Consider the following 71054-nt stretch of genomic DNA (forward strand, 5'->3'; position numbering starts at 1 on the left):
AGACCGGTGTTAACTAGCGAAATGGTCGGCAGAGTGCCGACACAGCGAGTTTTGACTATCACCTGCACATCTAAAACAACGTCGGAAAGTAACTCGTTCGGCTTTTGAGTCACATAAAGTATGTGCGTTAATTTTGACGCCACTAGCTGTGCATGTTGTCATGCAATTTCTTTACCTCTCAGAAATGATTATGACATAAAAGTGAAGTACGTGACGAGTGTGACGTTAGGAAAACATTAGGCATCATGGAGAGATTCTGTATGGGACCACCCAACCCAAACGAGTACTGTGTGACGTGCTACCCGGCAGGTATTCACCGAGGTAGCCGGCTAGCTCAGTCGGTAGAGCGTCAGACTCTTAATCCCAGGGTCGTGGGTTCGAGCCAGACGCTGGGCGAAACGGAATTTTGTTCCGCTGCAGGTGTAAATTACCGTTTTTCTGATTAACGAGATTTAATGGAAATAGCAACTTTAAACTTTGCCTACGTCTCTGTCAGACGCAAGGAAGCTGTATTTGAAGGTGAAGGTGATTTTGTAGACATGTGTGAAAGACATGTTCTGAAATGCAAGTGTTGTTGATTGGAGAGCACATCGGTTACGTGTCAGATGTGTAGCCAAGCAGTAATTTGTCGCCATAGCTGCAAATATTAGCCGGTAATATGAAGTGTTGTCAGCTAAAGTCTGATGATGCAGACGACCGTAAGGACGAAGTACCCAAGAGTACCGCTAGGCCGCGCCTCTTTAGCTCAGTGGTAGAGCACTGGTCTAATAAACCAGGGGTCGTAAGTTCGATCCTCACAGGAGAAAGATGAATTTTGGAAATCAGTTGCGCGTCGTGGCCGTATAGCAAACAGTACCTGTGATGACGAACAATTAGCGACAGGCGTTTTTTTAAGAATTACTCTCAGATGCGATTAAGGCAAATGGCGCAGATAAAGCATTTGCCAAAGCGGTACAGCATAAGGTGGGACGAGGCAGTCTGAATTACATTTTATAGATGTATTTCTCACATATCTCAGAGTCTCTCGCGATATTCGTCGTCGTCGTCGTCGTCGTCGTCGTCGCCGCCGCCGCTTCTGCAGAAGTAGCAAATGGCAATCGTAGCAAATGCGGCGAGGGACGCCCTGCCTTCGATTCCGAATGCACAAAGTGTGTGGTCTTGTTTCTCAGTCTATATTTGGTCGGTCACGTCAGAGGTTGAATGTAACGAATGGGTGGGAAAGAGCAAGGGGCAGCGGCTGTGTAGAACGAAAACGCAAATCCTCAGGGGTGTGAGCGTTTCGAGATGAGTCGTATACATGTAAATGTTGGTCGTCAGTGACCGTGTAGCCTAATGGATAAGGCGTAGGACTTCGGATCTGAAGATTACAGGTTCGAATGCTGTCACGCTTGTGTTTTTCCAGTTCTGAAAAAGAAACACAACGTTTTAATGTAGCAATTGAGCAGTACGAAACCGTCTGAATGTTGCTGTTGACCATTTTTTGCTTGGAGATGCTCTTGAGCTTGAAACACACACAACAAGACCGGTGTTAACTAGCGAAATGGTCGGCAGAGTACCGACACAGCGAGTTTTGACTATCACTTGCACATCTAAAACAACGTCGGAAAGTAACTCGTTCGGCTTTTGAGTCACATAAAGTATGTGCGTTAATTTTGACGCCACTAGCTCTGCATGTTGTCATGCAATTTCTTTACCTCTCACAAATGATTATGACATAAAAGTGAAGTACGTGACGAGTGTGACGTTAGGAAAACATTAGGCATCATGGAGAGATTCTGTACGGGACCACCCAACCCAAACGAGTACTGTGTGACGTGCTACCCGGGAGGTATTCGCCGAGGTAGCACGCTAGCTCAGGCGGTAGAGCTTCAGACTCTTAATCCCAGGGTCGTGGGTTCGAGCCAGACGCTGGGCGGAACGGAATTTTGTTCCGCTGCAAGTGTAAATTACTGTTTTTCTGATTAACGAGATTTAATGGAAATAGCAACTTTAAACTTTGCCTACATCTCTGTCAGTCGCAAGGAAGCTGTATTTGAAGGTGAAGGTGATTTTGTAGACATGTGTGAAAGACATGTTCTGAAATGCAAGTGTTGTTGTTTGGAGAGCACATCGGTTACGTGTCAGATGTGTAGCCAAGCAGTAATTTGTCGCCATAGCTGCAAATATTAGCCGGTAATATGAAGTGTTGTCAGCTAAAGTCTGATGATGCAGACGACCGTAAGGACGAAGTACCCAAGAGTACCGCTAGGCCGCGCCTCTTTAGCTCAGTGGTAGAGCACTGGTCTAATAAACCAGGGGTCGTAAGTTCCATCCTCACAGGAGAAAGATGGATTTTGGAAATCAGTTGCGCGTCGTGGCCGTATAGCAAACAGTACCTGTGATGACGAACAATTAGCGACAGGCGTTTTTTTAAGAATTACTCTCAGATGCGATTAAGGCAAATGGCGCAGATAAAGCATTTGCCAAAGCGGTACAGCATAATGTGGGACGAGGCAGTCTGAATTACATTTTATAGATGTATTTCTCACATATCTCAGAGCCTCTCGCGATATTCGTCGTCGTCGTCGTCGTCGCCGCCGCCGCCGCTTCTGCAGAAGTAGCAAATGGCAATCGTAGCAAATGCAGCGAGGGTCGCCCTGCCTTCGATTCCGAATGCACAAAGTGTGTGGTCTTGTTTCACAGTCTATATTTGGTCGGTCTCGTCAGAGGTTGAATGTAACGAATGGGTGGGAAAGAGCAAGGGGCAGCGGCTGTGTAGAACGAAAACACAAATCCTCAGGGGTGTGAGCGTTTCGAGATGAGTCGTATACATGTAAATGTTGGTCGTCAGTGACCGTGTGGCCTAATGGATAAGGCGTCGGACTTCGGATCTGAAGATTACAGGTTCGAATGCTGTCACGCTTGTGTTTTTCCAGTTCTGAAAAAGAAACATAACGTTTTAATGTAGCAATTGAGCAGTACGAAACCGTCTGTATGTTGCTGTTGACCATTTTTTGCTTGGAGATGCTCTTGAGCTTGAAACACACACAACAAGACCGGTGTTAACTAGCGAAATGGTCGGCAGAGTACCGACACAGCGAGTTTTGACTATCACTTGCACATCTAAAACAACGTCGGAAAGTAACTCGTTCGGCTTTTGAGTCACATAAAGTATGTGCGTTAATTTTGACGCCACTAGCTCTGCATGTTGTCATGCAATTTCTTTACCTCTCACAAATGATTATGACATAAAAGTGAAGTACGTGACGAGTGTGACGTTAGGAAAACATTAGGCATCATGGAGAGATTCTGTACGGGACCACCCAACCCAAACGAGTACTGTGTGACGTGCTACCCGGGAGGTATTCGCCGAGGTAGCACGCTAGCTCAGGCGGTAGAGCTTCAGACTCTTAATCCCAGGGTCGTGGGTTCGAGCCAGACGCTGGGCGGAACGGAATTTTGTTCCGCTGCAAGTGTAAATTACTGTTTTTCTGATTAACGAGATTTAATGGAAATAGCAACTTTAAACTTTGCCTACATCTCTGTCAGTCGCAAGGAAGCTGTATTTGAAGGTGAAGGTGATTTTGTAGACATGTGTGAAAGACATGTTCTGAAATGCAAGTGTTGTTGTTTGGAGAGCACATCGGTTACGTGTCAGATGTGTAGCCAAGCAGTAATTTGTCGCCATAGCTGCAAATATTAGCCGGTAATATGAAGTGTTGTCAGCTAAAGTCTGATGATGCAGACGACCGTAAGGACGAAGTACCCAAGAGTACCGCTAGGCCGCGCCTCTTTAGCTCAGTGGTAGAGCACTGGTCTAATAAACCAGGGGTCGTAAGTTCCATCCTCACAGGAGAAAGATGGATTTTGGAAATCAGTTGCGCGTCGTGGCCGTATAGCAAACAGTACCTGTGATGACGAACAATTAGCGACAGGCGTTTTTTTAAGAATTACTCTCAGATGCGATTAAGGCAAATGGCGCAGATAAAGCATTTGCCAAAGCGGTACAGCATAATGTGGGACGAGGCAGTCTGAATTACATTTTATAGATGTATTTCTCACATATCTCAGAGCCTCTCGCGATATTCGTCGTCGTCGTCGTCGTCGCCGCCGCCGCCGCTTCTGCAGAAGTAGCAAATGGCAATCGTAGCAAATGCAGCGAGGGTCGCCCTGCCTTCGATTCCGAATGCACAAAGTGTGTGGTCTTGTTTCACAGTCTATATTTGGTCGGTCTCGTCAGAGGTTGAATGTAACGAATGGGTGGGAAAGAGCAAGGGGCAGCGGCTGTGTAGAACGAAAACACAAATCCTCAGGGGTGTGAGCGTTTCGAGATGAGTCGTATACATGTAAATGTTGGTCGTCAGTGACCGTGTGGCCTAATGGATAAGGCGTCGGACTTCGGATCTGAAGATTACAGGTTCGAATGCTGTCACGCTTGTGTTTTTCCAGTTCTGAAAAAGAAACATAACGTTTTAATGTAGCAATTGAGCAGTACGAAACCGTCTGTATGTTGCTGTTGACCATTTTTTGCTTGGAGATGCTCTTGAGCTTGAAACACACACAACAAGACCGGTGTTAACTAGCGAAATGGTCGGCAGAGTGCCGACACAGCGAGTTTTGACTATCACCTGCACATCTAAAACAACGTCGGAAAGTAACTCGTTCGGCTTTTGAGTCACATAAAGTATGTGCGTTAATTTTGACGCCACTAGCTGTGCATGTTGTCATGCAATTTCTTTACCTCTCAGAAATGATTATGACATAAAAGTGAAGTACGTGACGAGTGTGACGTTAGGAAAACATTAGGCATCATGGAGAGATTCTGTATGGGACCACCCAACCCAAACGAGTACTGTGTGACGTGCTACCCGGCAGGTATTCACCGAGGTAGCCGGCTAGCTCAGTCGGTAGAGCGTCAGACTCTTAATCCCAGGGTCGTGGGTTCGAGCCAGACGCTGGGCGAAACGGAATTTTGTTCCGCTGCAGGTGTAAATTACCGTTTTTCTGATTAACGAGATTTAATGGAAATAGCAACTTTAAACTTTGCCTACGTCTCTGTCAGACGCAAGGAAGCTGTATTTGAAGGTGAAGGTGATTTTGTAGACATGTGTGAAAGACATGTTCTGAAATGCAAGTGTTGTTGATTGGAGAGCACATCGGTTACGTGTCAGATGTGTAGCCAAGCAGTAATTTGTCGCCATAGCTGCAAATATTAGCCGGTAATATGAAGTGTTGTCAGCTAAAGTCTGATGATGCAGACGACCGTAAGGACGAAGTACCCAAGAGTACCGCTAGGCCGCGCCTCTTTAGCTCAGTGGTAGAGCACTGGTCTAATAAACCAGGGGTCGTAAGTTCGATCCTCACAGGAGAAAGATGGATTTTGGAAATCAGTTGCGCGTCGTGGCCTTATAGCAAACAGTACCTGTGATGACGAACAATTAGCGACAGGCGTTTTTTTAAGAATCACTCTCAGATGCGATTAAGGCGAATGGCGCAGATAAAGCATTTGCCAAAGCGGTACAGCGTAAGGTGAAACGAGGCAGTCTGAATTACATTTTATAGATGTATTTCTCACATATCTCAGAGCCTCTCGCGATATTCGTCGTCGTCGTCGTCGCCGCCGCCGCCGCTTCTGCAGAAGTAGCAAATGACCAGCGTAGCAAATGCAGCGAGGGTCGCCCTGCCTTCGATTCCGAATGCACAAAGTGTGTGGTCTTGTTTCTCAGTCTATATTTGGTCGGTCTCGTCAGAGGTTGAATGTAACGAATGGGTGGGAAAGAGCAAGGGGCAGCGGCTGTGTAGAACGAAAACACAAATCCTCAGGGGTGTGAGCGTTTCGAGATGAGTCGTATACATGTAAATGTTGGTCGTCAGTGACCGTGTGGCCTAATGGATAAGGCGTCGGACTTCGGATCTGAAGATTACAGGTTCGAATGCTGTCACGCTTGTGTTGTTCCAGTTCTGAAAAAGAAACGTAACGTTTTAATGTAGCAATTGAGCAGTACGAAACCGTCTGAATGTTGCTGCTGACCATTTTTTGCTTGGAGATGCTCTTGAGGTTGAAACACACACAACAAGACCGGTGTTAACTAGCGAAATGGTCGGCAGAGTGCCGACACAGCGAGTTTTGACTATCACTTGCACATCTAAAACAACGTCGGAAAGTAACTCGTTCGGCTTTTGAGTTACATAAAGTATGTGCGTTAATTTTGACGCCACTAGCTGTGCATGTTGTCATGCAATTTCTTTACCTCTCAGAAATGATTATGACATAAAAGTGAAGTACGTGACGAGTGTGACGTTAGGAAAACATTAGGCATCATGGAGAGATTCTGTATGGGACCACCCAACCCAAACGAGTACTGTGTGACGTGCTACCCGGCAGGTATTCACCGAGGTAGCCGGCTAGCTCAGTCGGTAGAGCGTCAGACTCTTAATCCCAGGGTCGTGGGTTCGAGCCAGACGCTGGGCGGAACGGAATTTTGTTCCGCTGCAGGTGTAAATTACCGTTTTTCTGATTAACGAGATTTAATGGAAATAGCAACTTTAAACTTTGCCTACGTCTCTGTCAGTCGCAAGGAAGCTGTATTTGAAGGTGAAGGTGATTTTGTAGACATGTGTGAAAGACATGTTCTGATATGCAAGTGTTGTTGTTTGGAGAGCACATCGGTTACGTGTCAGATGTGTAGCCAAACAGTAATTTGTCGCCATAGCTGCAAATATTAGCCGGTAATATGAAGTGTTGTCAGCTAAAGTCTGATGATGCAGACGACCGTAAGGACGAAGTACCCAAGAGTACCGCTAGGCCGCGCCTCTTTAGCTCAGTGGTAGAGCACTGGTCTAATAAACCAGGGGTCGTAAGTTCCATCCTCACAGGAGAAAGATGAATTTTGGAAATCAGTTGCGCGTCGTGGCCTTATAGCAAACAGTACCTATGATGACGAACAATTAGCGACAGGCGTTTTTTTAAGAATCACTCTCAGATGCGATTAAGGCTAATGGCGCAGATAAAGCATTTGCCAAAGCGGTACAGCATAAGGTGAAACGAGGCAGTCTGAATTACATTTTATAGATGTATTTCTCACATATCTCAGAGCCTCTCGCGATATTCGTCGTCGTCGTCGTCGTCGCCGCCGCCGCCGCTTCTGCAGAAGTAGCAAATGACCAGCGTAGCAAATGCAGCGAGGGTCGCCCTGCCTTCGATTCCGAATGCACAAAGTGTGTGGTCTTGTTTCTCAGTCTATATTTGGTCGGTCTCGTCAGAGGTTGAATGTAACGAATGGGTGGGAAAGAGCAAGGGGCAGCGGCTGTGTAGAACGAAAACACAAATCCTCAGGGGTGTGAGCGTTTCGAGATGAGTCGTATACATGTAAGTGTTGGTCGTCAGTGACCGTGTGGCCTAATGGATAAGGCGTCGGACTTCGGATCTGAAGATTACAGGTTCGAATGCTGTCACGCTTGTGTTGTTCCAGTTCTGAAAAAGAAACGTAACGTTTTAATGTAGCAATTGAGCAGTACGAAACCGTCTGAATGTTGCTGTTGACCATTTTTTGCTTGGAGATGCTCTTGAGCTTGAAACACACACAACAAGACCGGTGTTAACTAGCGAAATGGTCGGCAGAGTGCCGACACAGCGAGTTTTGACTATCACCTGCACATCTAAAACAACGTCGGAAAGTAACTCGTTCGGCTTTTGAGTCACATAAAGTATGTGCGTTAATTTTGACGCCACTAGCCGTGCATGTTGTCATGCAATTTCTTTACCTCTCAGAAATGATTATGACATAAAAGTGAAGTACGTGACGAGTGTGACGTTAGGAAAACATTAGGCATCATGGAGAGATTCTGTATGGGACCACCCAACCCAAACGAGTACTGTGTGACGTGCTACCCGGCAGGTATTCACCGAGGTAGCCGGCTAGCTCAGTCGGTAGAGCGACAGACTCTTAATCCCAGGGTCGTGGGTTCGAGCCAGACGCTGGGCGAAACGGAATTTTGTTCCGCTGCAGGTGTAAATTACCGTTTTTCTGATTAACGAGATTTAATGGTAATAGCAACTTTAAACTTTGCCTACGTCTCTGTCAGTCGCAAGGAAGCTGTATTTGAAGGTGAAGGTGATTTTGTAGACATGTGTGAAAGACATGTTCTGAAATGCAAGTGTTGTTGTTTGGAGAGCACATCGGTTACGTGTCAGATGTGTAGCCAAGCAGTAATTTGTCGCCATAGCTGCAAATATTAGCCGGTAATATGAAGTGTTGTCAGCTAAAGTCTGATGATGCAGACGACCGTAAGGACGAAGTACCCAAGAGTACCGCTAGGCCGCGCCTCTTTAGCTCAGTGGTAGAGCACTGGTCTAATAAACCAGGGGTTGTAAGTTCCATCCTCACAGGAGGAAAATGAATTTTGGAAATCAGTTGCGCGTCGTGGCCGTATAGCAAACAGTACCTGTGATGACGAACAATTAGCGACAGGCGTTTTTTTAAGAATTACTCTCAGATGCGATTAAGGCAAATGGCGCAGATAAAGCATTTGCCAAAGCGGTACAGCATAAGGTGGGACGAGGCAGTCTGAATTACATTTTATAGATGTATTTCTCACATATCTCAGAGTCTCTCGCGATATTCGTCGTCGTCGTCGTCGTCGCCGCCGCCGCCGCTTCTGCAGAAGTAGCAAATGGCAATCGTAGCAAATGCAGCGAGGGTCGCCCTGCCTTCGATTCCGAATGCACAAAGTGTGTGGTCTTGTTTCTCAGTCTATATTTGGTCGGTCTCGTCAGAGGTTGAATGTAACGAATGGGTGGGAAAGAGCAAGGGGCAGCGGCTGTGTAGAACGAAAACACAAATCCTCAGGGGTGTGAGCGTTTCGAGATGAGTCGTATACATGTAAATGTTGGTCGTCAGTGACCGTGTGGCCTAATGGATAAGGCGTCGGACTTCGGATCTGAAGATTACAGGTTCGAATGCTGTCACGCTTGTGTTGTTCCAGTTCTGAAAAAGAAACGTAACGTTTTAATGTAGCAATTGAGCAGTACGAAACCGTCTGAATGTTGCTGTTGACCATTTTTTGCTTGGAGATGCTCTTGAGCTTGAAACACACACAACAAGACCGGTGTTAACTAGCGAAATGGTCGGCAGAGTGCCGACACAGCGAGTTTTGACTATCACCTGCACATCTAAAACAACGTCGGAAAGTAACTCGTTCGGCTTTTGAGTCACATAAAGTATGTGCGTTAATTTTGACGCCACTAGCCGTGCATGTTGTCATGCAATTTCTTTACCTCTCAGAAATGATTATGACATAAAAGTGAAGTACGTGACGAGTGTGACGTTAGGAAAACATTAGGCATCATGGAGAGATTCTGTATGGGACCACCCAACCCAAACGAGTACTGTGTGACGTGCTACCCGGCAGGTATTCACCGAGGTAGCCGGCTAGCTCAGTCGGTAGAGCGTCAGACTCTTAATCCCAGGGTCGTGGGTTCGAGCCAGACGCTGGGCGAAACGGAATTTTGTTCCGCTGCAGGTGTAAATTACCGTTTTTCTGATTAACGAGATTTAATGGTAATAGCAACTTTAAACTTTGCCTACGTCTCTGTCAGTCGCAAGGAAGCTGTATTTGAAGGTGAAGGTGATTTTGTAGACATGTGTGAAAGACATGTTCTGAAATGCAAGTGTTGTTGTTTGGAGAGCACATCGGTTACGTGTCAGATGTGTAGCCAAGCAGTAATTTGTCGCCATAGCTGCAAATATTAGCCGGTAATATGAAGTGTTGTCAGCTAAAGTCTGATGATGCAGACGACCGTAAGGACGAAGTACCCAAGAGTACCGCTAGGCCGCGCCTCTTTAGCTCAGTGGTAGAGCACTGGTCTAATAAACCAGGGGTTGTAAGTTCCATCCTCACAGGAGGAAAATGAATTTTGGAAATCAGTTGCGCGTCGTGGCCGTATAGCAAACAGTACCTGTGATGACGAACAATTAGCGACAGGCGTTTTTTTAAGAATTACTCTCAGATGCGATTAAGGCAAATGGCGCAGATAAAGCATTTGCCAAAGCGGTACAGCATAAGGTGGGACGAGGCAGTCTGAATTACATTTTATAGATGTATTTCTCACATATCTCAGAGTCTCTCGCGATATTCGTCGTCGTCGTCGCCGCCGCCGCCGCTTCTGCAGAAGTAGCAAATGGCAATCGTAGCAAATGCAGCGAGGGTCGCCCTGCCTTCGATTCCGAATGCACAAAGTGTGTGGTCTTGTTTCTCAGTCTATATTTGGTCGGTCTCGTCAGAGGTTGAATGTAACGAATGGGTGGGAAAGAGCAAGGGGCAGCGGCTGTGTAGAACGAAAACACAAATCCTCAGGGGTGTGAGCGTTTCGAGATGAGTCGTATACATGTAAATGTTGGTCGTCAGTGACCGTGTGGCCTAATGGATAAGGCGTCGGACTTCGGATCTGAAGATTACAGGTTCGAATGCTGTCACGCTTGTGTTGTTCCAGTTCTGAAAAAGAAACATAACGTTTTAATGTAGCAATTGAGCAGTACGAAACCGTCTGAATGTTGCTGTTGACCATTTTTTGCTTGGAGATGCTCTTGAGCTTGAAACACACACAACAAGACCGGTGTTAACTAGCGAAATGGTCGGCAGAGTGCCGACACAGCGAGTTTTGACTATCACCTGCACATCTAAAACAACGTCGGAAAGTAACTCGTTCGGCTTTTGAGTCACATAAAGTATGTGCGTTAATTTTGACGCCACTAGCCGTGCATGTTGTCATGCAATTTCTTTACCTCTCAGAAATGATTATGACATAAAAGTGAAGTACGTGACGAGTGTGACGTTAGGAAAACATTAGGCATCATGGAGAGATTCTGTATGGGACCACCCAACCCAAACGAGTACTGTGTGACGTGCTACCCGGCAGGTATTCACCGAGGTAGCCGGCTAGCTCAGTCGGTAGAGCGTCAGACTCTTAATCCCAGGGTCGTGGGTTCGAGCCAGACGCTGGGCGAAACGGAATTTTGTTCCGCTGCAAGTGTAAATTACCGTTTTTCTGATTAACGAGATTTAATGGAAATAGCAACTTTAAACTTTGCCTACGTCTCTGTCAGTCGCAAGGAAGCTGTATTTGAAGGTGAAGGTGATTTTGTAGACATGTGTGAAAGACATGTTCTGAAATGCAAGTGTTGTTGTTTTGAGAGCACATCGGTTACGTGTCAGATGTGTAGCCAAGCAGTAATTTGTCGCCATAGCTGCAAATATTAGCCGGTAATATGAAGTGTTGTCAGCTAAAGTCTGATGATGCAGACGACCGTAAGGACGAAGTACCCAAGAGTACTGCTAGGCCGCGCCTCTTTAGCTCAGTGGTAGAGCACTGGTCTAATAAACCAGGGGTCGTAAGTTCCATCCTCACAGGAGAAAAATGAATTTTGGAAATCAGTTGCGCGTCGTGGCCGTATAGCAAACAGTACCTGTGATGACGAACAATTAGCGACAGGCGTTTTTTTAAGAATTACTCTCAGATGCGATTAAGGCAAATGGCGCAGATAAAGCATTTGCCAAAGCGGTACAGCATAAGGTGGGACGAGGCAGTCTGAATTACATTTTATAGATGTATTTCTCACATATCTCAGAGTCTCTCGCGATATTCGTCGTCGTCGTCGTCGTCGTCGTCGTCGCCGCCGCCGCTTCTGCAGAAGTAGCAAATGGCAATCGTAGCAAATGCGGCGAGGGACGCCCTGCCTTCGATTCCGAATGCACAAAGTGTGTGGTCTTGTTTCTCAGTCTATATTTGGTCGGTCACGTCAGAGGTTGAATGTAACGAATGGGTGGGAAAGAGCAAGGGGCAGCGGCTGTGTAGAACGAAAACGCAAATCCTCAGGGGTGTGAGCGTTTCGAGATGAGTCGTATACATGTAAATGTTGGTCGTCAGTGACCGTGTAGCCTAATGGATAAGGCGTAGGACTTCGGATCTGAAGATTACAGGTTCGAATGCTGTCACGCTTGTGTTTTTCCAGTTCTGAAAAAGAAACATAACGTTTTAATGTAGCAATTGAGCAGTACGAAACCGTCTGAATGTTGCTGTTGACCATTTTTTGCTTGGAGATGCTCTTGAGCTTGAAACACACACAACAAGACCGGTGTTAACTAGCGAAATGGTCGGCAGAGTGCCGACACAGCGAGTTTAGACTATCACCTGCACATCTAAAACAACGTCGGAAAGTAACTCGTTCGGCTTTTGAGTCACATAAAGTATGTGCGTTAATTTTGACGCCACTAGCCGTGCATGTTGTCATGCAATTTCTTTACCTCTCAGAAATGATTATGACATAAAAGTGAAGTACGTGACGAGTGTGACGTTAGGAAAACATTAGGCATCATGGAGAGATTCTGTATGGGACCACCCAACCCAAACGAGTACTGTGTGACGTGCTACCCGGCAGGTATTCACCGAGGTAGCCGGCTAGCTCAGTCGGTAGAGCGTCAGACTCTTAATCCCAAGGTCGTGGGTTCGAGCCAGACGCTGGGCGAAACGGAATTTTGTTCCGCTGCAAGTGTAAATTACCGTTTTTCTGATTAACGAGATTTAATGGAAATAGCAACTTTAAACTTTGCCTACGTCTCTGTCAGTCGCAAGGAAGCTGTATTTGAAGGTGAAGGTGATTTTGTAGACATGTGTGAAAGACATGTTCTGAAAGGCAAGTGTTGTTGTTTGGAGAGCACATCGGTTACGTGTCAGATGTGTAGCCAAGCAGTAATTTGTCGCCATAGCTGCAAATATTAGCCGGTAATATGAAGTGTTGTCAGCTAAAGTCTGATGATGCAGACGACCGTAAGGACGAAGTACCCAAGAGTACTGCTAGGCCGCGCCTCTTTAGCTCAGTGGTAGAGCACTGGTCTAATAAACCAGGGGTCGTAAGTTCCATCCTCACAGGAGAAAAATGAATTTTGGAAATCAGTTGCGCGTCGTGGCCGTATCGCAAACAGTACCTGTGATGACGAACAATTAGCGACAGGCGTTTTTTTAAGAATTACTCTCAGATGCGATTAAGGCAAATGGCGCAGATAAAGCATTTGCCAAAGCGGTACAGCATAAGGTGGGACGAGGCAGTCTGAATTACATTTTATAGATGTATTTCTCACATATCTCAGAGTCTCTCGCGATATTCGTCGTCGTCGTCGTCGTCGTCGTCGTCGCCGCCGCCGCTTCTGCAGAAGTAGCAAATGGCAATCGTAGCAAATGCGGCGAGGGACGCCCTGCCTTCGATTCCGAATGCACAAAGTGTGTGGTCTTGTTTCTCAGTCTATATTTGGTCGGTCACGTCAGAGGTTGAATGTAACGAATGGGTGGGAAAGAGCAAGGGGCAGCGGCTGTGTAGAACGAAAACGCAAATCCTCAGGGGTGTGAGCGTTTCGAGATGAGTCGTATACATGTAAATGTTGGTCGTCAGTGACCGTGTAGCCTAATGGATAAGGCGTAGGACTTCGGATCTGAAGATTACAGGTTCGAATGCTGTCACGCTTGTGTTTTTCCAGTTCTGAAAAAGAAACATAACGTTTTAATGTAGCAATTGAGCAGTACGAAACCGTCTGAATGTTGCTGTTGACCATTTTTTGCTTGGAGATGCTCTTGAGCTTGAAACACACACAACAAGACCGGTGTTAACTAGCGAAATGGTCGGCAGAGTACCGACACAGCGAGTTTTGACTATCACTTGCACATCTAAAACAACGTCGGAAAGTAACTCGTTCGGCTTTTGAGTCACATAAAGTATGTGCGTTAATTTTGACGCCACTAGCTCTGCATGTTGTCATGACACTAGATCGCGTGTTGAAATGTTTATGACATAAAAGTGAAGTACGTGACGAGTGTGACGTTAGGAAAACATTAGGCATCATGGAGAGATTCTGTATGGGACCACCCAACCCAAACGAGTACTGTGTGACGTGCTACCCGGCAGTGTATTCACCGAGGTAGCCGGCTAGCTCAGTCGGTAGAGCGTCAGACTCTTAATCCAAGGGTCGTGGGTTCGAGCCACACGCTGGGCGAAACGGAATTTTGTTCCGCTGCAGGTGTAAATTACCGTTTTTCTGATTAACGAGATTAATGGAAATAGCAACTTTAAACTTTGCCTACGTCTCTGTCAGTCGCAAGGAAGCTGTATTTGAAGGTGAAGGTGATTTTGTAGACATGTGTGAAAGACATGTTCTGAAATGCAAGTGTTGTTGATTGGAGAGCACATCGGTTACGTGTCAGATGTGTAGCCAAGCAGTAATTTGTCGCCATAGCTGCAAATATTAGCCGGTAATATGAAGTGTTGTCAGCTAAAGTCTGATGATGCAGACGACCGTAAGGACGAAGTACCCAAGAGTACCGCTAGGCCGCGCCTCTTTAGCTCAGTGGTAGAGCACTGGTCTAATAAACCAGGGGTCGTAAGTTCGATCCTCACAGAGAAAGATGAATTTTTGGAAATCAGTTGCGCGTCGTGGCCGTATAGCAAACAGTACCTGTGATGACGAACAATTAGCGACAGGCGTTTTTTTTAAGAATTACTCTCAGATGCGATTAAGGCAAATGGCGCAGATAAAGCATTTGCCAAAGCGGTACAGCATAAGGTGGGACGAGGCAGTCTGAATTACATTTTATAGATGTATTTCTCACATATCTCAGAGTCTCTCGCGATATTCGTCGTCGTCGTCGTCGTCGTCGTCGCCGCCGCCGCCGCTTCTGCAGAAGTAGCAAATGGCAATCGTAGCAAATGCGGCGAGGACGCCCTGCCTTCGATTCCGAATGCACAAAGTGTGTGGTCTTGTTTCTCAGTCTATATTTGGTCGGTCACGTCAGAGGTTGAATGTAACGAATGGGTGGGAAAGAGCAAGGGGCAGCGGCTGTGTAGAACGAAAACGCAAATCCTCAGGGGTGTGAGCGTTTCGAGATGAGTCGTATACATGTAAATGTTGGTCGTCAGTGACCGTGTAGCCTAATGGATAAGGCGTAGGACTTCGGATCTGAAGATTACAGGTTCGAATGCTGTCACGCTTGTGTTTTTCCAGTTCTGAAAAAAAAACATAACGTTTTAATGTAGAAATTGAGCAGTACGAAACCGTCTGAATGTTGCTGTTGACCATTTTTTGCTTGGAGATGCTCTTGAGCTTGAAACACACACAACAAGACCGGTGTTAACTAGCGAAATGGTCGGCAGAGTACCGACACAGCGAGTTTTGACTATCACTTGCACATCTAAAACAACGTCGGAAAGTAACTCGTTCGGCTTTTGAGTCACATAAAGTATGTGCGTTAATTTTGACGCCACTAGCTCTGCATGTTGTCATGCAATTTCTTTACCTCTCAGAAATGATTATGACATAAAAGTGAAGTACGTGACGAGTGTGACGTTAGGAAAACATTAGGCATCATGGAGAGATTCTGTATGGGACCACCCAACCCAAACGAGTACTGTGTGACGTGCTACCCGGCAGGTATTCACCGAGGTAGCCGGCTAGCTCAGTCGGTAGAGCGTCAGACTCTTAATCCCAGGGTCGTGGGTTCGAGCCACACGCTGGGCGAAACGGAATTTTGTTCCGCTGCAGGTGTAAATTACCGTTTTTCTGATTAACGAGATTTAATGGAAATAGCAACTTTAAACTTTGCCTACGTCTCTGTCAGTCGCAAGGAAGCTGTATTTGAAGGTGAAGGTGATTTTGTAGACATGTGTGAAAGACATGTTCTGAAATGCAAGTGTTGTTGATTGGAGAGCACATCGGTTACGTGTCAGATGTGTAGCCAAGCAGTAATTTGTCGCCATAGCTGCAAATATTAGCCGGTAATATGAAGTGTTGTCAGCTAAAGTCTGATGATGCAGACGACCGTAAGGACGAAGTACCCAAGAGTACCGCTAGGCCGCGCCTCTTTAGCTCAGTGGTAGAGCACTGGTCTAATAAACCAGGGGTCGTAAGTTCGATCCTCACAGGAGAAAGATGAATTTTGGAAATCAGTTGCGCGTCGTGGCCGTATAGCAAACAGTACCTGTGATGACGAACAATTAGCGACAGGCGTTTTTTTAAGAATTACTCTCAGATGCGATTAAGGCAAATGGCGCAGATAAAGCATTTGCCAAAGCGGTACAGCATAAGGTGGGACGAGGCAGTCTGAATTACATTTTATAGATGTATTTCTCACATATCTCAGAGTCTCTCGCGATATTCGTCGTCGTCGTCGTCGTCGTCGTCGCCGCCGCCGCCGCTTCTGCAGAAGTAGCAAATGGCAATCGTAGCAAATGCGGCGAGGGACGCCCTGCCTTCGATTCCGAATGCACAAAGTGTGTGGTCTTGTTTCTCAGTCTATATTTGGTCGGTCACGTCAGAGGTTGAATGTAACGAATGGGTGGGAAAGAGCAAGGGGCAGCGGCTGTGTAGAACGAAAACGCAAATCCTCAGGGGTGTGAGCGTTTCGAGATGAGTCGTATACATGTAAATGTTGGTCGTCAGTGACCGTGTAGCCTAATGGATAAGGCGTAGGACTTCGGATCTGAAGATTACAGGTTCGAATGCTGTCACGCTTGTGTTTTTCCAGTTCTGAAAAAAAAACATAACGTTTTAATGTAGAAATTGAGCAGTACGAAACCGTCTGAATGTTGCTGTTGACCATTTTTTGCTTGGAGATGCTCTTGAGGTTGAAACACACACAACAAGACCGGTGTTAACTAGCGAAATGGTCGGCAGAGTGCCGACACAGCGAGTTTTGACTATCACTTGCACATCTAAAACAACGTCGGAAAGTAACTCGTTCGGCTTTTGAGTCACATAAAGTATGTGCGTTAATTTTGACGCCACTAGCTGTGCATGTTGTCATGCAATTTCTTTACCTCTCAGAAATGATTATGACATAAAAGTGAAGTACGTGACGAGTGTGACGTTAGGAAAACATTAGGCATCATGGAGAGATTCTGTATGGGACCACCCAACCCAAACGAGTACTGTGTGACGTGCTACCCGGCAGGTATTCACCGAGGTAGCCGGCTAGCTCAGTCGGTAGAGCGTCAGACTCTTAATCCCAGGGTCGTGGGTTCGAGCCAGACGCTGGGCGGAACGGAATTTTGTTCCGCTGCAAGTGTAAATTACCGTTTTTCTGATTAACGAGATTTAATGGAAATAGCAACTTTAAACTTTGCCTACGTCTCTGTCAGTCGCAAGGAAGCTGTATTTGAAGGTGAAGGTGATTTTGTAGACATGTGTGAAAGACATGTTCTGAAAGGCAAGTGTTGTTGTTTGGAGAGCACATCGGTTACGTGTCAGATGTGTAGCCAAGCAGTAATTTGTCGCCATAGCTGCAAATATTAGCCGGTAATATGAAGTGTTGTCAGCTAAAGTCTGATGATGCAGACGACCGTAAGGACGAAGTACCCAAGAGTACCGCTAGGCCGCGCCTCTTTAGCTCAGTGGTAGAGCACTGGTCTAATAAACCAGGGGTCGTAAGTTCGATCCTCACAGGAGAAAGATGAATTTTGGAAATCAGTTGCGCGTCGTGGCCGTATAGCAAACAGTACCTGTGATGACGAACAATTAGCGACAGGCGTTTTTTTAAGAATTACTCTCAGATGCGATTAAGGCAAATGGCGCAGATAAAGCATTTGCCAAAGCGGTACAGCATAAGGTGGGACGAGGCAGTCTGAATTACATTTTATAGATGTATTTCTCACATATCTCAGAGTCTCTCGCGATATTCGTCGTCGTCGTCGTCGTCGTCGTCGCCGCCGCCGCCGCTTCTGCAGAAGTAGCAAATGGCAATCGTAGCAAATGCGGCGAGGGACGCCCTGCCTTCGATTCCGAATGCACAATGTGTGTGGTCTTGTTTCTCAGTCTATATTTGGTCGGTCACGTCAGAGGTTGAATGTAACGAATGGGTGGGAAAGAGCAAGGGGCAGCGGCTGTGTAGAACGAAAACGCAAATCCTCAGGGGTGTGAGCGTTTCGAGATGAGTCGTATACATGTAAATGTTGGTCGTCAGTGACCGTGTAGCCTAATGGATAAGGCGTAGGACTTCGGATCTGAAGATTACAGGTTCGAATGCTGTCACGCTTGTGTTTTTCCAGTTCTGAAAAAAAAACATAACGTTTTAATGTAGAAATTGAGCAGTACGAAACCGTCTGAATGTTGCTGTTGACCATTTTTTGCTTGGAGATGCTCTTGAGGTTGAAACACACACAACAAGACCGGTGTTAACTAGCGAAATGGTCGGCAGAGTGCCGACACAGCGAGTTTTGACTATCACTTGCACATCTAAAACAACGTCGGAAAGTAACTCGTTCGGCTTTTGAGTCACATAAAGTATGTGCGTTAATTTTGACGCCACTAGCTGTGCATGTTGTCATGCAATTTCTTTACCTCTCAGAAATGATTATGACATAAAAGTGAAGTACGTGACGAGTGTGACGTTAGGAAAACATTAGGCATCATGGAGAGATTCTGTATGGGACCACCCAACCCAAACGAGTACTGTGTGACGTGCTACCCGGCAGGTATTCACCGAGGTAGCCGGCTAGCTCAGTCGGTAGAGCGTCAGACTCTTAATCCCAGGGTCGTGGGTTCGAGCCAGACGCTGGGCGGAACGGAATTTTGTTCCGCTGCAAGTGTAAATTACCGTTTTTCTGATTAACGAGATTTAATGGAAATAGCAACTTTAAACTTTGCCTACGTCTCTGTCAGTCGCAAGGAAGCTGTATTTGAAGGTGAAGGTGATTTTGTAGACATGTGTGAAAGACATGTTCTGAAAGGCAAGTGTTGTTGTTTGGAGAGCACATCGGTTACGTGTCAGATGTGTAGCCAAGCAGTAATTTGTCGCCATAGCTGCAAATATTAGCCGGTAATATGAAGTGTTGTCAGCTAAAGTCTGATGATGCAGACGACCGTAAGGACGAAGTACCCAAGAGTACTGCTAGGCCGCGCCTCTTTAGCTCAGTGGTAGAGCACTGGTCTAATAAACCAGGGGTCGTAAGTTCCATCCTCACAGGAGAAAAATGAATTTTGGAAATCAGTTGCGCGTCGTGGCCGTATAGCAAACAGTACCTGTGATGACGAACAATTAGCGACAGGCGTTTTTTTAAGAATTACTCTCAGATGCGATTAAGGCAAATGGCGCAGATAAAGCATTTGCCAAAGCGGTACAGCATAAGGTGGGACGAGGCAGTCTGAATTACATTTTATAGATGTATTTCTCACATATCTCAGAGTCTCTCGCGATATTCGTCGTCGTCGTCGTCGTCGTCGTCGTCGTCGCCGCCGCCGCTTCTGCAGAAGTAGCAAATGGCAATCGTAGCAAATGCGGCGAGGGACGCCCTGCCTTCGATTCCGAATGCACAAAGTGTGTGGTCTTGTTTCTCAGTCTATATTTGGTCGGTCACGTCAGAGGTTGAATGTAACGAATGGGTGGGAAAGAGCAAGGGGCAGCGGCTGTGTAGAACGAAAACGCAAATCCTCAGGGGTGTGAGCGTTTCGAGATGAGTCGTATACATGTAAATGTTGGTCGTCAGTGACCGTGTAGCCTAATGGATAAGGCGTAGGACTTCGGATCTGAAGATTACAGGTTCGAATGCTGTCACGCTTGTGTTTTTCCAGTTCTGAAAAAGAAACATAACGTTTTAATGTAGCAATTGAGCAGTACGAAACCGTCTGAATGTTGCTGTTGACCATTTTTTGCTTGGAGATGCTCTTGAGCTTGAAACACACACAACAAGACCGGTGTTAACTAGCGAAATGGTCGGCAGAGTACCGACACAGCGAGTTTTGACTATCACTTGCACATCTAAAACAACGTCGGAAAGTAACTCGTTCGGCTTTTGAGTCACATAAAGTATGTGCGTTAATTTTGACGCCACTAGCTCTGCATGTTGTCATGCAATTTCTTTACCTCTCAGAAATGATTATGACATAAAAGTGAAGTACGTGACGAGTGTGACGTTAGGAAAACATTAGGCATCATGGAGAGATTCTGTATGGGACCACCCAACCCAAACGAGTACTGTGTGACGTGCTACCCGGCAGGTATTCACCGAGGTAGCCGGCTAGCTCAGTCGGTAGAGCGTCAGACTCTTAATCCCAGGGTCGTGGGTTCGAGCCAGACGCTGGGCGGAACGGAATTTTGTTCCGCTGCAAGTGTAAATTACCGTTTTTCTGATTAACGAGATTTAATGGAAATAGCAACTTTAAACTTTGCCTACGTCTCTGTCAGTCGCAAGGAAGCTGTATTTGAAGGTGAAGGTGATTTTGTAGACATGTGTGAAAGACATGTTCTGAAAGGCAAGTGTTGTTGTTTGGAGAGCACATCGGTTACGTGTCAGATGTGTAGCCAAGCAGTAATTTGTCGCCATAGCTGCAAATATTAGCCGGTAATATGAAGTGTTGTCAGCTAAAGTCTGATGATGCAGACGACCGTAAGGACGAAGTACCCAAGAGTACTGCTAGGCCGCGCCTCTTTAGCTCAGTGGTAGAGCACTGGTCTAATAAACCAGGGGTCGTAAGTTCCATCCTCACAGGAGAAAAATGAATTTTGGAAATCAGTTGCGCGTCGTGGCCGTATAGCAAACAGTACCTGTGATGACGAACAATTAGCGACAGGCGTTTTTTTAAGAATTACTCTCAGATGCGATTAAGGCAAATGGCGCAGATAAAGCATTTGCCAAAGCGGTACAGCATAAGGTGGGACGAGGCAGTCTGAATTACATTTTATAGATGTATTTCTCACATATCTCAGAGTCTCTCGCGATATTCGTCGTCGTCGTCGTCGTCGTCGTCGTCGCCGCCGCCGCTTCTGCAGAAGTAGCAAATGGCAATCGTAGCAAATGCGGCGAGGGACGCCCTGCCTTCGATTCCGAATGCACAAAGTGTGTGGTCTTGTTTCTCAGTCTATATTTGGTCGGTCACGTCAGAGGTTGAATGTAACGAATGGGTGGGAAAGAGCAAGGGGCAGCGGCTGTGTAGAACGAAAACGCAAATCCTCAGGGGTGTGAGCGTTTCGAGATGAGTCGTATACATGTAAATGTTGGTCGTCAGTGACCGTGTAGCCTAATGGATAAGGCGTAGGACTTCGGATCTGAAGATTACAGGTTCGAATGCTGTCACGCTTGTGTTTTTCCAGTTCTGAAAAAGAAACATAACGTTTTAATGTAGCAATTGAGCAGTACGAAACCGTCTGAATGTTGCTGTTGACCATTTTTTGCTTGGAGATGCTCTTGAGCTTGAAACACACACAACAAGACCGGTGTTAACTAGCGAAATGGTCGGCAGAGTACCGACACAGCGAGTTTTGACTATCACTTGCACATCTAAAACAACGTCGGAAAGTAACTCGTTCGGCTTTTGAGTCACATAAAGTATGTGCGTTAATTTTGACGCCACTAGCTCTGCATGTTGTCATGCAATTTCTTTACCTCTCAGAAATGATTATGACATAAAAGTGAAGTACGTGACGAGTGTGACGTTAGGAAAACATTAGGCATCATGGAGAGATTCTGTATGGGACCACCCAACCCAAACGAGTACTGTGTGACGTGCTACCCGGCAGGTATTCACCGAGGTAGCCGGCTAGCTCAGTCGGTAGAGCGTCAGACTCTTAATCCCAGGGTCGTGGGTTCGAGCCACACGCTGGGCGAAACGGAATTTTGTTCCGCTGCAGGTGTAAATTACCGTTTTTCTGATTAACGAGATTTAATGGAAATAGCAACTTTAAACTTTGCCTACGTCTCTGTCAGTCGCAAGGAAGCTGTATTTGAAGGTGAAGGTGATTTTGTAGACATGTGTGAAAGACATGTTCTGAAATGCAAGTGTTGTTGATTGGAGAGCACATCGGTTACGTGTCAGATGTGTAGCCAAGCAGTAATTTGTCGCCATAGCTGCAAATATTAGCCGGTAATATGAAGTGTTGTCAGCTAAAGTCTGATGATGCAGACGACCGTAAGGACGAAGTACCCAAGAGTACCGCTAGGCCGCGCCTCTTTAGCTCAGTGGTAGAGCACTGGTCTAATAAACCAGGGGTCGTAAGTTCGATCCTCACAGGAGAAAGATGAATTTTGGAAATCAGTTGCGCGTCGTGGCCGTATAGCAAACAGTACCTGTGATGACGAACAATTAGCGACAGGCGTTTTTTTAAGAATTACTCTCAGATGCGATTAAGGCAAATGGCGCAGATAAAGCATTTGCCAAAGCGGTACAGCATAAGGTGGGACGAGGCAGTCTGAATTACATTTTATAGATGTATTTCTCACATATCTCAGAGTCTCTCGCGATATTCGTCGTCGTCGTCGTCGTCGTCGTCGCCGCCGCCGCCGCTTCTGCAGAAGTAGCAAATGGCAATCGTAGCAAATGCGGCGAGGGACGCCCTGCCTTCGATTCCGAATGCACAAAGTGTGTGGTCTTGTTTCTCAGTCTATATTTGGTCGGTCACGTCAGAGGTTGAATGTAACGAATGGGTGGGAAAGAGCAAGGGGCAGCGGCTGTGTAGAACGAAAACGCAAATCCTCAGGGGTGTGAGCGTTTCGAGATGAGTCGTATACATGTAAATGTTGGTCGTCAGTGACCGTGTAGCCTAATGGATAAGGCGTAGGACTTCGGATCTGAAGATTACAGGTTCGAATGCTGTCACGCTTGTGTTTTTCCAGTTCTGAAAAAAAAACATAACGTTTTAATGTAGAAATTGAGCAGTACGAAACCGTCTGAATGTTGCTGTTGACCATTTTTTGCTTGGAGATGCTCTTGAGGTTGAAACACACACAACAAGACCGGTGTTAACTAGCGAAATGGTCGGCAGAGTGCCGACACAGCGAGTTTTGACTATCACTTGCACATCTAAAACAACGTCGGAAAGTAACTCGTTCGGCTTTTGAGTCACATAAAGTATGTGCGTTAATTTTGACGCCACTAGCTGTGCATGTTGTCATGCAATTTCTTTACCTCTCAGAAATGATTATGACATAAAAGTGAAGTACGTGACGAGTGTGACGTTAGGAAAACATTAGGCATCATGGAGAGATTCTGTATGGGACCACCCAACCCAAACGAGTACTGTGTGACGTGCTACCCGGCAGGTATTCACCGAGGTAGCCGGCTAGCTCAGTCGGTAGAGCGTCAGACTGTTAATCCCAGGGTCGTGGGTTCGAGCCAGACGCTGGGCGGAACGGAATTTTGTTCCGCTGCAAGTGTAAATTACCGTTTTTCTGATTAACGAGATTTAATGGAAATAGCAACTTTAAACTTTGCCTACGTCTCTGTCAGTCGCAAGGAAGCTGTATTTGAAGGTGAAGGTGATTTTGTAGACATGTGTGAAAGACATGTTCTGATATGCAAGTGTTGTTGTTTGGAGAGCACATCGGTTACGTGTCAGATGTGTAGCCAAGCAGTAATTTGTCGCCATAGCTGCAAATATTAGCCGGTAATATGAAGTGTTGTCAGCTAAAGTCTGATGATGCAGACGACCGTTAGGACGAAGTACCCAAGAGTACCGCTAGGCCGCGCCTCTTTAGCTCAGTGGTAGAGCACTTATCTAATAAACCAGGGGTCGTAAGTTCCATCCTCACAGGAGAAAGATGAATTTTGGAAATCAGTTGCGCGTCGTGGCCTTATAGCAAACAGTACCTGTGATGACGAACAATTAGCGACAGGCGTTTTTTTAAGAATCACTCTCAGATGCGATTAAGGCGAATGGCGCAGATAAAGCATTTGCCAAAGCGGTACAGCATAAGGTGAAACGAGGCAGTCTGAATTACATTTTATAGATGTATTTCTCACATATCTCAGAGCCTCTCGCGATATTCGTCGTCGTCGTCGTCGTCGTCGCCGCCGCCGCCGCCGCTTCTGCAGAAGTAGCAAATGACCAGCGTAGCAAATGCAGCGAGGGTCGCCCTGCCTTCGATTCCGAATGCACAAAGTGTGTGGTCTTGTTTCTCAGTCTATATTTGGTCGGTCTCGTCAGAGGTTGAATGTAACGAATGGGTGGGAAAGAGCAAGGGGCAGCGGCTGTGTAGAACGAAAACACAAATCCTCAGGGGTGTGAGCGTTTCGAGATGAGTCGTATACATGTAAATGTTGGTCGTCAGTGACCGTGTGGCCTAATGGATAAGCCGTCGGACTTCGGATCTGAAGATTACAGGTTCGAATGCTGTCACGCTTGTGTTGTTCCAGTTCTGAAAAAGAAACATAACGTTTTAATGTAGCAATTGAGCAGTACGAAACCGTCTGAATGTTGCTGTTGACCATTTTTTGCTTGGAGATGCTCTTGAGCTTGAAACACACACAACAAGACCGGTGTTAACTAGCGAAATGGTCGGCAGAGTGCCGACACAGCGAGTTTTGACTATCACCTGCACATCTAAAACAACGTCGGAAAGTAACTCGTTCGGCTTTTGAGTCACATAAAGTATGTGCGTTAATTTTGACGCCACTAGCCGTGCATGTTGTCATGCAATTTCTTTACCTCTCAGAAATGATTATGACATAGAAGTGAAGTACGTGACGAGTGTGACGTTAGGAAAACATTAGGCATCATGGAGAGATTCTGTATGGGACCACCCAACCCAAACGAGTACTGTGTGACGTGCTACCCGGCAGGTATTCACCGAGGTAGCCGGCTAGCTCAGTCGGTAGAGCGTCAGACTCTTAATCCCAGGGTCGTGGGTTCGAGCCAGACGCTGGGCGAAACGGAATTTTGTTCCGCTGCAAGTGTAAATTACCGTTTTTCTGATTAACGAGATTTAATGGAAATAGCAACTTTAAACTTTGCCTACGTCTCTGTCAGTCGCAAGGAAGCTGTATTTGAAGGTGAAGGTGATTTTGTAGACATGTGTGAAAGACATGTTCTGAAATGCAAGTGTTGTTGTTTTGAGAGCACATCGGTTACGTGTCAGATGTGTAGCCAAGCAGTAATTTGTCGCCATAGCTGCAAATATTAGCCGGTAATATGAAGTGTTGTCAGCTAAAGTCTGATGATGCAGACGACCGTAAGGACGAAGTACCCAAGAATACTGCTAGGCCGCGCCTCTTTAGCTCAGTGGTAGAGCACTGGTCTAATAAACCAGGGGTCGTAAGTTCCATCCTCACAGGAGAAAAATGAATTTTGGAAATCAGTTGCGCGTCGTGGCCGTATAGCAAACAGTACCTGTGATGACGAACAATTAGCGACAGGCGTTTTTTTAAGAATTACTCTCAGATGCGATTAAGGCAAATGGCGCAGATAAAGCATTTGCCAAAGCGGTACAGCATAAGGTGGGACGAGGCAGTCTGAATTACATTTTATAGATGTATTTCTCACATATCTCAGAGTCTCTCGCGATATTCGTCGTCGTCGTCGTCGTCGTCGTCGTCGCCGCCGCCGCTTCTGCAGAAGTAGCAAATGGCAATCGTAGCAAATGCGGCGAGGGACGCCCTGCCTTCGATTCCGAATGCACAAAGTGTGTGGTCTTGTTTCTCAGTCTATATTTGGTCGGTCACGTCAGAGGTTGAATGTAACGAATGGGTGGGAAAGAGCAAGGGGCAGCGGCTGTGTAGAACGAAAACGCAAATCCTCAGGGGTGTGAGCGTTTCGAGATGAGTCGTATACATGTAAATGTTGGTCGTCAGTGACCGTGTAGCCTAATGGATAAGGCGTAGGACTTCGGATCTGAAGATTACAGGTTCGAATGCTGTCACGCTTGTGTTTTTCCAGTTCTGAAAAAGAAACATAACGTTTTAATGTAGCAATTGAGCAGTACGAAACCGTCTGAATGTTGCTGTTGACCATTTTTTGCTTGGAGATGCTCTTGAGCTTGAAACACACACAACAAGACCGGTGTTAACTAGCGAAATGGTCGGCAGAGTGCCGACACAGCGAGTTTAGACTATCACCTGCACATCTAAAACAACGTCGGAAAGTAACTCGTTCGGCTTTTGAGTCACATAAAGTATGTGCGTTAATTTTGACGCCACTAGCCGTGCATGTTGTCATGCAATTTCTTTACCTCTTAGAAATGATTATGACATAAAAGTGAAGTACGTGACGAGTGTGACGTTAGGAAAACATTAGGCATCATGGAGAGATTCTGTATGGGACCACCCAACCCAAACGAGTACTGTGTGACGTGCTACCCGGCAGGTATTCACCGAGGTAGCCGGCTAGCTCAGTCGGTAGAGCGTCAGACTCTTAATCCCAAGGTCGTGGGTTCGAGCCAGACGCTGGGCGAAACGGAATTTTGTTCCGCTGCAAGTGTAAATTACCGTTTTTCTGATTAACGAGATTTAATGGAAATAGCAACTTTAAACTTTGCCTACGTCTCTGTCAGTCGCAAGGAAGCTGTATTTGAAGGTGAAGGTGATTTTGTAGACATGTGTGAAAGACATGTTCTGAAAGGCAAGTGTTGTTGTTTGGAGAGCACATCGGTTACGTGTCAGATGTGTAGCCAAGCAGTAATTTGTCGCCATAGCTGCAAATATTAGCCGGTAATATGAAGTGTTGTCAGCTAAAGTCTGATGATGCAGACGACCGTAAGGACGAAGTACCCAAGAGTACTGCTAGGCCGCGCCTCTTTAGCTCAGTGGTAGAGCACTGGTCTAATAAACCAGGGGTCGTAAGTTCCATCCTCACAGGAGAAAAATGAATTTTGGAAATCAGTTGCGCGTCGTGGCCGTATAGCAAACAGTACCTGTGATGACGAACAATTAGCGACAGGCGTTTTTTTAAGAATTACTCTCAGATGCGATTAAGGCAAATGGCGCAGATAAAGCATTTGCCAAAGCGGTACAGCATAAGGTGGGACGAGGCAGTCTGAATTACATTTTATAGATGTATTTCTCACATATCTCAGAGTCTCTCGCGATATTCGTCGTCGTCGTCGTCGTCGTCGTCGTCGCCGCCGCCGCTTCTGCAGAAGTAGCAAATGGCAATCGTAGCAAATGCGGCGAGGGACGCCCTGCCTTCGATTCCGAATGCACAAAGTGTGTGGTCTTGTTTCTCAGTCTATATTTGGTCGGTCACGTCAGAGGTTGAATGTAACGAATGGGTGGGAAAGAGCAAGGGGCAGCGGCTGTGTAGAACGAAAACGCAAATCCTCAGGGGTGTGAGCGTTTCGAGATGAGTCGTATACATGTAAATGTTGGTCGTCAGTGACCGTGTAGCCTAATGGATAAGGCGTAGGACTTCGGATCTGAAGATTACAGGTTCGAATGCTGTCACGCTTGTGTTTTTCCAGTTCTGAAAAAGAAACATAACGTTTTAATGTAGCAATTGAGCAGTACGAAACCGTCTGAATGTTGCTGTTGACCATTTTTTGCTTGGAGATGCTCTTGAGCTTGAAACACACACAACAAGACCGGTGTTAACTAGCGAAATGGTCGGCAGAGTACCGACACAGCGAGTTTTGACTATCACTTGCACATCTAAAACAACGTCGGAAAGTAACTCGTTCGGCTTTTGAGTCACATAAAGTATGTGCGTTAATTTTGACGCCACTAGCTCTGCATGTTGTCATGCAATTTCTTTACCTCTCAGAAATGATTATGACATAAAAGTGAAGTACGTGACGAGTGTGACGTTAGGAAAACATTAGGCATCATGGAGAGATTCTGTATGGGACCACCCAACCCAAACGAGTACTGTGTGACGTGCTACCCGGCAGGTATTCACCGAGGTAGCCGGCTAGCTCAGTCGGTAGAGCGTCAGACTCTTAATCCCAGGGTCGTGGGTTCGAGCCACACGCTGGGCGAAACGGAATTTTGTTCCGCTGCAGGTGTAAATTACCGTTTTTCTGATTAACGAGATTTAATGGAAATAGCAACTTTAAACTTTGCCTACGTCTCTGTCAGTCGCAAGGAAGCTGTATTTGAAGGTGAAGGTGATTTTGTAGACATGTGTGAAAGACATGTTCTGAAATGCAAGTGTTGTTGATTGGAGAGCACATCGGTTACGTGTCAGATGTGTAGCCAAGCAGTAATTTGTCGCCATAGCTGCAAATATTAGCCGGTAATATGAAGTGTTGTCAGCTAAAGTCTGATGATGCAGACGACCGTAAGGACGAAGTACCCAAGAGTACCGCTAGGCCGCGCCTCTTTAGCTCAGTGGTAGAGCACTGGTCTAATAAACCAGGGGTCGTAAGTTCGATCCTCACAGGAGAAAGATGAATTTTGGAAATCAGTTGCGCGTCGTGGCCGTATAGCAAACAGTACCTGTGATGACGAACAATTAGCGACAGGCGTTTTTTTAAGAATTACTCTCAGATGCGATTAAGGCAAATGGCGCAGATAAAGCATTTGCCAAAGCGGTACAGCATAAGGTGGGACGAGGCAGTCTGAATTACATTTTATAGATGTATTTCTCACATATCTCAGAGTCTCTCGCGATATTCGTCGTCGTCGTCGTCGTCGTCGTCGTCGCCGCCGCCGCTTCTGCAGAAGTAGCAAATGGCAATCGTAGCAAATGCGGCGAGGGACGCCCTGCCTTCGATTCCGAATGCACAAAGTGTGTGGTCTTGTTTCTCAGTCTATATTTGGTCGGTCACGTCAGAGGTTGAATGTAACGAATGGGTGGGAAAGAGCAAGGGGCAGCGGCTGTGTAGAACGAAAACGCAAATCCTCAGGGGTGTGAGCGTTTCGAGATGAGTCGTATACATGTAAATGTTGGTCGTCAGTGACCGTGTAGCCTAATGGATAAGGCGTAGGACTTCGGATCTGAAGATTACAGGTTCGAATGCTGTCACGCTTGTGTTTTTCCAGTTCTGAAAAAGAAACATAACGTTTTAATGTAGCAATTGAGCAGTACGAAACCGTCTGAATGTTGCTGTTGACCATTTTTTGCTTGGAGATGCTCTTGAGCTTGAAACACACACAACAAGACCGGTGTTAACTAGCGAAATGGTCGGCAGAGTACCGACACAGCGAGTTTTGACTATCACTTGCACATCTAAAACAACGTCGGAAAGTAACTCGTTCGGCTTTTGAGTCACATAAAGTATGTGCGTTAATTTTGACGCCACTAGCTCTGCATGTTGTCATGCAATTTCTTTACCTCTCAGAAATGATTATGACATAAAAGTGAAGTACGTGACGAGTGTGACGTTAGGAAAACATTAGGCATCATGGAGAGATTCTGTATGGGACCACCCAACCCAAACGAGTACTGTGTGACGTGCTACCCGGCAGGTATTCACCGAGGTAGCCGGCTAGCTCAGTCGGTAGAGCGTCAGACTCTTAATCCCAGGGTCGTGGGTTCGAGCCACACGCTGGGCGAAACGGAATTTTGTTCCGCTGCAGGTGTAAATTACCGTTTTTCTGATTAACGAGATTTAATGGAAATAGCAACTTTAAACTTTGCCTACGTCTCTGTCAGTCGCAAGGAAGCTGTATTTGAAGGTGAAGGTGATTTTGTAGACATGTGTGAAAGACATGTTCTGAAATGCAAGTGTTGTTGATTGGAGAGCACATCGGTTACGTGTCAGATGTGTAGCCAAGCAGTAATTTGTCGCCATAGCTGCAAATATTAGCCGGTAATATGAAGTGTTGTCAGCTAAAGTCTGATGATGCAGACGACCGTAAGGACGAAGTACCCAAGAGTACCGCTAGGCCGCGCCTCTTTAGCTCAGTGGTAGAGCACTGGTCTAATAAACCAGGGGTCGTAAGTTCGATCCTCACAGGAGAAAGATGAATTTTGGAAATCAGTTGCGCGTCGTGGCCGTATAGCAAACAGTACCTGTGATGACGAACAATTAGCGACAGGCGTTTTTTTAAGAATTACTCTCAGATGCGATTAAGGCAAATGGCGCAGATAAAGCATTTGCCAAAGCGGTACAGCATAAGGTGGGACGAGGCAGTCTGAATTACATTTTATAGATGTATTTCTCACATATCTCAGAGTCTCTCGCGATATTCGTCGTCGTCGTCGTCGTCGTCGTCGTCGTCGTCGCCGCCGCCGCTTCTGCAGAAGTAGCAAATGGCAATCGTAGCAAATGCGGCGAGGGACGCCCTGCCTTCGATTCCGAATGCACAAAGTGTGTGGTCTTGTTTCTCAGTCTATATTTGGTCGGTCACGTCAGAGGTTGAATGTAACGAATGGGTGGGAAAGAGCAAGGGGCAGCGGCTGTGTAGAACGAAAACGCAAATCCTCAGGGGTGTGAGCGTTTCGAGATGAGTCGTATACATGTAAATGTTGGTCGTCAGTGACCGTGTAGCCTAATGGATAAGGCGTAGGACTTCGGATCTGAAGATTACAGGTTCGAATGCTGTCACGCTTGTGTTTTTCCAGTTCTGAAAAAGAAACATAACGTTTTAATGTAGCAATTGAGCAGTACGAAACCGTCTGAATGTTGCTGTTGACCATTTTTTGCTTGGAGATGCTCTTGAGCTTGAAACACACACAACAAGACCGGTGTTAACTAGCGAAATGGTCGGCAGAGTACCGACACAGCGAGTTTTGACTATCACTTGCACATCTAAAACAACGTCGGAAAGTAACTCGTTCGGCTTTTGAGTCACATAAAGTATGTGCGTTAATTTTGACGCCACTAGCTCTGCATGTTGTCATGCAATTTCTTTACCTCTCAGAAATGATTATGACATAAAAGTGAAGTACGTGACGAGTGTGACGTTAGGAAAACATTAGGCATCATGGAGAGATTCTGTATGGGACCACCCAACCCAAACGAGTACTGTGTGACGTGCTACCCGGCAGGTATTCACCGAGGTAGCCGGCTAGCTCAGTCGGTAGAGCGTCAGACTCTTAATCCCAGGGTCGTGGGTTCGAGCCACACGCTGGGCGAAACGGAATTTTGTTCCGCTGCAGGTGTAAATTACCGTTTTTCTGATTAACGAGATTTAATGGAAATAGCAACTTTAAACTTTGCCTACGTCTCTGTCAGTCGCAAGGAAGCTGTATTTGAAGGTGAAGGTGATTTTGTAGACATGTGTGAAAGACATGTTCTGAAATGCAAGTGTTGTTGATTGGAGAGCACATCGGTTACGTGTCAGATGTGTAGCCAAGCAGTAATTTGTCGCCATAGCTGCAAATATTAGCCGGTAATATGAAGTGTTGTCAGCTAAAGTCTGATGATGCAGACGACCGTAAGGACGAAGTACCCAAGAGTACCGCTAGGCCGCGCCTCTTTAGCTCAGTGGTAGAGCACTGGTCTAATAAACCAGGGGTCGTAAGTTCGATCCTCACAGGAGAAAGATGAATTTTGGAAATCAGTTGCGCGTCGTGGCCGTATAGCAAACAGTACCTGTGATGACGAACAATTAGCGACAGGCGTTTTTTTAAGAATTACTCTCAGATGCGATTAAGGCAAATGGCGCAGATAAAGCATTTGCCAAAGCGGTACAGCATAAGGTGGGACGAGGCAGTCTGAATTACATTTTATAGATGTATTTCTCACATATCTCAGAGTCTCTCGCGATATTCGTCGTCGTCGTCGTCGTCGTCGTCGTCGTCGCCGCCGCCGCTTCTGCAGAAGTAGCAAATGGCAATCGTAGCAAATGCGGCGAGGGACGCCCTGCCTTCGATTCCGAATGCACAAAGTGTGTGGTCTTGTTTCTCAGTCTATATTTGGTCGGTCACGTCAGAGGTTGAATGTAACGAATGGGTGGGAAAGAGCAAGGGGCAGCGGCTGTGTAGAACGAAAACGCAAATCCTCAGGGGTGTGAGCGTTTCGAGATGAGTCGTATACATGTAAATGTTGGTCGTCAGTGACCGTGTAGCCTAATGGATAAGGCGTAGGACTTCGGATCTGAAGATTACAGGTTCGAATGCTGTCACGCTTGTGTTTTTCCAGTTCTGAAAAAGAAACATAACGTTTTAATGTAGCAATTGAGCAGTACGAAACCGTCTGAATGTTGCTGTTGACCATTTTTTGCTTGGAGATGCTCTTGAGCTTGAAACACACACAACAAGACCGGTGTTAACTAGCGAAATGGTCGGCAGAGTACCGACACAGCGAGTTTTGACTATCACTTGCACATCTAAAACAACGTCGGAAAGTAACTCGTTCGGCTTTTGAGTCACATAAAGTATGTGCGTTAATTTTGACGCCACTAGCTCTGCATGTTGTCATGCAATTTCTTTACCTCTCAGAAATGATTATGACATAAAAGTGAAGTACGTGACGAGTGTGACGTTAGGAAAACATTAGGCATCATGGAGAGATTCTGTATGGGACCACCCAACCCAAACGAGTACTGTGTGACGTGCTACCCGGCAGGTATTCACCGAGGTAGCCGGCTAGCTCAGTCGGTAGAGCGTCAGACTCTTAATCCCAGGGTCGTGGGTTCGAGCCACACGCTGGGCGAAACGGAATTTTGTTCCGCTGCAGGTGTAAATTACCGTTTTTCTGATTAACGAGATTTAATGGAAATAGCAACTTTAAACTTTGCCTACGTCTCTGTCAGTCGCAAGGAAGCTGTATTTGAAGGTGAAGGTGATTTTGTAGACATGTGTGAAAGACATGTTCTGAAATGCAAGTGTTGTTGATTGGAGAGCACATCGGTTACGTGTCAGATGTGTAGCCAAGCAGTAATTTGTCGCCATAGCTGCAAATATTAGCCGGTAATATGAAGTGTTGTCAGCTAAAGTCTGATGATGCAGACGACCGTAAGGACGAAGTACCCAAGAGTACCGCTAGGCCGCGCCTCTTTAGCTCAGTGGTAGAGCACTGGTCTAATAAACCAGGGGTCGTAAGTTCGATCCTCACAGGAGAAAGATGAATTTTGGAAATCAGTTGCGCGTCGTGGCCGTATAGCAAACAGTACCTGTGATGACGAACAATTAGCGACAGGCGTTTTTTTAAGAATTACTCTCAGATGCGATTAAGGCAAATGGCGCAGATAAAGCATTTGCCAAAGCGGTACAGCATAAGGTGGGACGAGGCAGTCTGAATTACATTTTATAGATGTATTTCTCACATATCTCAGAGTCTCTCGCGATATTCGTCGTCGTCGTCGTCGTCGTCGCCGCCGCCGCCGCCGCTTCTGCAGAAGTAGCAAATGGCAATCGTAGCAAATGCGGCGAGGGACGCCCTGCCTTCGATTCCGAATGCACAAAGTGTGTGGTCTTGTTTCTCAGTCTATATTTGGTCGGTCACGTCAGAGGTTGAATGTAACGAATGGGTGGGAAAGAGCAAGGGGCAGCGGCTGTGTAGAACGAAAACGCAAATCCTCAGGGGTGTGAGCGTTTCGAGATGAGTCGTATACATGTAAATGTTGGTCGTCAGTGACCGTGTAGCCTAATGGATAAGGCGTAGGACTTCGGATCTGAAGATTACAGGTTCGAATGCTGTCACGCTTGTGTTTTTCCAGTTCTGAAAAAAAAACATAACGTTTTAATGTAGAAATTGAGCAGTACGAAACCGTCTGAATGTTGCTGTTGACCATTTTTTGCTTGGAGATGCTCTTGAGGTTGAAACACACACAACAAGACCGGTGTTAACTAGCGAAATGGTCGGCAGAGTGCCGACACAGCGAGTTTTGACTATCACTTGCACATCTAAAACAACGTCGGAAAGTAACTCGTTCGGCTTTTGAGTCACATAAAGTATGTGCGTTAATTTTGACGCCACTAGCTGTGCATGTTGTCATGCAATTTCTTTACCTCTCAGAAATGATTATGACATAAAAGTGAAGTACGTGACGAGTGTGACGTTAGGAAAACATTAGGCATCATGGAGAGATTCTGTATGGGACCACCCAACCCAAACGAGTACTGTGTGACGTGCTACCCGGCAGGTATTCACCGAGGTAGCCGGCTAGCTCAGTCGGTAGAGCGTCAGACTCTTAATCCCAGGGTCGTGGGTTCGAGCCAGACGCTGGGCGGAACGGAATTTTGTTCCGCTGCAAGTGTAAATTACCGTTTTTCTGATTAACGAGATTTAATGGAAATAGCAACTTTAAACTTTGCCTACGTCTCTGTCAGTCGCAAGGAAGCTGTATTTGAAGGTGAAGGTGATTTTGTAGACATGTGTGAAAGACATGTTCTGATATGCAAGTGTTGTTGTTTGGAGAGCACATCGGTTACGTGTCAGATGTGTAGCCAAGCAGTAATTTGTCGCCATAGCTGCAAATATTAGCCGGTAATATGAAGTGTTGTCAGCTAAAGTCTGATGATGCAGACGACCGTTAGGACGAAGTACCCAAGAGTACCGCTAGGCCGCGCCTCTTTAGCTCAGTGGTAGAGCACTTATCTAATAAACCAGGGGTCGTAAGTTCCATCCTCACAGGAGAAAGATGAATTTTGGAAATCAGTTGCGCGTCGTGGCCTTATAGCAAACAGTACCTGTGATGACGAACAATTAGCGACAGGCGTTTTTTTAAGAATCACTCTCAGATGCGATTAAGGCGAATGGCGCAGATAAAGCATTTGCCAAAGCGGTACAGCATAAGGTGAAACGAGGCAGTCTGAATTACATTTTATAGATGTATTTCTCACATATCTCAGAGCCTCTCGCGATATTCGTCGTCGTCGTCGTCGTCGCCGCCGCCGCCGCCGCTTCTGCAGAAGTAGCAAATGCCCAGCGTAGCAAATGCAGCGAGGGTCGCCCTGCCTTCGATTCCGAATGCACAAAGTGTGTGGTCTTGTTTCTCAGTCTATATTTGGTCGGTCTCGTCAGAGGTTGAATGTAACGAATGGGTGGGAAAGAGCAAGGGGCAGCGGCTGTGTAGAACGAAAACACAAATCCTCAGGGGTGTGAGCGTTTCGAGATGAGTCGTATACATGTAAATGTTGGTCGTCAGTGACCGTGTGGCCTAATGGATAAGCCGTCGGACTTCGGATCTGAAGATTACAGGTTCGAATGCTGTCACGCTTGTGTTGTTCCAGTTCTGAAAAAGAAACGTAACGTTTTAATGTAGCAATTGAGCAGTACGAAACCGTCTGAATGTTGCTGCTGACCATTTTTTGCTTGGAGATGCTCTTGAGGTTGAAACACACACAACAAGACCGGTGTTAACTAGCGAAATGGTCGGCAGAGTGCCGACACAGCGAGTTTTGACTATCACTTGCACATCTATAACAACGTCGGAAAGTAACTCGTTCGGCTTTTGAGTCACATAAAGTATGTGCGTTAATTTTGACGCCACTAGCTGTGCATGTTGTCATGCAATTTCTTTACCTCTCAGAAATGATTATGACATAAAAGTGAAGTACGTGACGAGTGTGACGTTAGGAAAACATTAGGCATCATGGAGAGATTCTGTATGGGACCACCCAACACAAACGAGTACTGTGTGACGTGCTACCCGGTAGGTATTCACCGAGGTAGCCGGCTAGCTCAGTCGGTAGAGCGTCAGACTCTTAATCCCAGGGTCGTGGGTTCGAGCCAGACGCTGGGCGGAACGGAATTTTGTTCCGCTGCAAGTGTAAATTACCGTTTTTCTGATTAACGAGATTTAATGGAAATAGCAACTTTAAACTTTGCCTACGTCTCTGTCAGTCGCAAGGAAGCTGTATTTGAAGGTGAAGGTGATTTTGTAGACATGTGTGAAAGACATGTTCTGATATGCAAGTGTTGTTGTTTGGAGAGCACATCGGTTACGTGTCAGATGTGTAGCCAAGCAGTAATTTGTCGCCATAGCTGCAAATATTAGCCGGTAATATGAAGTGTTGTCAGCTAAAGTCTGATGATGCAGACGACCGTAAGGACGAAGTACCCAAGAGTACCGCTAGGCCGCGCCTCTTTAGCTCAGTGGTAGAGCACTGGTCTAATAAACCAGGGGTCGTAAGTTCCATCCTCACAGGAGAAAGATGAATTTTGGAAATCAGTTGCGCGTCGTGGCCTTATAGCAAACAGTACCTGTGATGACGAACAATTAGCGACAGGCGTTTTTTTAAGAATCACTCTCAGATGCGATTAAGGCGAATGGCGCAGATAAAGCATTTGCCAAAGCGGTACAGCGTAAGGTGAAACGAGGCAGTCTGAATTACATTTTATAGATGTATTTCTCACATATCTCAGAGCCTCTCGCGATATTCGTCGTCGTCGTCGTCGCCGCCGCCGCCGCTTCTGCAGAAGTAGCAAATGACCAGCGTAGCAAATGCAGCGAGGGTCGCCCTGCCTTCGATTCCGAATGCACAAAGTGTGTGGTCTTGTTTCTCAGTCTATATTTGGTCGGTCTCGTCAGAGGTTGAATGTAACGAATGGGTGGGAAAGAGCAAGGGGCAGCGGCTGTGTAGAACGAAAACACAAATCCTCAGGGGTGTGAGCGTTTCGAGATGAGTCGTATACATGTAAATGTTGGTCGTCAGTGACCGTGTGGCCTAATGGATAAGGCGTCGGACTTCGGATCTGAAGATTACAGGTTCGAATGCTGTCACGCTTGTGTTGTTCCAGTTCTGAAAAAGAAACGTAACGTTTTAATGTAGCAATTGAGCAGTACGAAACCGTCTGAATGTTGCTGCTGACCATTTTTTGCTTGGAGATGCTCTTGAGGTTGAAACACACACAACAAGACCGGTGTTAACTAGCGAAATGGTCGGCAGAGTGCCGACACAGCGAGTTTTGACTATCACTTGCACATCTAAAACAACGTCGGAAAGTAACTCGTTCGGCTTTTGAGTCACATAAAGTATGTGCGTTAATTTTGACGCCACTAGCTGTGCATGTTGTCATGCAATTTCTTTACCTCTCAGAAATGATTATGACATAAAAGTGAAGTACGTGACGAGTGTGACGTTAGGAAAACATTAGGCATCATGGAGAGATTCTGTATGGGACCACCCAACCCAAACGAGTACTGTGTGACGTGCTACCCGGCAGGTATTCACCGAGGTAGCCGGCTAGCTCAGTCGGTAGAGCGTCAGACTCTTAATCCCAGGGTCGTGGGTTCGAGCCAGACGCTGGGCGGAACGGAATTTTGTTCCGCTGCAGGTGTAAATTACCGTTTTTCTGATTAACGAGATTTAATGGAAATAGCAACTTTAAACTTTGCCTACGTCTCTGTCAGTCGCAAGGAAGCTGTATTTGAAGGTGAAGGTGATTTTGTAGACATGTGTGAAAGACATGTTCTGATATGCAAGTGTTGTTGTTTGGAGAGCACATCGGTTACGTGTCAGATGTGTAGCCAAACAGTAATTTGTCGCCATAGCTGCAAATATTAGCCGGTAATATGAAGTGTTGTCAGCTAAAGTCTGATGATGCAGACGACCGTAAGGACGAAGTACCCAAGAGTACCGCTAGGCCGCGCCTCTTTAGCTCAGTGGTAGAGCACTGGTCTAATAAACCAGGGGTCGTAAGTTCCATCCTCACAGGAGAAAGATGAATTTTGGAAATCAGTTGCGCGTCGTGGCCTTATAGCAAACAGTACCTATGATGACGAACAATTAGCGACAGGCGTTTTTTTAAGAATCACTCTCAGATGCGATTAAGGCTAATGGCGCAGATAAAGCATTTGCCAAAGCGGTACAGCATAAGGTGAAACGAGGCAGTCTGAATTACATTTTATAGATGTATTTCTCACATATCTCAGAGCCTCTCGCGATATTCGTCGTCGTCGTCGTCGCCGCCGCCGCCGCTTCTGCAGAAGTAGCAAATGACCAGCGTAGCAAATGCAGCGAGGGTCGCCCTGCCTTCGATTCCGAATGCACAAAGTGTGTGGTCTTGTTTCTCAGTCTATATTTGGTCGGTCTCGTCAGAGGTTGAATGTAACGAATGGGTGGGAAAGAGCAAGGGGCAGCGGCTGTGTAGAACGAAAACACAAATCCTCAGGGGTGTGAGCGTTTCGAGATGAGTCGTATACATGTAAATGTTGGTCGTCAGTGACCGTGTGGCCTAATGGATAAGGCGTCGGACTTCGGATCTGAAGATTACAGGTTCGAATGCTGTCACGCTTGTGTTGTTCCAGTTCTGAAAAAGAAACGTAACGTTTTAATGTAGCAATTGAGCAGTACGAAACCGTCTGAATGTTGCTGCTGACCATTTTTTGCTTGGAGATGCTCTTGAGGTTGAAACACACACAACAAGACCGGTGTTAACTAGCGAAATGGTCGGCAGAGTGCCGACACAGCGAGTTTTGACTATCACTTGCACATCTAAAACAACGTCGGAAAGTAACTCGTTCGGCTTTTGAGTCACATAAAGTATGTGCGTTAATTTTGACGCCACTAGCTGTGCATGTTGTCATGCAATTTCTTTACCTCTCAGAAATGATTATGACATAAAAGTGAAGTACGTGACGAGTGTGACGTTAGGAAAACATTAGGCATCATGGAGAGATTCTGTATGGGACCACCCAACCCAAACGAGTACTGTGTGACGTGCTACCCGGCAGGTATTCACCGAGGTAGCCGGCTAGCTCAGTCGGTAGAGCGTCAGACTCTTAATCCCAGGGTCGTGGGTTCGAGCCAGACGCTGGGCGGAACGGAATTTTGTTCCGCTGCAGGTGTAAATTACCGTTTTTCTGATTAACGAGATTTAATGGAAATAGCAACTTTAAACTTTGCCTACGTCTCTGTCAGTCGCAAGGAAGCTGTATTTGAAGGTGAAGGTGATTTTGTAGACATGTGTGAAAGACATGTTCTGAAATGCAAGTGTTGTTGTTTGGAGAGCACATCGGTTACGTGTCAGATGTGTAGCCAAACAGTAATTTGTCGCCATAGCTGCAAATATTAGCCGGTAATATGAAGTGTTGTCAGCTAAAGTCTGATGATGCAGACGACCGTAAGGACGAAGTACCCAAGAGTACCGCTAGGCCGCGCCTCTTTAGCTCAGTGGTAGAGCACTGGTCTAATAAACCAGGGGTCGTAAGTTCCATCCTCACAGGAGAAAGATGAATTTTGGAAATTAGTTGCGCGTCGTGGCCGTATAGCAAACAGTACCTGTGATGACGAACAATTAGCGACAGGCGTTTTTTTAAGAATCACTCTCAGATGCGATTAAGGCGAATGGCGCAGATAAAGCATTTGCCAAAGCGGTACAGCATAAGGTGAAACGAGGCAGTCTGAATTACATTTTATAGATGTATTTCTCACATATCTCAGAGCCTCTCGCGATATTCGTCGTCGTCGTCGTCGCCGCCGCCGCCGCTTCTGCAGAAGTAGCAAATGACCAGCGTAGCAAATGCAGCGAGGGTCGCCCTGCCTTCGATTCCGAATGCACAAAGTGTGTGGTCTTGTTTCTCAGTCTATATTTGGTCGGTCTCGTCAGAGGTTGAATGTAACGAATGGGTGGGAAAGAGAAGGGGCAGCGGCTGTGTAGAACGAAAACACAAATCCTCAGGGGTGTGAGCGTTTCGAGATGAGTCGTATACATGTACGCCACTAGCTGTGCATGTTGTCATGCAATTTCTTTACCTCTCAGAAATGATTATGACATAAAAGTGAAGTACGTGACGAGTGTGACGTTAGGAAAACATTAGGCATCATGGAGAGATTCTGTATGGGACCACCCAACCCAAACGAGTACTGTGTGACGTGCTACCCGGCAGGTATTCACCGAGGTAGCCGGCTAGCTCAGTCGGTAGAGCGTCAGACTCTTAATCCCAGGGTCGTGGGTTCGAGCCAGACGCTGGGCGGAACGGAATTTTGTTCCGCTGCAGGTGTAAATTACCGTTTTTCTGATTAACGAGATTTAATGGAAATAGCAACTTTAAACTTTGCCTACGTCTCTGTCAGTCGCAAGGAAGCTGTATTTGAAGGTGAAGGTGATTTTGTAGACATGTGTGAAAGACATGTTCTGAAATGCAAGTGTTGTTGTTTGGAGAGCACATCGGTTACGTGTCAGATGTGTAGCCAAACAGTAATTTGTCGCCATAGCTGCAAATATTAGCCGGTAATATGAAGTGTTGTCAGCTAAAGTCTGATGATGCAGACGACCGTAAGGACGAAGTACCCAAGAGTACCGCTAGGCCGCGCCTCTTTAGCTCAGTGGTAGAGCACTGGTCTAATAAACCAGGGGTCGTAAGTTCCATCCTCACAGGAGAAAGATGAATTTTGGAAATCAGTTGCGCGTCGTGGCCTTATAGCAAACAGTACCTGTGATGACGAACAATTAGCGACAGGCGTTTTTTTAAGAATCACTCTCAGATGCGATTAAGGCGAATGGCGCAGATAAAGCATTTGCCAAAGCGGTACAGCGTAAGGTGAAACGAGGCAGTCTGAATTACATTTTATAGATGTATTTCTCACATATCTCAGAGCCTCTCGCGATATTCGTCGTCGTCGTCGTCGCCGCCGCCGCCGCTTCTGCAGAAGTAGCAAATGACCAGCGTAGCAAATGCAGCGAGGGTCGCCCTGCCTTCGATTCCGAATGCACAAAGTGTGTGGTCTTGTTTCTCAGTCTATATTTGGTCGGTCTCGTCAGAGGTTGAATGTAACGAATGGGTGGGAAAGAGCAAGGGGCAGCGGCTGTGTAGAACGAAAACACAAATCCTCAGGGGTGTGAGCGTTTCGAGATGAGTCGTATACATGTAAATGTTGGTCGTCAGTGACCGTGTGGCCTAATGGATAAGGCGTCGGACTTCGGATCTGAAGATTACAGGTTCGAATGCTGTCACGCTTGTGTTGTTCCAGTTCTGAAAAAGAAACGTAACGTTTTAATGTAGCAATTGAGCAGTACGAAACCGTCTGAATGTTGCTGCTGACCATTTTTTGCTTGGAGATGCTCTTGAGGTTGAAACACACACAACAAGACCGGTGTTAACTAGCGAAATGGTCGGCAGAGTGCCGACACAGCGAGTTTTGACTATCACTTGCACATCTAAAACAACGTCGGAAAGTAACTCGTTCGGCTTTTGAGTCACATAAAGTATGTGCGTTAATTTTGACGCCACTAGCTGTGCATGTTGTCATGCAATTTCTTTACCTCTCAGAAATGATTATGACATAAAAGTGAAGTACGTGACGAGTGTGACGTTAGGAAAACATTAGGCATCATGGAGAGATTCTGTATGGGACCACCCAACCCAAACGAGTACTGTGTGACGTGCTACCCGGCAGGTATTCACCGAGGTAGCCGGCTAGCTCAGTCGGTAGAGCGTCAGACTCTTAATCCCAGGGTCGTGGGTTCGAGCCAGACGCTGGGCGGAACGGAATTTTGTTCCGCTGCAGGTGTAAATTACCGTTTTTCTGATTAACGAGATTTAATGGAAATAGCAACTTTAAACTTTGCCTACGTCTCTGTCAGTCGCAAGGAAGCTGTATTTGAAGGTGAAGGTGATTTTGTAGACATGTGTGAAAGACATGTTCTGAAATGCAAGTGTTGTTGTTTGGAGAGCACATCGGTTACGTGTCAGATGTGTAGCCAAACAGTAATTTGTCGCCATAGCTGCAAATATTAGCCGGTAATATGAAGTGTTGTCAGCTAAAGTCTGATGATGCAGACGACCGTAAGGACGAAGTACCCAAGAGTACCGCTAGGCCGCGCCTCTTTAGCTCAGTGGTAGAGCACTGGTCTAATAAACCAGGGGTCGTAAGTTCCATCCTCACAGGAGAAAGATGAATTTTGGAAATCAGTTGCGCGTCGTGGCCTTATAGCAAACAGTACCTGTGATGACGAACAATTAGCGACAGGCGTTTTTTTAAGAATCACTCTCAGATGCGATTAAGGCGAATGGCGCAGATAAAGCATTTGCCAAAGCGGTACAGCGTAAGGTGAAACGAGGCAGTCTGAATTACATTTTATAGATGTATTTCTCACATATCTCAGAGCCTCTCGCGATATTCGTCGTCGTCGTCGTCGCCGCCGCCGCCGCTTCTGCAGAAGTAGCAAATGACCAGCGTAGCAAATGCAGCGAGGGTCGCCCTGCCTTCGATTCCGAATGCACAAAGTGTGTGGTCTTGTTTCTCAGTCTATATTTGGTCGGTCTCGTCAGAGGTTGAATGTAACGAATGGGTGGGAAAGAGCAAGGGGCAGCGGCTGTGTAGAACGAAAACACAAATCCTCAGGGGTGTGAGCGTTTCGAGATGAGTCGTATACATGTAAATGTTGGTCGTCAGTGACCGTGTGGCCTAATGGATAAGGCGTCGGACTTCGGATCTGAAGATTACAGGTTCGAATGCTGTCACGCTTGTGTTGTTCCAGTTCTGAAAAAGAAACGTAACGTTTTAATGTAGCAATTGAGCAGTACGAAACCGTCTGAATGTTGCTGCTGACCATTTTTTGCTTGGAGATGCTCTTGAGGTTGAAACACACACAACAAGACCGGTGTTAACTAGCGAAATGGTCGGCAGAGTGCCGACACAGCGAGTTTTGACTATCACTTGCACATCTAAAACAACGTCGGAAAGTAACTCGTTCGGCTTTTGAGTCACATAAAGTATGTGCGTTAATTTTGACGCCACTAGCTGTGCATGTTGTCATGCAATTTCTTTACCTCTCAGAAATGATTATGACATAAAAGTGAAGTACGTGACGAGTGTGGCGTTAGGAAAACATTAGGCATCATGGAGAGATTCTGTATGGGACCACCCAACCCAAACGAGTACTGTGTGACGTGCTACCCGGCAGGTATTCACCGAGGTAGCCGGCTAGCTCAGTCGGTAGAGCGTCAGACTCTTAATCCCAGGGTCGTGGGTTCGAGCCAGACGCTGGGCGGAACGGAATTTTGTTCCGCTGCAGGTGTAAATTACCGTTTTTCTGATTAACGAGATTTAATGGAAATAGCAACTTTAAACTTTGCCTACGTCTCTGTCAGTCGCAAGGAAGCTGTATTTGAAGGTGAAGGTGATTTTGTAGACATGTGTGAAAGACATGTTCTGATATGCAAGTGTTGTTGTTTGGAGAGCACATCGGTTACGTGTCAGATGTGTAGCCAAACAGTAATTTGTCGCCATAGCTGCAAATATTAGCCGGTAATATGAAGTGTTGTCAGCTAAAGTCTGATGATGCAGACGACCGTAAGGACGAAGTACCCAAGAGTACCGCTAGGCCGCGCCTCTTTAGCTCAGTGGTAGAGCACTGGTCTAATAAACCAGGGGTCGTAAGTTCCATCCTCACAGGAGAAAGATGAATTTTGGAAATCAGTTGCGCGTCGTGGCCTTATAGCAAACAGTACCTATGATGACGAACAATTAGCGACAGGCGTTTTTTTAAGAATCACTCTCAGATGCGATTAAGGCTAATGGCGCAGATAAAGCATTTGCCAAAGCGGTACAGCATAAGGTGAAACGAGGCAGTCTGAATTACATTTTATAGATGTATTTCTCACATATCTCAGAGCCTCTCGCGATATTCGTCGTCGTCGTCGTCGCCGCCGCCGCCGCTTCTGCAGAAGTAGCAAATGACCAGCGTAGCAAATGCAGCGAGGGTCGCCCTGCCTTCGATTCCGAATAAACAAAGTGTGTGGTCTTGTTTCTCAGTCTATATTTGGTCGGTCTCGTCAGAGGTTGAATGTAACGAATGGGTGGGAAAGAGCAAGGGGCAGCGGCTGTGTAGAACGAAAACACAAATCCTCAGGGGTGTGAGCGTTTCGAGATGAGTCGTATACATGTAAATGTTGGTCGTCAGTGACCGTGTGGCCTAATGGATAAGGCGTCGGACTTCGGATCTGAAGATTACAGGTTCGAATGCTGTCACGCTTGTGTTGTTCCAGTTCTGAAAAAGAAACATAACGTTTTAATGTAGCAATTGAGCAGTACGAAACCGTCTGAATGTTGCTGTTGACCATTTTTTGCTTGGAGATGCCCTTGAGCTTGAAACACACACAACAAGACCGGTGTTAACTAGCGAAATGGTCGGCAGAGTGCCGACACAGCGAGTTTTGACTATCACTTGCACATCTAAAACAACGTCGGAAAGTAACTCGTTCGGCTTTTGAGTCACATAAAGTATGTGCGTTAATTTTGACGCCACTAGCTGTGCATGTTGTCATGCAATTTCTTTACCTCTCAGAAATGATTATGACATAAAAGTGAAGTACGTGACGAGTGTGACGTTAGGAAAACATTAGGCATCATGGAGAGATTCTGTATGGGACCACCCAACCCAAACGAGTACTGTGTGACGTGCTACCCGGCAGGTATTCACCGAGGTAGCCGGCTAGCTCAGTCGGTAGAGCGTCAGACTCTTAATCCCAGGGTCGTGGGTTCGAGCCAGACGCTGGGCGGAACGGAATTTTGTTCCGCTGCAGGTGTAAATTACCGTTTTTCTGATTAACGAGATTTAATGGAAATAGCAACTTTAAACTTTGCCTACGTCTCTGTCAGTCGCAAGGAAGCTGTATTTGAAGGTGAAGGTGATTTTGTAGACATGTGTGAAAGACATGTTCTGAAATGCAAGTGTTGTTGTTTGGAGAGCACATCGGTTACGTGTCAGATGTGTAGCCAAACAGTAATTTGTCGCCATAGCTGCAAATATTAGCCGGTAATATGAAGTGTTGTCAGCTAAAGTCTGATGATGCAGACGACCGTAAGGACGAAGTACCCAACAGTACCGCTAGGCCGCGCCTCTTTAGCTCAGTGGTAGAGCACTGGTCTAATAAACCAGGGGTCGTAAGTTCCATCCTCACAGGAGAAAGATGAATTTTGGAAATCAGTTGCGCGTCGTGGCCGTATAGCAAACAGTACCTGTGATGACGAACAATTAGCGACAGGCGTTTTTTTAAGAATCACTCTCAGATGCGATTAAGGCGAATGGCGCAGATAAAGCATTTGCCAAAGCGGTACAGCATAAGGTGAAACGAGGCAGTCTGAATTACATTTTATAGATGTATTTCTCACATATCTCAGAGCCTCTCGCGATATTCGTCGTCGTCGTCGTCGCCGCCGCCGCCGCTTCTGCAGAAGTAGCAAATGACCAGCGTAGCAAATGCAGCGAGGGTCGCCCTGCCTTCGATTCCGAATGCACAAAGTGTGTGGTCTTGTTTCTCAGTCTATATTTGGTCGGTCTCGTCAGAGGTTGAATGTAACGAATGGGTGGGAAAGAGAAGGGGCAGCGGCTGTGTAGAACGAAAACACAAATCCTCAGGGGTGTGAGCGTTTCGAGATGAGTCGTATACATGTACGCCACTAGCTGTGCATGTTGTCATGCAATTTCTTTACCTCTCAGAAATGATTATGACATAAAAGTGAAGTACGTGACGAGTGTGACGTTAGGAAAACATTAGGCATCATGGAGAGATTCTGTATGGGACCACCCAACCCAAACGAGTACTGTGTGACGTGCTACCCGGCAGGTATTCACCGAGGTAGCCGGCTAGCTCAGTCGGTAGAGCGTCAGACTCTTAATCCCAGGGTCGTGGGTTCGAGCCAGACGCTGGGCGGAACGGAATTTTGTTCCGCTGCAGGTGTAAATTACCGTTTTTCTGATTAACGAGATTTAATGGAAATAGCAACTTTAAACTTTGCCTACGTCTCTGTCAGTCGCAAGGAAGCTGTATTTGAAGGTGAAGGTGATTTTGTAGACATGTGTGAAAGACATGTTCTGAAATGCAAGTGTTGTTGTTTGGAGAGCACATCGGTTACGTGTCAGATGTGTAGCCAAACAGTAATTTGTCGCCATAGCTGCAAATATTAGCCGGTAATATGAAGTGTTGTCAGCTAAAGTCTGATGATGCAGACGACCGTAAGGACGAAGTACCCAAGAGTACCGCTAGGCCGCGCCTCTTTAGCTCAGTGGTAGAGCACTGGTCTAATAAACCAGGGGTCGTAAGTTCCATCCTCACAGGAGAAAGATGAATTTTGGAAATCAGTTGCGCGTCGTGGCCTTATAGCAAACAGTACCTGTGATGACGAACAATTAGCGACAGGCGTTTTTTTAAGAATCACTCTCAGATGCGATTAAGGCGAATGGCGCAGATAAAGCATTTGCCAAAGCGGTACAGCATAAGGTGAAACGAGGCAGTCTGAATTACATTTTATAGATGTATTTCTCACATATCTCAGAGCCTCTCGCGATATTCGTCGTCGTCGTCGTCGCCGCCGCTTCTGCAGAAGTAGCAAATGACCAGCGTAGCAAATGCAGCGAGGGTCGCCCTGCCTTCGATTCCGAATGCACAAAGTGTGTGGTCTTGTTTCTCAGTCTATATTTGGTCGGTCTCGTCAGAGGTTGAATGTAACGAATGGGTGGGAAAGAGCAAGGGGCAGCGGCTGTGTAGAACGAAAACACAAATCCTCAGGGGTGTGAGCGTTTCGAGATGAGTCGTATACATGTAAATGTTGGTCGTCAGTGACCGTGTGGCCTAATGGATAAGGCGTCGGACTTCGGATCTGAAGATTACAGGTTCGAATGCTGTCACGCTTGTGTTGTTCCAGTTCTGAAAAAGAAACGTAACGTTTTAATGTAGCAATTGAGCAGTACGAAACCGTCTGAATGTTGCTGCTGACCATTTTTTGCTTGGAGATGCTCTTGAGGTTGAAACACACACAACAAGACCGGTGTTAACTAGCGAAATGGTCGGCAGAGTGCCGACACAGCGAGTTTTGACTATCACTTGCACATCTAAAACAACGTCGGAAAGTAACTCGTTCGGCTTTTGAGTCACATAAAGTATGTGCGTTAATTTTGACGCCACTAGCTGTGCATGTTGTCATGCAATTTCTTTACCTCTCAGAAATGATTATGACATAAAAGTGAAGTACGTGACGAGTGTGACGTTAGGAAAACATTAGGCATCATGGAGAGATTCTGTATGGGACCACCCAACCCAAACGAGTACTGTGTGACGTGCTACCCGGCAGGTATTCACCGAGGTAGCCGGCTAGCTCAGTTGGTAGAGCGTCAGACTCTTAATCCCAGGGTCGTGGGTTCGAGCCAGACGCTGGGCGGAACGGAATTTTGTTCCGCTGCAGGTGTAAATTACCGTTTTTCTGATTAACGAGATTTAATGGAAATAGCAACTTTAAACTTTGCCTACGTCTCTGTCAGTCGCAAGGAAGCTGTATTTGAAGGTGAAGGTGATTTTGTAGACATGTGTGAAAGACATGTTCTGATATGCAAGTGTTGTTGTTTGGAGAGCACATCGGTTACGTGTCAGATGTGTAGCCAAACAGTAATTTGTCGCCATAGCTGCAAATATTAGCCGGTAATATGAAGTGTTGTCAGCTAAAGTCTGATGATGCAGACGACCGTAAGGACGAAGTACCCAAGAGTACCGCTAGGCCGCGCCTCTTTAGCTCAGTGGTAGAGCACTGGTCTAATAAACCAGGGGTCGTAAGTTCCATCCTCACAGGAGAAAGATGAATTTTGGAAATCAGTTGCGCGTCGTGGCCTTATAGCAAACAGTACCTGTGATGACGAACAATTAGCGACAGGCGTTTTTTTAAGAATCACTCTCAGATGCGATTAAGGCGAATGGCGCAGATAAAGCATTTGCCAAAGCGGTACAGCATAAGGTGAAACGAGGCAGTCTGAATTACATTTTATAGATGTATTTCTCACATATCTCAGAGCCTCTCGCGATATTCGTCGTCGTCGTCGTCGTCGTCGCCGCCGCCGCCGCTTCTGCAGAAGTAGCAAATGACCAGCGTAGCAAATGCAGCGAGGGTCGCCCTGCCTTCGATTCCGAATGCACAAAGTGTGTGGTCTTGTTTCTCAGTCTATATTTGGTCGGTCTCGTCAGAGGTTGAATGTAACGAATGGGTGGGAAAGAGCAAGGGGCAGCGGCTGTGTAGAACGAAAACACAAATCCTCAGGGGTGTGAGCGTTTCGAGATGAGTCGTATACATGTAAATGTTGGTCGTCAGTGACCGTGTGGCCTAATGGCCGACAGTCGGCCTTTGGCTGTGGAGCGGTGCGGTACGTCCCGGCCGCTCCGTGTCGCGTTTCCGGGTGTGTTGTTGTTTACCGCGCCGGCGCGCTAGTGTTACGTATTGCCGTCACGTTCCTGACACACGATGGCTCTTTCGTATCGGAAAGCCACGATCAAGCTGCAGTTCGACACTACGTACTCTAGACCCAAGGCCCACGAAGTAGAGCGTTTTTTACGCGATGTGGTACATGTTGATCCTAACGAGCTGATCGGTATCCACTTATCTATTGTCTCCAGCGTCGTATATCTTAAGTTCACTGACGACGAAGCATGTGACAAACTTCTCAGACGCTCGACGGCAGGTTATCGGTTCTGCCACTCAGACGGAAACGTGGGTGTGGTGACGCTTGAACGTGCTGGATTGGGAATCCAAAATGTGCGCGTGTTTGAGCTCCCTTTTGAAGTTCCAGCGGATTTGGTCACCCTTGCTCTTCGACCCTATGGAACAGTTCTCGGCCACACGGCCGAAAAATGGAAGACCTTCGACACCTACCCTGTCCTTAACGGGGTGCGACAAGTCCGTATTGACCTGCATCGCCATATTCCTTCGTATCTCACGATCGCTGGTTGCAGGGCAATAATTATTTACGACGGTCAGCCGAGAACCTGCTCCGGTTGTGGCCAGACGGGACACATGCGTACCGAATGCCTGCAACGCCGTCTCGCGCAGACACCCTCGACCGACCAGATTCGTCCGTCGACACCGACCTCTCTGCCGATTACGTATGTTGCGGCGGCGAGACGGGAGACGCCAGCTGTATATGACGACCAAACTGTATTGGTGCGAGCTTTGGAGGACCCTGCAGTAGCTTCCACGGAGCCCCAAGCGTCTTTCAGTGCTGATGCTACTGATGTCCTTTCGTCGGACCCCGGCGCACCGTCACAACGGCTCGCCGACGGTGCGATGGAAGTTGAAGCACAGGATGCAGCGTCCTCCCCTTGCCCTACGTCGGAAACAGAGGCGCGGCAGCGTAAGCAGAAATCACCCAAGCGTCATAAGAAGCGGCGCAAGACAACCGACGACGTAGAACAGCCCGAGGCGACACCGCTGGATGACCAGGTGCCTCAACCGCTCCACCGCGCCGACACAGGCGACCCTACCGTCTCACACGGTTCGACGTCTTCTCCCACTACCGCTGGGTCTGGACCACATGGGGATGCGGGAGATCACCGCAGCTCCGACACCGGGGATGCACCCTTGCCTCCGTCTGCCTCTCGAGATCCAGTGGTGTCAACGTCCCTGGGCGACTGGGCGCAGGAGATGGAGTTGCAGGATGCATTTCAGAACCAAGACGATGCACCGATGCCGATGGCAGCGTCTACGCGGCCGGCGACAGACGCCTAGGACGGCATGAGCACCTCTCGTCGCTGCCTAGCACTTCGCAAGACCGGCGCTCCACGTCACGACTACTGCCCTCCTGTCATACCATGGTCACCTCCCGAGACTTGATGGACCAGGCATACCGCCTCGTCACGATCAACGTCAATGGCATTACATCTGATGTCAAGACCCGTATGCTGAAGGATACGTTACGCGCTGCGGATCTGGACGTTGTTTTCCTTCAAGAAGTCCTATCAGGACTCTGTCTCGATGCCTACGGATATGACGCCTACACTATGCCTGCAGATGTGGGCGGCGGAGGTACGGCGATTCTACTGCGGGAAGGGATAATGGCCACTGATGTCTCCTATTTACCGTCGGCCCGGGGGGTCGCACTCACGATTGGTACAGTACGTCTGGTGAACTTATATGCTCCTTCAGGCACCGGCAAAAGGAGAGAACGGCGCACCTTTTTTGCCGAAGATATAGCCCCGCTCTTCCAGGGCAATACCGACCACTTGGTAGTAGGCGGCGATTTTAATTGTGTGCTCCGCCCATCCGACCAGGAGCCACACTATACCACCTGCCCGGCACTCCAGGCACTTGTACAGGACTTGGCCTTGTTGGACACCTGGATCATCCAACACGGCGACCGTCGAGCACACACCTACTTTACTAGTCACTCCGCGAGCCGTTTGGATCGAGTCTACGTCACCCGCGGCCTACGATCGGCCGTTGTCGACGCTGAGATGTGGCCGGCAGCGTTCACGGATCACCTCGCATATGTGTGTACTCTCACCCTTCCCCGCCAGCGCGTCCGCCGAAGTAGGGGTCCGTGGCGCCTCAATGTAGCCCTTCTTGATGAGATAAATTGCAGACGCGCAGTCGAGTCCACATGGAGCAATTGCCACCGGCGTTTACCCGCCTACCGTTCTGTACTTCAATGGTGGTTACGGTGTGCAAAACCCGCACTGTGCCGGACATTAGTCAGCTATGGACGCGACCGAGCGCGCTGGTATACTGCGACTACTGATTTTTACTATACTGCGCTCCGCGAACTGGCTGTACAACCGCCGTCGCCAGAGCGACAATCAGCAGTACAACGCGTCAAGGCACAATTGCTTCGTATCAACGCCGTACGTCTTGCGGGTGTGCGGGTGCGAGCGAGGACGACTGATAATGTTCGTGGTGAACGACCTTCCCTCCACCATATCATTCAAGAACGCCGAAGACGCAAGAGGCAGCTCATTACCGAGGTTGAGACGGAGGACGGGCGACGCGTTGACGCACAAATGGATATCGTCCGAGCGTTCACACAGTCATATAAACTTCTTTACGAGAGGGAGTCCCACATGAATGTAGGGGTCAGGGAAGTCCTATCTGACCTACCAGTCTCTCGGAACCTACAAGATGATGCTACGCTCTTGTCGGCGGTGACTTTGGAAGAACTGCGAGAGGCTCTGTTGCGTGGCTCTCCCAACAAAACGCCTGGCCCTGACGGCCTCCCTCTTGAATTTTACAAGCGGTTCTTTGATCTCATGGGCCCAATGTGGGTCAGGATGTACAGTGAACTCCTGGACGCCGATTTTCAGGTACCATCTGACTTTACTGAGGGTCTCTTGATCCCTGTGCCCAAACCCGGCGGAGGCCGTCGCCCTCTTGATTTTCGCCCGTTGACAATGCTAAACACTGACTATAAGCTGTTGACACGCATGCTCCGTGAGAGGCTCAAACCTACGGTAATGGCGGCCATTCACACTGATCAAACCTGCCTCGGGGGCGACACTAATGTGTTTACGACTTTAAGCACCTATAGAGACGTGGTGGCGCTCATGCAAACTTGCCGCCTCCAAGGCGCTCTTGTTGCGCTGGACTTCGACCATGCTTTCGATCGCGTTAACCATGGTTTCCTGCGTGCTGTTATGGAACACATCGGTGTCCCGCGTCTGACGACGTCTGTTGTGCTTCGATTGATCCATGGGGCTGTCACGAGGATTATGATCAACGGCTGTCGGTCCGCCCCCGTCCGTGTCAACAGGTCCGTCCGGCAGGGTTGTCCTCTTTCTGCCATGCTCTTCGCCGTTGCCCTCGAACCAGCTCTTCACGGACTGCGGCGACGCTTAGAAGGACTTACCCTCCGTTCCGTAACCTTTCGATGTGGTGCATACGCCGACGATGTGATGTTCTTAGCACGGTCTGGTGACGAAATACACACGGCGTTTTCCTGGCTCCACCAGTATGGGGCGGTGGCAGGCAGTGTGCTCAACCTTCGGAAATCACGCTACATGGAGGTAGGACGAGGAATGCCTGCAGGTCTGGCCGTACCTCTGACAAAGGTCCCGATGCTCAAGTGTTTAGGGATATCACTCCATCGACAAATACAACGCACGGCGGCCTTTACGTATCGTATGGTCTTACGACGACTCCGTTTAGAGGCTCGTCTCAATAAATTCAGATCATTGAACATTTTGCAACGCGCCCAATACGTTAATGTGTACATGGCTTCTCACCTTAACCATTACGCCCATGTACTGCCGATAACGGACACGATGGCTTCCAGGATACAGGCAGTGTTTGGACACGTGGTGAACGATGGTGCTGTTTTCAAGATCCGTTTTGTTACGCTTACTTTACCCTTCGACAAAGGCGGTGTTGGACTCACTCACGTCAAGCACAGAGCGCTGGCACTGTATCTTCGTTCCATGAGGCGACTCTGGCTTTCACCAACAGCCAGTCTCCCAGGCCTACTGATTGAAGAAGTGGCCCCACGTACGCTGTACCCACCGGTACCAGTTGGACATTTATCGCCCTCGCTGTCACACATTAGAACGTTTTTCGTAGAGCATAGCTATGTGTTGCGGGTTATATCGGAGACACGGAATCCGACAGCGAAGACTTATTATAGTGCTCTCCAGCACTGGACTCCGGATAACGACATTGTACGGCGCCACCCTACGGTCGACTGGCCACGAGTATGGCGCGCCATCCACGCGCCGTTCCTGTCTACTTTCGTGCGGTCGACGTGGTATGTGGTCGTTAACGAGAAACTTCCAACCCGACAACGGCTGCATGCCATTCACCTAATTGACGACCCTGTGTGCCCCCGTTGCACGACGTTAGACACGGACGAACATAGACTGAACTGTGGCCCCGCGCGTGAGTGCTGGAAACTGATCCGCCAGATCCTGGCTTTCCTGCTCCGCCGCCCCTACGTTTCGATTTTACCCCAAGAACTCTTTCATCCCGACGCTGTCTATTTCCCTATGACCCGGATGAATGCGGTCAATTGGGTACGAGGAATGGCGATACACTACATATACCGCAATGGAGACAAAGACGTCCTCGATTTATGGTACTATATGATCGACGAGTTTCTGGTCTTAACGAACAGACAGGATTACCGGAACCTTTTTGCGAACTATTTGGGTTCGTCATTCATGGACCCACCACCCAGCTGGGGTGTGCCGGGTGTGAGAAGACATTAACTTGTAGATGTGATCTTTCCACGATTCCCCTATGGTAACAGAAACAGTCTCTGACTGTGTGCAGCGGCCCCGGGCGCTCCAACGATTGGTGGCTGGTGATGTCCAATGCAATGACGACCGCCCGTTCCTGGCCGCCCGCCTAGCAATGTGACCGCGGCGAGCAAGATGGCCCTTTTTAGTTCACTTTATTGGCAAATTTTTCCGCATGGCTGCCTTGTTTTTTTATGCATTCTCAAAAAAAAAAAAAAATGTAGTTAGTAGTTTGTGAAATAAGCATTGTAGGCTGTGATTATATTTTTGTTGAGCTTAATAATTAGTGTGTGTAGAAACACCATTTTCTTTAAGTATTCATTGACATATTTCTGTACATGTTATTTGCATAAGTGCCTTAGTACAACTTCAGTTTTGTGGCTTTGTCATCGCATTTCCATGAAAGTAACCAAAAAGATGGGAGGTTATTTTATGCACAGACTGATTTTTTCTTTTCTTTTTTGTAATATTTTTATTTTCCATTTGAAGTGTAAAATTTGAGCTTAATTGTTATGTTCTGCACCACAAAGGTGAAGCTTTGTAAGACTTTTCCCAATAAGTTGTTTTCTTGTGTACTATTTTGTAATTGAATCTCATTTGTATAAAAAAAAAAAAAAAAAAAAAAGTGGCTAGCGTTGCTGCCTTTGAATCACGGGGTCCTGGGTTCGATTCCCAGCCTGGTTGGAGCTTTTTCTCTGCCCGGGCACAGGGTATTTGTGTTTTCCTTATCATTTCATCATCATCATCATTCGTGACAGTGGCTAGATTGAGCTGCGTAAAATTTGGCAATTTGTACGGGCGCTGATGACCACGTAGTTGAACGCCCCACAAATCAAACTTCATGATCATCATTCATATCTGCATGGAGTTATGCCTATCGGCTGAGGATAAAAAAAAAAAGGAAAAAAAAAAAAAAATAAAAAAAAAAAAAAAATGGATAAGGCGTCGGACTTCGGATCTGAAGATTACAGGTTCGAATGCTGTCACGCTTGTGTTGTTCCAGTTCTGAAAAAGAAACGTAACGTTTTAATGTAGCAATTGAGCAGTACGAAACCGTCTGAATGTTGCTGCTGACCATTTTTTGCTTGGAGATGCTCTTGAGGTTGAAACACACACAACAAGACCGGTGTTAACTAGCGAAATGGTCGGCAGAGTGCCGACACAGCGAGTTTTGACTATCACTTGCACATCTAAAACAACGTCGGAAAGTAACTCGTTCGGCTTTTGAGTCACATAAAGTATGTGCGTTAATTTTGACGCCACTAGCTGTGCATGTTGTCATGCAATTTCTTTACCTCTCAGAAATGATTATGACATAAAAGTGAAGTACGTGACGAGTGTGACGTTAGGAAAACATTAGGCATCATGGAGAGATTCTGTATGGGACCACCCAACCCAAACGAGTACTGTGTGACGTGCTACCCGGCAGGTATTCACCGAGGTAGCCGGCTAGCTCAGTTGGTAGAGCGTCAGACTCTTAATCCCAGGGTCGTGGGTTCGAGCCAGACGCTGGGCGGAACGGAATTTTGTTCCGCTGCAGGTGTAAATTACCGATTTTCTGATTAACGAGATTTAATGGAAATAGCAACTTTAAACTTTGCCTACGTCTCTGTCAGTCGCAAGGAAGCTGTATTTGAAGGTGAAGGTGATTTTGTAGACATGTGTGAAAGACATGTTCTGATATGCAAGTGTTGTTGTTTGGAGAGCACATCGGTTACGTGTCAGATGTGTAGCCAAACAGTAATTTGTCGCCATAGCTGCAAATATTAGCCGGTAATATGAAGTGTTGTCAGCTAAAGTCTGATGATGCAGACGACCGTAAGGACGAAGTACCCAAGAGTACCGCTAGGCCGCGCCTCTTTAGCTCAGTGGTAGAGCACTGGTCTAATAAACCAGGGGTCGTAAGTTCCATCCTCACAGGAGAAAGATGAATTTTGGAAATCAGTTGCGCGTCGTGGCCTTATAGCAAACAGTACCTGTGATGACGAACAATTAGCGACAGGCGTTTTTTTAAGAATCACTCTCAGATGCGATTAAGGCGAATGGCGCAGATAAAGCATTTGCCAAAGCGGTACAGCATAAGGTGAAACGAGGCAGTCTGAATTACATTTTATAGATGTATTTCTCACATATCTCAGAGCCTCTCGCGATATTCGTCGTCGTCGTCGTCGTCGTCGCCGCCGCCGCCGCTTCTGCAGAAGTAGCAAATGACCAGCGTAGCAAATGCAGCGAGGGTCGCCCTGCCTTCGATTCCGAATGCACAAAGTGTGTGGTCTTGTTTCTCAGTCTATATTTGGTCGGTCTCGTCAGAGGTTGAATGTAACGAATGGGTGGGAAAGAGCAAGGGGCAGCGGCTGTGTAGAACGAAAACACAAATCCTCAGGGGTGTGAGCGTTTCGAGATGAGTCGTATACATGTAAATGTTGGTCGTCAGTGACCGTGTGGCCTAATGGATAAGGCGTCGGACTTCGGATCTGAAGATTACAGGTTCGAATGCTGTCACGCTTGTGTTTTTCCAGTTCTGAAAAAGAAACATAACGTTTTAATGTAGCAATTGAGCAGTACGAAACCGTCTGAATGTTGCTGTTGACCATTTTTTGCTTGGAGATGCTCTTGAGGTTGAAACACACACAACAAGACCGGTGTTAACTAGCGAAATGGTCGGCAGAGTGCCGACACAGCGAGTTTTGACTATCACTTGCACATCTAAAACAACGTCGGAAAGTAACTCGTTCGGCTTTTGAGTCACATAAAGTATGTGCGTTAATTTTGACGCCACTAGCTGTGCATGTTGTCATGCAATTTCTTTACCTCTCAGAAATGATTATGACATAAAAGTGAAGTACGTGACGAGTGTGACGTTAGGAAAACATTAGGCATCATGGAGAGATTCTGTATGGGACCACCCAACCCAAACGAGTACTGTGTGACGTGCTACCCGGCAGGTATTCACCGAGGTAGCCGGCTAGCTCAGTCGGTAGAGCGTCAGACTCTTAATCCCAGGGTCGTGGGTTCGAGCCAGACGCTGGGCGGAACGGAATTTTGTTCCGCTGCAAGTGTAAATTACCGTTTTTCTGATTAACGAGATTTAATGGAAATAGCAACTTTAAACTTTGCCTACGTCTCTGTCAGTCGCAAGGAAGCTGTATTTGAAGGTGAAGGTGATTTTGTAGACATGTGTGAAAGACATGTTCTGATATGCAAGTGTTGTTGTTTGGAGAGCACATCGGTTACGTGTCAGATGTGTAGCCAAGCAGTAATTTGTCGCCATAGCTGCAAATATTAGCCGGTAATATGAAGTGTTGTCAGCTAAAGTCTGATGATGCAGACGACCGTAAGGACGAAGTACCCAAGAGTACCGCTAGGCCGCGCCTCTTTAGCTCAGTGGTAGAGCACTGGTCTAATAAACCAGGGGTCGTAAGTTCCATCCTCACAGGAGAAAGATGAATTTTGGAAATCAGTTGCGCGTCGTGGCCTTATAGCAAACAGTACCTGTGATGACGAACAATTAGCGACAGGCGTTTTTTTAAGAATCACTCTCAGATGCGATTAAGGCGAATGGCGCAGATAAAGCATTTGCCAAAGCGGTACAGCATAAGGTGAAACGAGGCAGTCTGAATTACATTTTATAGATGTATTTCTCACATATCTCAGAGCCTCTCGCGATATTCGTCGTCGTCGTCGTCGCCGCCGCCGCCGCTTCTGCAGAAGTAGCAAATGACCAGCGTAGCAAATGCAGCGAGGGTCGCCCTGCCTTCGATTCCGAATGCACAAAGTGTGTGGTCTTGTTTCTCAGTCTATATTTGGTCGGTCTCGTCAGAGGTTGAATGTAACGAATGGGTGGGAAAGAGCAAGGGGCAGCGGCTGTGTAGAACGAAAACACAAATCCTCAGGGGTGTGAGCGTTTCGAGATGAGTCGTATACATGTAAATGTTGGTCGTCAGTGACCGTGTGGCCTAATGGATAAGGCGTCGGACTTCGGATCTGAAGATTACAGGTTCGAATGCTGTCACGCTTGTGTTGTTCCAGTTCTGAAAAAGAAACGTAACGTTTTAATGTAGCAATTGAGCAGTACGAAACCGTCTGAATGTTGCTGCTGACCATTTTTTGCTTGGAGATGCTCTTGAGGTTGAAACACACACAACAAGACCGGTGTTAACTAGCGAAATGGTCGGCAGAGTGCCGACACAGCGAGTTTTGACTATCACTTGCACATCTAAAACAACGTCGGAAAGTAACTCGTTCGGCTTTTGAGTCACATAAAGTATGTGCGTTAATTTTGACGCCACTAGCTGTGCATGTTGTCATGCAATTTCTTTACCTCTCAGAAATGATTATGACATAAAAGTGAAGTACGTGACGAGTGTGACGTTAGGAAAACATTAGGCATCATGGAGAGATTCTGTATGGGACCACCCAACCCAAACGAGTACTGTGTGACGTGCTACCCGGCAGGTATTCACCGAGGTAGCCGGCTAGCTCAGTCGGTAGAGCGTCAGACTCTTAATCCCAGGGTCGTGGGTTCGAGCCAGACGCTGGGCGGAACGGAATTTTGTTCCGCTGCAGGTGTAAATTACCGTTTTTCTGATTAACGAGATTTAATGGAAATAGCAACTTTAAACTTTGCCTACGTCTCTGTCAGTCGCAAGGAAGCTGTATTTGAAGGTGAAGGTGATTTTGTAGACATGTGTGAAAGACATGTTCTGAAATGCAAGTGTTGTTGTTTGGAGAGCACATCGGTTACGTGTCAGATGTGTAGCCAAGCAGTAATTTGTCGCCATAGCTGCAAATATTAGCCGGTAATATGAAGTGTTGTCAGCTAAAGTCTGATGATGCAGACGACCGTAAGGACGAAGTACCCAAGAGTACCGCTAGGCCGCGCCTCTTTAGCTCAGTGGTAGAGCACTGGTCTAATAAACCAGGGGTCGTAAGTTCCATCCTCACAGGAGAAAGATGAATTTTGGAAATCAGTTGCGCGTCGTGGCCTTATAGCAAACAGTACCTGTGATGACGAACAATTAGCGACAGGCGTTTTTTTAAGAATCACTCTCAGATGCGATTAAGGCGAATGGCGCAGATAAAGCATTTGCCAAAGCGGTACAGCATAAGGTGAAACGAGGCAGTCTGAATTACATTTTATAGATGTATATCTCACATATCTCAGAGCCTCTCGCGATATTCGTCGTCGTCGTCTCCGCCGCCGCCGCTTCTGCAGAAGTAGCAAATGACCAGCGTAGCAAATGCAGCGAGGGTCGCCCTGCCTTCGATTCCGAATGCACAAAGTGTGTGGTCTTGTTTCTCAGTCTATATTTGGTCGGTCTCGTCAGAGGTTGAATGTAACGAATGGGTGGGAAAGAGCAAGGGGCAGCGGCTGTGTAGAACGAAAACACAAATCCTCAGGGGTGTGAGCGTTTCGAGATGAGTCGTATACATGTAAATGTTGGTCGTCAGTGACCGTGTGGCCTAATGGATAAGGCGTCGGACTTCGGATCTGAAGATTACAGGTTCGAATGCTGTCACGCTTGTGTTGTTCCAGTTCTGAAAAAGAAACGTAACGTTTTAATGTAGCAATTGAGCAGTACGAAACCGTCTGAATGTTGCTGCTGACCATTTTTTGCTTGGAGATGCTCTTGAGGTTGAAACACACACAACAAGACCGGTGTTAACTAGCGAAATGGTCGGCAGAGTGCCGACACAGCGAGTTTTGACTATCACTTGCACATCTAAAACAACGTCGGAAAGTAACTCGTTCGGCTTTTGAGTCACATAAAGTATGTGCGTTAATTTTGACGCCACTAGCTGTGCATGTTGTCATGCAATTTCTTTACCTCTCAGAAATGATTATGACATAAAAGTGAAGTACGTGACGAGTGTGACGTTAGGAAAACATTAGGCATCATGGAGAGATTCTGTATGGGACCACCCAACCCAAACGAGTACTGTGTGACGTGCTACCCGGCAGGTATTCACCGAGGTAGCCGGCTAGCTCAGTCGGTAGAGCGTCAGACTCTTAATCCCAGGGTCGTGGGTTCGAGCCAGACGCTGGGCGGAACGGAATTTTGTTCCGCTGCAGGTGTAAATTACCGTTTTTCTGATTAACGAGATTTAATGGAAATAGCAACTTTAAACTTTGCCTACGTCTCTGTCAGTCGCAAGGAAGCTGTATTTGAAGGTGAAGGTGATTTTGTAGACATGTGTGAAAGACATGTTCTGAAATGCAAGTGTTGTTGTTTGGAGAGCACATCGGTTACGTGTCAGATGTGTAGCCAAGCAGTAATTTGTCGCCATAGCTGCAAATATTAGCCGGTAATATGAAGTGTTGTCAGCTAAAGTCTGATGATGCAGACGACCGTAAGGACGAAGTACCCAAGAGTACCGCTAGGCCGCGCCTCTTTAGCTCAGTGGTAGAGCACTGGTCTAATAAACCAGGGGTCGTAAGTTCCATCCTCACAGGAGAAAGATGAATTTTGGAAATCAGTTGCGCGTCGTGGCCGTATAGCAAACAGTACCTGTGATGACGAACAATTAGCGACAGGCGTTTTTTTAAGAATCACTCTCATATGCGATTAAGGCGAATGGCGCAGATAAAGCATTTGCCAAAGCGGTACAGCATAATGTGGGACGAGGCAGTCTGAATTACATTTTATAGATGTATTTCTCACATATCTCAGAGCCTCTCGCGATATTCGTCGTCGTCGTCGTCGTCGTCGCCGCCGCCGCTTCTGCAGAAGTAGCAAATGGCAATCGTAGCAAATGCAGCGAGGGTCGCCCTGCCTTCGATTCCGAATGCACAAAGTGTGTGGTCTTGTTTCTCAGTCTATATTTGGTCGGTCTCGTCAGAGGTTGAATGTAACGAATGGGTGGGAAAGAGCAAGGGGCAGCGGCTGTGTAGAACGAAAACACAAATCCTCAGGGGTGTGAGCGTTTCGAGATGAGTCGTATACATGTAAATGTTGGTCGTCAGTGACCGTGTGGCCTAATGGATAAGGCGTAGGACTTCGGATCTGAAGATTACAGGTTCGAATGCTGTCACGCTTGTGTTGTTCCAGTTCTGAAAAAGAAACGTAACGTTTTAATGTAGCAATTGAGCAGTACGAAACCGTCTGAATGTTGCTGCTGACCATTTTTTGCTTGGAGATGCTCTTGAGGTTGAAACACACACAACAAGACCGGTGTTAACTAGCGAAATGGTCGGCAGAGTGCCGACACAGCGAGTTTTGACTATCACTTGCACATCTAAAACAACGTCGGAAAGTAACTCGTTCGGCTTTTGAGTCACATAAAGTATGTGCGTTAATTTTGACGCCACTAGCTGTGCATGTTGTCATGCAATTTCTTTACCTCTCAGAAATGATTATGACATAAAAGTGAAGTACGTGACGAGTGTGACGTTAGGAAAACATTAGGCATCATGGAGAGATTCTGTATGGGACCACCCAACCCAAACGAGTACTGTGTGACGTGCTACCCGGCAGGTATTCACCGAGGTAGCCGGCTAGCTCAGTCGGTAGAGCGTCAGTCTCTTAATCCCAGGGTCGTGGGTTCGAGCCAGACGCTGGGCGGAACGGAATTTTGTTCCGCTGCAGGTGTAAATTACCGTTTTTCTGATTAACGAGATTTAATGGAAATAGCAACTTTAAACTTTGCCTACGTCTCTGTCAGTCGCAAGGAAGCTGTATTTGAAGGTGAAGGTGATTTTGTAGACATGTGTGAAAGACATGTTCTGAAATGCAAGTGTTGTTGTTTGGAGAGCACATCGGTTACGTGTCAGATGTGTAGCCAAGCAGTAATTTGTCGCCATAGCTGCAAATATTAGCCGGTAATATGAAGTGTTGTCAGCTAAAGTCTGATGATGCAGACGACCGTAAGGACGAAGTACCCAAGAGTACCGCTAGGCCGCGCCTCTTTAGCTCAGTGGTAGAGCACTGGTCTAATAAACCAGGGGTCGTAAGTTCCATCCTCACAGGAGAAAGATGAATTTTGGAAATCAGTTGCGCGTCGTGGCCGTATAGCAAACAGTACCTGTGATGACGAACAATTAGCGACAGGCGTTTTTTTAAGAATCACTCTCAGATGCGATTAAGGCGAATGGCGCAGATAAAGCATTTGCCAAAGCGGTACAGCATAATGTGGGACGAGGCAGTCTGAATTACATTTTATAGATGTATTTCTCACATATCTCAGAGCCTCTCGCGATATTCGTCGTCGTCGTCGTCGTCGTCGCCGCCGCCGCCGCTTCTGCAGAAGTAGCAAATGGCAATCGTAGCAAATGCAGCGAGGGTCGCCCTGCCTTCGATTCCGAATGCACAAAGTGTGTGGTCTTGTTTCTCAGTCTATATTTGGTCGGTCTCGTCAGAGGTTGAATGTAACGAATGGGTGGGAAAGAGCAAGGGGCAGCGGCTGTGTAGAACGAAAACACAAATCCTCAGGGGTGTGAGCGTTTCGAGATGAGTCGTATACATGTAAATGTTGGTCGTCAGTGACCGTGTGGCCTAATGGATAAGGCGTCGGACTTCGGATCTGAAGATTACAGGTTCGAATGCTGTCACGCTTGTGTTGTTCCAGTTCTGAAAAAGAAACGTAACGTTTTAATGTAGCAATTGAGCAGTACGAAACCGTCTGAATGTTGCTGCTGACCATTTTTTGCTTGGAGATGCTCTTGAGCTTGAAACACACACAACAAGACCGGTGTTAACTAGCGAAATGGTCGGCAGAGTGCCGACACAGCGAGTTTTGACTATCACTTGCACATCTAAAACAACGTCGGAAAGTAACTCGTTCGGCTTTTGAGTCACATAAAGTATGTGCGTTAATTTTGACGCCACTAGCTGTGCATGTTGTCATGCAATTTCTTTACCTCTCAGAAATGATTATGACATAAAAGTGAAGTACGTGACGAGTGTGACGTTAGGAAAACATTAGGCATCATGGAGAGATTCTGTATGGGACCACCCAACCCAAACGAGTACTGTGTGACGTGCTACCCGGCAGGTATTCACCGAGGTAGCCGGCTAGCTCAGTCGGTAGAGCGTCAGACTCTTAATCCCAGGGTCGTGGGTTCGAGCCAGACGCTGGTCGGAACGGAATTTTGTTCCGCTGCAGGTGTAAATTACCGTTTTTCTGATTAACGAGATTTAATGGAAATAGCAACTTTAAACTTTGCCTACGTCTCTGTCAGTCGCAAGGAAGCTGTATTTGAAGGTGAAGGTGATTTTGTAGACATGTGTGAAAGACATGTTCTGAAATGCAAGTGTTGTTGTTTGGAGAGCACATCGGTTACGTGTCAGATGTGTAGCCAAGCAGTAATTTGTCGCCATAGCTGCAAATATTAGCCGGTAATATGAAGTGTTGTCAGCTAAAGTCTGATGATGCAGACGACCGTAAGGACGAAGTACCCAAGAGTACCGCTAGGCCGCGCCTCTTTAGCTCAGTGGTAGAGCACTGGTCTAATAAACCAGGGGTCGTAAGTTCCATCCTCACAGGAGAAAGATGAATTTTGGAAATCAGTTGCGCGTCGTGGCCGTATAGCAAACAGTACCTGTGATGACGAACAATTAGCGACAGGCGTTTTTTTAAGAATCACTCTCATATGCGATTAAGGCGAATGGCGCAGATAAAGCATTTGCCAAAGCGGTACAGCATAATGTGGGACGAGGCAGTCTGAATTACATTTTATAGATGTATTTCTCACATATCTCAGAGCCTCTCGCGATATTCGTCGTCGTCGTCGTCGTCGTCGTCGTCGTCGTCGTCGTCGCCGCCGCCGCCGCTTCTGCAGAAGTAGCAAATGGCAATCGTAGCAAATGCAGCGAGGGTCGCCCTGCCTTCGATTCCGAATGCACAAAGTGTGTGGTCTTGTTTCTCAGTCTATATTTGGTCGGTCTCGTCAGAGGTTGAATGTAACGAATGGGTGGGAAAGAGCAAGGGGCAGCGGCTGTGTAGAACGAAAACACAAATCCTCAGGGGTGTGAGCGTTTCGAGATGAGTCGTATACATGTAAATGTTGGTCGTCAGTGACCGTGTGGCCTAATGGATAAGGCGTAGGACTTCGGATCTGAAGATTACAGGTTCGAATGCTGTCACGCTTGTGTTGTTCCAGTTCTGAAAAAGAAACGTAACGTTTTAATGTAGCAATTGAGCAGTACGAAACCGTCTGAATGTTGCTGCTGACCATTTTTTGCTTGGAGATGCTCTTGAGGTTGAAACACACACAACAAGACCGGTGTTAACTAGCGAAATGGTCGGCAGAGTGCCGACACAGCGAGTTTTGACTATCACTTGCACATCTAAAACAACGTCGGAAAGTAACTCGTTCGGCTTTTGAGTCACATAAAGTATGTGCGTTAATTTTGACGCCACTAGCTGTGCATGTTGTCATGCAATTTCTTTACCTCTCAGAAATCATTATGACATAAAAGTGAAGTACGTGACGAGTGTGACGTTAGGAAAACATTAGGCATCATGGAGAGATTCTGTATGGGACCACCCAACCCAAACGAGTACTGTGTGACGTGCTACCCGGCAGGTATTCACCGAGGTAGCCGGCTAGCTCAGTCGGTAGAGCGTCAGACTCTTAATCCCAGGGTCGTGGGTTCGAGCCAGACGCTGGGCGGAACGGAATTTTGTTCCGCTGCAAGTGTAAATTACCGTTTTTCTGATTAACGAGATTTAATGGAAATAGCAACTTTAAACTTTGCCTACGTCTCTGTCAGTCGCAAGGAAGCTGTATTTGAAGGTGAAGGTGATTTTGTAGACATGTGTGAAAGACATGTTCTGAAATGCAAGTGTTGTTGTTTGGAGAGCACATCGGTTACGTGTCAGATGTGTAGCCAAGCAGTAATTTGTCGCCATAGCTGCAAATATTAGCCGGTAATATGAAGTGTTGTCAGCTAAAGTCTGATGATGCAGACGACCGTAAGGACGAAGTACCCAAGAGTACCGCTAGGCCGCGCCTCTTTAGCTCAGTGGTAGAGCACTGGTCTAATAAACCAGGGGTCGTAAGTTCCATCCTCACAGGAGAAAGATGAATTTTGGAAATCAGTTGCGCGTCGTGGCCGTATAGCAAACAGTACCTGTGATGACGAACAATTAGCGACAGGCGTTTTTTTAAGAATCACTCTCATATGCGATTAAGGCGAATGGCGCAGATAAAGCATTTGCCAAAGCGGTACAGCATAATGTGGGACGAGGCAGTCTGAATTACATTTTATAGATGTATTTCTCACATATCTCAGAGCCTCTCGCGATATTCGTCGTCGTCGTCGTCGTCGTCGTCGCCGCCGCCGCTTCTGCAGAAGTAGCAAATGGCAATCGTAGCAAATGCAGCGAGGGTCGCCCTGCCTTCGATTCCGAATGCACAAAGTGTGTGGTCTTGTTTCTCAGTCTATATTTGGTCGGTCTCGTCAGAGGTTGAATGTAACGAATGGGTGGGAAAGAGCAAGGGGCAGCGGCTGTGTAGAACGAAAACACAAATCCTCAGGGGTGTGAGCGTTTCGAGATGAGTCGTATACATGTAAATGTTGGTCGTCAGTGACCGTGTGGCCTAATGGATAAGGCGTAGGACTTCGGATCTGAAGATTACAGGTTCGAATGCTGTCACGCTTGTGTTGTTCCAGTTCTGAAAAAGAAACGTAACGTTTTAATGTAGCAATTGAGCAGTACAAAACCGTCTGAATGTTGCTGCTGACCATTTTTTGCTTGGAGATGCTCTTGAGGTTGAAACACACACAACAAGACCGGTGTTAACTAGCGAAATGGTCGGCAGAGTGCCGACACAGCGAGTTTTGACTATCACTTGCACATCTAAAACAACGTCGGAAAGTAACTCGTTCGGCTTTTGAGTCACATAAAGTATGTGCGTTAATTTTGACGCCACTAGCTGTGCATGTTGTCATGCAATTTCTTTACCTCTCAGAAATCATTATGACATAAAAGTGAAGTACGTGACGAGTGTGACGTTAGGAAAACATTAGGCATCATGGAGAGATTCTGTATGGGACCACCCAACCCAAACGAGTACTGTGTGACGTGCTACCCGGCAGGTATTCACCGAGGTAGCCGGCTAGCTCAGTCGGTAGAGCGTCAGACTCTTAATCCCAGGGTCGTGGGTTCGAGCCAGACGCTGGGCGGAACGGAATTTTGTTCCGCTGCAAGTGTAAATTACCGTTTTTCTGATTAACGAGATTTAATGGAAATAGCAACTTTAAACTTTGCCTACGTCTCTGTCAGTCGCAAGGAAGCTGTATTTGAAGGTGAAGGTGATTTTGTAGACATGTGTGAAAGACATGTTCTGAAATGCAAGTGTTGTTGTTTGGAGAGCACATCGGTTACGTGTCAGATGTGTAGCCAAGCAGTAATTTGTCGCCATAGCTGCAAATATTAGCCGGTAATATGAAGTGTTGTCAGCTAAAGTCTGATGATGCAGACGACCGTAAGGACGAAGTACCCAAGAGTACCGCTAGGCCGCGCCTCTTTAGCTCAGTGGTAGAGCACTGGTCTAATAAACCAGGGGTCGTAAGTTCCATCCTCACAGGAGAAAGATGAATTTTGGAAATCAGTTGCGCGTCGTGGCCGTATAGCAAACAGTACCTGTGATGACGAACAATTAGCGACAGGCGTTTTTTTAAGAATCACTCTCATATGCGATTAAGGCGAATGGCGCAGATAAAGCATTTGCCAAAGCGGTACAGCATAATGTGGGACGAGGCAGTCTGAATTACATTTTATAGATGTATTTCTCACATATCTCAGAGCCTCTCGCGATATTCGTCGTCGTCGTCGTCGTCGTCGCCGCCGCCGCTTCTGCAGAAGTAGCAAATGGCAATCGTAGCAAATGCAGCGAGGGTCGCCCTGCCTTCGATTCCGAATGCACAAAGTGTGTGGTCTTGTTTCTCAGTCTATATTTGGTCGGTCTCGTCAGAGGTTGAATGTAACGAATGGGTGGGAAAGAGCAAGGGGCAGCGGCTGTGTAGAACGAAAACACAAATCCTCAGGGGTGTGAGCGTTTCGAGATGAGTCGTATACATGTAAATGTTGGTCGTCAGTGACCGTGTGGCCTAATGGATAAGGCGTAGGACTTCGGATCTGAAGATTACAGGTTCGAATGCTGTCACGCTTGTGTTGTTCCAGTTCTGAAAAAGAAACGTAACGTTTTAATGTAGCAATTGAGCAGTACGAAACCGTCTGAATGTTGCTGCTGACCATTTTTTGCTTGGAGATGCTCTTGAGGTTGAAACACACACAACAAGACCGGTGTTAACTAGCGAAATGGTCGGCAGAGTGCCGACACAGCGAGTTTTGACTATCACTTGCACATCTAAAACAACGTCGGAAAGTAACTCGTTCGGCTTTTGAGTCACATAAAGTATGTGCGTTAATTTTGACGCCACTAGCTGTGCATGTTGTCATGCAATTTCTTTACCTCTCAGAAATGATTATGACATAAAAGTGAAGTACGTGACGAGTGTGACGTTAGGAAAACATTAGGCATCATGGAGAGATTCTGTATGGGACCACCCAACCCAAACGAGTACTGTGTGACGTGCTACCCGGCAGGTATTCACCGAGGTAGCCGGCTAGCTCAGTCGGTAGAGCGTCAGTCTCTTAATCCCAGGGTCGTGGGTTCGAGCCAGACGCTGGGCGGAACGGAATTTTGTTCCGCTGCAGGTGTAAATTACCGTTTTTCTGATTAACGAGATTTAATGGAAATAGCAACTTTAAACTTTGCCTACGTCTCTGTCAGTCGCAAGGAAGCTGTATTTGAAGGTGAAGGTGATTTTGTAGACATGTGTGAAAGACATGTTCTGAAATGCAAGTGTTGTTGTTTGGAGAGCACATCGGTTACGTGTCAGATGTGTAGCCAAGCAGTAATTTGTCGCCATAGCTGCAAATATTAGCCGGTAATATGAAGTGTTGTCAGCTAAAGTCTGATGATGCAGACGACCGTAAGGACGAAGTACCCAAGAGTACCGCTAGGCCGCGCCTCTTTAGCTCAGTGGTAGAGCACTGGTCTAATAAACCAGGGGTCGTAAGTTCCATCCTCACAGGAGAAAGATGAATTTTGGAAATCAGTTGCGCGTCGTGGCCGTATAGCAAACAGTACCTGTGATGACGAACAATTAGCGACAGGCGTTTTTTTAAGAATCACTCTCAGATGCGATTAAGGCGAATGGCGCAGATAAAGCATTTGCCAAAGCGGTACAGCATAATGTGGGACGAGGCAGTCTGAATTACATTTTATAGATGTATTTCTCACATATCTCAGAGCCTCTCGCGATATTCGTCGTCGTCGTCGTCGTCGTCGCCGCCGCCGCCGCTTCTGCAGAAGTAGCAAATGGCAATCGTAGCAAATGCAGCGAGGGTCGCCCTGCCTTCGATTCCGAATGCACAAAGTGTGTGGTCTTGTTTCTCAGTCTATATTTGGTCGGTCTCGTCAGAGGTTGAATGTAACGAATGGGTGGGAAAGAGCAAGGGGCAGCGGCTGTGTAGAACGAAAACACAAATCCTCAGGGGTGTGAGCGTTTCGAGATGAGTCGTATACATGTAAATGTTGGTCGTCAGTGACCGTGTGGCCTAATGGATAAGGCGTCGGACTTCGGATCTGAAGATTACAGGTTCGAATGCTGTCACGCTTGTGTTGTTCCAGTTCTGAAAAAGAAACGTAACGTTTTAATGTAGCAATTGAGCAGTACGAAACCGTCTGAATGTTGCTGCTGACCATTTTTTGCTTGGAGATGCTCTTGAGCTTGAAACACACACAACAAGACCGGTGTTAACTAGCGAAATGGTCGGCAGAGTGCCGACACAGCGAGTTTTGACTATCACTTGCACATCTAAAACAACGTCGGAAAGTAACTCGTTCGGCTTTTGAGTCACATAAAGTATGTGCGTTAATTTTGACGCCACTAGCTGTGCATGTTGTCATGCAATTTCTTTACCTCTCAGAAATGATTATGACATAAAAGTGAAGTACGTGACGAGTGTGACGTTAGGAAAACATTAGGCATCATGGAGAGATTCTGTATGGGACCACCCAACCCAAACGAGTACTGTGTGACGTGCTACCCGGCAGGTATTCACCGAGGTAGCCGGCTAGCTCAGTCGGTAGAGCGTCAGACTCTTAATCCCAGGGTCGTGGGTTCGAGCCAGACGCTGGGCGGAACGGAATTTTGTTCCGCTGCAGGTGTAAATTACCGTTTTTCTGATTAACGAGATTTAATGGAAATAGCAACTTTAAACTTTGCCTACGTCTCTGTCAGTCGCAAGGAAGCTGTATTTGAAGGTGAAGGTGATTTTGTAGACATGTGTGAAAGACATGTTCTGAAATGCAAGTGTTGTTGTTTGGAGAGCACATCGGTTACGTGTCAGATGTGTAGCCAAGCAGTAATTTGTCGCCATAGCTGCAAATATTAGCCGGTAATATGAAGTGTTGTCAGCTAAAGTCTGATGATGCAGACGACCGTAAGGACGAAGTACCCAAGAGTACCGCTAGGCCGCGCCTCTTTAGCTCAGTGGTAGAGCACTGGTCTAATAAACCAGGGGTCGTAAGTTCCATCCTCACAGGAGAAAGATGAATTTTGGAAATCAGTTGCGCGTCGTGGCCGTATAGCAAACAGTACCTGTGATGACGAACAATTAGCGACAGGCGTTTTTGTAAGAATCACTCTCATATGCGATTAAGGCGAATGGCGCAGATAAAGCATTTGCCAAAGCGGTACAGCATAATGTGGGACGAGGCAGTCTGAATTACATTTTATAGATGTATTTCTCACATATCTCAGAGCCTCTCGCGATATTCGTCGTCGTCGTCGTCGTCGTCGTCGTCGTCGTCGTCGTCGTCGTCGCCGCCGCCGCCGCTTCTGCAGAAGTAGCAAATGGCAATCGTAGCAAATGCAGCGAGGGTCGCCCTGCCTTCGATTCCGAATGCACAAAGTGTGTGGTCTTGTTTCTCAGTCTATATTTGGTCGGTCTCGTCAGAGGTTGAATGTAACGAATGGGTGGGAAAGAGCAAGGGGCAGCGGCTGTGTAGAACGAAAACACAAATCCTCAGGGGTGTGAGCGTTTCGAGATGAGTCGTATACATGTAAATGTTGGTCGTCAGTGACCGTGTGGCCTAATGGATAAGGCGTAGGACTTCGGATCTGAAGATTACAGGTTCGAATGCTGTCACGCTTGTGTTGTTCCAGTTCTGAAAAAGAAACGTAACGTTTTAATGTAGCAATTGAGCAGTACGAAACCGTCTGAATGTTGCTGCTGACCATTTTTTGCTTGGAGATGCTCTTGAGGTTGAAACACACACAACAAGACCGGTGTTAACTAGCGAAATGGTCGGCAGAGTGCCGACACAGCGAGTTTTGACTATCACTTGCACATCTAAAACAACGTCGGAAAGTAACTCGTTCGGCTTTTGAGTCACATAAAGTATGTGCGTTAATTTTGACGCCACTAGCTGTGCATGTTGTCATGCAATTTCTTTACCTCTCAGAAATCATTATGACATAAAAGTGAAGTACGTGACGAGTGTGACGTTAGGAAAACATTAGGCATCATGGAGAGATTCTGTATGGGACCACCCAACCCAAACGAGTACTGTGTGACGTGCTACCCGGCAGGTATTCACCGAGGTAGCCGGCTAGCTCAGTCGGTAGAGCGTCAGACTCTTAATCCCAGGGTCGTGGGTTCGAGCCAGACGCTGGGCGGAACGGAATTTTGTTCCGCTGCAAGTGTAAATTACCGTTTTTCTGATTAACGAGATTTAATGGAAATAGCAACTTTAAACTTTGCCTACGTCTCTGTCAGTCGCAAGGAAGCTGTATTTGAAGGTGAAGGTGATTTTGTAGACATGTGTGAAAGACATGTTCTGATATGCAAGTGTTGTTGTTTGGAGAGCACATCGGTTACGTGTCAGATGTGTAGCCAAGCAGTAATTTGTCGCCATAGCTGCAAATATTAGCCGGTAATATGAAGTGTTGTCAGCTAAAGTCTGATGATGCAGACGACCGTAAGGACGAAGTACCCAACAGTACCGCTAGGCCGCGCCTCTTTAGCTCAGTGGTAGAGCACTGGTCTAATAAACCAGGGGTCGTAAGTTCCATCCTCACAGGAGAAAGATGAATTTTGGAAATCAGTTGCGCGTCGTGGCCTTATAGCAAACAGTACCTGTGATGACGAACAATTAGCGACAGGCGTTTTTTTAAGAATCACTCTCAGATGCGATTAAGGCGAATGGCGCAGATAAAGCATTTGCCAAAGCGGTACAGCATAAGGTGAAACGAGGCAGTCTGAATTACATTTTATAGATGTATTTCTCACATATCTCAGAGCCTCTCGCGATATTCGTCGTCGTCGTCGTCGCCGCCGCCGCCGCTTCTGCAGAAGTAGCAAATGACCAGCGTAGCAAATGCAGCGAGGGTCGCCCTGCCTTCGATTCCGAATGCACAAAGTGTGTGGTCTTGTTTCTCAGTCTATATTTGGTCGGTCTCGTCAGAGGTTGAATGTAACGAATGGGTGGGAAAGAGCAAGGGGCAGCGGCTGTGTAGAACGAAAACACAAATCCTCAGGGGTGTGAGCGTTTCGAGATGAGTCGTATACATGTAAATGTTGGTCGTCAGTGACCGTGTGGCCTAATGGATAAGGCGTCGGACTTCGGATCTGAAGATTACAGGTTCGAATGCTGTCACGCTTGTGTTGTTCCAGTTCTGAAAAAGAAACGTAACGTTGTAATGTAGCAATTGAGCAGTACGAAACCGTCTGAATGTTGCTGCTGACCATTTTTTGCTTGGAGATGCTCTTGAGGTTGAAACACACACAACAAGACCGGTGTTAACTAGCGAAATGGTCGGCAGAGTGCCGACACAGCGAGTTTTGACTATCACTTGCACATCTAAAACAACGTCGGAAAGTAACTCGTTCGGCTTTTGAGTCACATAAAGTATGTGCGTTAATTTTGACGCCACTAGCTGTGCATGTTGTCATGCAATTTCTTTACCTCTCAGAAATGATTATGACATAAAAGTGAAGTACGTGACGAGTGTGACGTTAGGAAAACATTAGGCATCATGGAGAGATTCTGTATGGGACCACCCAACCCAAACGAGTACTGTGTGACGTGCTACCCGGCAGGTATTCACCGAGGTAGCCGGCTAGCTCAGTCGGTAGAGCGTCAGACTCTTAATCCCAGGGTCGTGGGTTCGAGCCAGACGCTGGGCGGAACGGAATTTTGTTCCGCTGCAAGTGTAAATTACCGTTTTTCTGATTAACGAGATTTAATGGAAATAGCAACTTTAAACTTTGCCTACGTCTCTGTCAGTCGCAAGGAAGCTGTATTTGAAGGTGAAGGTGATTTTGTAGACATGTGTGAAAGACATGTTCTGATATGCAAGTGTTGTTGTTTGGAGAGCACATCGGTTACGTGTCAGATGTGTAGCCAAGCAGTAATTTGTCGCCATAGCTGCAAATATTAGCCGGTAATATGAAGTGTTGTCAGCTAAAGTCTGATGATGCAGACGACCGTAAGGACGAAGTACCCAAGAGTACCGCTAGGCCGCGCCTCTTTAGCTCAGTGGTAGAGCACTGGT

The 71054-nt window shown here is 46.8% G+C and overlaps 11 non-coding genes across 11 annotated transcripts; all 11 read left to right on the forward strand.

The window, feature by feature from the left end:
* Positions 1-734: 734 nt before the first annotated feature.
* Positions 735-806, forward strand: Trnai-aau (transfer RNA isoleucine (anticodon AAU)). The gene has a single exon. It is a non-coding gene; the product is annotated as a tRNA-Ile (tRNA).
* Positions 807-5279: 4473 nt separating this feature from the next.
* On the forward strand, positions 5280-5351 carry Trnai-aau (transfer RNA isoleucine (anticodon AAU)). Its single transcript has one exon. It is a non-coding gene; the product is annotated as a tRNA-Ile (tRNA).
* A 2951-nt stretch (positions 5352-8302) lies between these two features.
* Trnai-aau (transfer RNA isoleucine (anticodon AAU)) lies at positions 8303-8374 on the forward strand. Its single transcript has one exon. It is a non-coding gene; the product is annotated as a tRNA-Ile (tRNA).
* A 1441-nt stretch (positions 8375-9815) lies between these two features.
* On the forward strand, positions 9816-9887 carry Trnai-aau (transfer RNA isoleucine (anticodon AAU)). The gene has a single exon. It is a non-coding gene; the product is annotated as a tRNA-Ile (tRNA).
* Positions 9888-15878: 5991 nt separating this feature from the next.
* On the forward strand, positions 15879-15950 carry Trnai-aau (transfer RNA isoleucine (anticodon AAU)). The gene has a single exon. It is a non-coding gene; the product is annotated as a tRNA-Ile (tRNA).
* A 1447-nt stretch (positions 15951-17397) lies between these two features.
* Positions 17398-17469, forward strand: Trnai-aau (transfer RNA isoleucine (anticodon AAU)). The gene has a single exon. It is a non-coding gene; the product is annotated as a tRNA-Ile (tRNA).
* Positions 17470-21957: 4488 nt separating this feature from the next.
* On the forward strand, positions 21958-22029 carry Trnai-aau (transfer RNA isoleucine (anticodon AAU)). The gene has a single exon. It is a non-coding gene; the product is annotated as a tRNA-Ile (tRNA).
* Positions 22030-28033: 6004 nt separating this feature from the next.
* Trnai-aau (transfer RNA isoleucine (anticodon AAU)) lies at positions 28034-28105 on the forward strand. Its single transcript has one exon. It is a non-coding gene; the product is annotated as a tRNA-Ile (tRNA).
* A 1447-nt stretch (positions 28106-29552) lies between these two features.
* Positions 29553-29624, forward strand: Trnai-aau (transfer RNA isoleucine (anticodon AAU)). The gene has a single exon. It is a non-coding gene; the product is annotated as a tRNA-Ile (tRNA).
* A 1453-nt stretch (positions 29625-31077) lies between these two features.
* Trnai-aau (transfer RNA isoleucine (anticodon AAU)) lies at positions 31078-31149 on the forward strand. The gene has a single exon. It is a non-coding gene; the product is annotated as a tRNA-Ile (tRNA).
* Positions 31150-32599: 1450 nt separating this feature from the next.
* On the forward strand, positions 32600-32671 carry Trnai-aau (transfer RNA isoleucine (anticodon AAU)). The gene has a single exon. It is a non-coding gene; the product is annotated as a tRNA-Ile (tRNA).
* Positions 32672-71054: the final 38383 nt, after the last annotated feature.

This window comes from Schistocerca gregaria, unplaced genomic scaffold (genome assembly GCF_023897955.1).
Source record: "Schistocerca gregaria isolate iqSchGreg1 unplaced genomic scaffold, iqSchGreg1.2 ptg000169l, whole genome shotgun sequence".
In the NCBI taxonomy this organism is placed as follows: Eukaryota; Metazoa; Arthropoda; class Insecta; order Orthoptera; family Acrididae; genus Schistocerca; species Schistocerca gregaria.